Source organism: Coenobita brevimanus, chromosome 7, assembly GCF_032717465.1.
Source record: "Coenobita brevimanus isolate Jiangsu-jjx chromosome 7, ASM3271746v2, whole genome shotgun sequence".
NCBI lineage: Eukaryota > Metazoa > Arthropoda > Malacostraca > Decapoda > Coenobitidae > Coenobita > Coenobita brevimanus.
In genome coordinates this window covers 18,296,377-18,368,465 of record NC_136960.1, presented here as the reverse complement: position 1 = coordinate 18,368,465, position 72,089 = coordinate 18,296,377, and the positions used below count along the sequence as shown (strand labels likewise).

General features: G+C 43.5%; 1 protein-coding gene across 1 annotated transcript; it reads left to right on the top strand.

Annotated features, from left to right (window-relative positions):
* The first annotated feature begins 47,730 nt into the window (after nt 1-47,730).
* Nucleotides 47,731-48,120, top strand: LOC145403762 (uncharacterized). Its single transcript, XM_080275443.1, has one exon. The coding sequence runs from the start codon at nt 47,731-47,733 to the stop codon at nt 48,118-48,120; it is 390 nt and encodes a 129-aa protein (XP_080131569.1).
* The last annotated feature ends 23,969 nt before the right edge of the window (nt 48,121-72,089 follow it).

Below are 72,089 nucleotides of genomic sequence, written 5' to 3'. Positions count from 1 at the left end.
GGAAAGCTGACAACAGCGGCCAGTAAGGAGATGATGCAGTTAGCTGTCAGCAGTCCTCTCGTGAACAAAGATCCACGAGGAACACACGTGACACACCGCTGCTACGCCAGATTTTAGGAAAGAGAGGGTAGAAGGAGACAAGCGACCCTAGAGAGAGGTCGAGACGGAGATTAGCCTTAGAACAGAGAGAGAGAGAGATAGCGAGACAGGGAGGTAGCTACCCGGGACTTATACTCTTTCCATGTGAGAGACATGGTTTAATATTTCCAAGACAAATAAAAATAGTCCCATACTATTCTTTACCTCTCCCGTCACTACATGACATCTGGTGGGGAAACTACTACAAGATATAAAAGCCGCTCGACCACAAGTCTAAAATATACTGCCTCTGCAAGCAAATACAAAGTCGCTGCTTTATGATACAAAGTCTTTATGACATTTGGTAGCAGCGAACGTATACGAACCTCGTCTACGAATCAACATTAAATTCCTACAAAATATCAAGATTGAAAACAACCAACAACATCAGCTCCTGACAGTATTCTCTCCATCCAGCCCCCTCCGTCTCCCAGATCATTACGCTGATGCAGAGGTCAAGAGATCACTCGACGCCTTGCAAGTAGCTTAACGACAAAACCAGCAAATCTGCGGACATCGTCTCCGAATTAAAAGCAAATTTCTACGAAAGCAACCGAGACTACAAGATTAGCTTCAGTTCTACATTGAATCCTACAAAATACAGCCTACAGTGCAAATAGTCTACAAGTCTACGACGAATCAGCGAACTGCAGCCATCTACAATCAACTACAATTAACAACTCTACGTCGTCTGTATAATCTTCTACATGCACCTACAAGTAGCGGCAGTCTTCATCCCACAACGAGTAAATCACTAGAGAAAAGGACCGAGAAAAAAATCCACATAGAAAAACGGAACAAACAAACGAAGAGTGAGACACGACTCACAACTCATCTTACTCACTCATCTTCACTCAAGTTACTCATCGCTACTCATTCACTCACCACAGCTACCAGTGTGGGAAGCCGACGTCACCATGTGCTGAGACGACAACACGCCAATCAACCCGCGAAGGACAACGCTATCACCACGTGCAACACCACTCACACCATTTCCACCACGGTAAAAATTAGTGAGTTACATAGTTACTTCATTCATACAATACACAGTGATAGACAATAAGCTTCTGCACAAACATATAAAACGTGCTGTATAGTTACAGTTTAAATACACATACTTACTTCAGTTATCTGCGTAACTCAATCACTAAATAATCACCAACAATAAATATTCTACACTGTATATATTCATTCATTTAGTATAACATTTATTTACTGTCAACGAGTGTTACCATTTATACCTACATAAAATACGTGTTTCATATATACAACTATACATATTATATCTACAAAGTGATAAAGAAAATATACAATCACAGTTACTCAGTGAGCAATTAAAAGAACTGCATTAAACATTTATTAATCAAAGCTACCTAGTGGAAACATATAAATTAAGTTACAAGGTAAACTAGAGAAAAAAAAAAAAATGGCCAACACAAATGCCGTTAGCAAGAGCGAACATCTTCAACACAATCGTGAAGACAATGATTTCCACACAGTGCTGACACACATATTACTCACGATAGGTACAGGTGAACAACAAATCAGTGTGTATAGTTAATACTGTATATAGTGTATATATTTTTTATATAAAATAACAAAATATGGGACTATATAATATCATTTTATAGTATCTGTGCAATATAAACTAAACTTTGAAAAAGTATCCCAAGGAAATTAGCCAGTAATTATGTAACCATGAACAACATGGAAAAAAGCGTACACAAGCAAAGAGAAACAAACTATAGAAAATCAATACATACAAAACAAAACAAAAAAAAAAAGAAAAGGAAAGGAAAGAATGAAAGAAGAGTGAGAAGGAAAAAAGAGAAATAAAGTAAGATCACATAACAAACAAATGAAAATAAGTGTATATGTTACTATATATGCCAAAATACCACATAAACTACAAACAAAAAAGCAAATTGTGTCTCCACAAACAAGTGGCATGACACATCATCACTATCATCGACCGCAGCATATGTTAGGACTGCAGTTATTACAATTATGTTACTCCATATTATAATTTTGTAACTACAAACGATATGTAACAATTATGTAACGACAAACGATTGCATTATGTTACACTAACTACAATTATGTACCTACAAACGATATGTAACAATTATGTAACGACAAACGATTGCATTATGTTACACTTTGCCAATTATGTAACAGTTGCATTAACAAGATGTAACTTTTATGTAACTTTAACTACAATTATGTACCTACAAACGATATGTAACAATTATGTAACGACAAAACAGTTGCATTAACAAGATGTAACTTTTATGTAACTTTAACTACAATTATAAGGCCAAGACACTTATGTAATAGTTGCATTAACAAAATGTAACTACAATTATAAGGCCAACACAATTATGTAGTACCACAATGTTAGTACAATATTATAAGTCATACAATTATAGCACAATTCTGTATTACCAGTATCATCATACAAGTTAGGTGAAATATTAGACATTACTAAAGTGATAACTCAAATATGTAATGTATAACTTAGCTTAGCAGTATTACCATTGCACAATTATATGCGTACGTCTGTTGTACATGCACGTCTTACAAGTGTTATACAACAACCATTGCATTTATTCAAATATGTATACAACTTGTTTAAATGTAATATTACTGAATAATCACTATTTACTATGAATAATATATGTATGCAATATTCATACAATTATGTTACTTTACAATATTATGTATTTCACTTAATTAGCTTATAAGTTCATTATAATGTGTATGTAGTATGTATTAATATATTATAACTATTAAATGTCGATGTTACGCCATTTTTGCGCGGCCGAGCAATGTGGTAGGTCTCCATATTATAATTGCAAATCATAATAGATAGATAGATAAATAGATAGATAGAGAGACAGATAGAAGCAGGAAGTCAAATGATGAGAAGGTGTTGTGTCTGCGAGAATCGAGCAGTGCTAAACATGCTTACACACTCTTAACACTGAGGAAAGCTGACGACAGCGGCCAGTAAGATGATGCAGTTAGCTGTCAGCAGTGCTCTCGTGAACAAAGATCCACGAGGAACACACGTGACACACCCCTGCTACACCAGATTTTAGGAAAGAGAGGGTAGAAGGAGACAAGCGACCCTAGAGAGAGGTCGAGACGGAGATTAGCCTTAGAACAGAGAGAGAGAGAGATAGCGAGACAGGGAGGTAGCTACCCGGGACTTATACTCTTTCCATGTGAGAGACATGGTTTAATATTTCCAAGACAAATAAAAATAGTCCCATACTATTCTTTACCTCTCCCGTCACTACATGACATCTGGTGGGGAAGCTACTACAAGATATAAAAGCCGCTCGACCACAAATCTAAAATATACTTCTCTACAAGTAACTACAAAGTCTTTATGACATCTGTGTCGCTACCTCATTAAGTGGTGGAGGGAGGAAGGGAAGAAGATGGATAGGTAGGAAGCTGAACCGGGAAGCAGTAAAGGAGGCAGGTTGGCAGGTAGGCACAGAGGAAAGTAGGGAGGTAGGTTAGCAAGGAGGTCAGTTGGGAGTCGGGTAGGTAGACAGAAAGGTAGGTATATAGACAGAAAGGAAGAGAAGTGGGCATAAAAGGAGGCAGGTATGGAGATTTCCAGGGAGGTACAGTTGGTAAGGAGGACGGTAAGTAGGGAAAAGTGACAAGAAGAAAGTGAGTTAATCCATTATACGCCAAAGGAATTACCTGCACCTAATACCTCCAAATGAAAGGATCACATAGTCCAACGGTGTGGTTGCAAACCCTGAGATTGGCGCACAACAAAGAATATGCTGTACACAACAAGGATCATTAGAGACTTCATCCTGGGGACCCTAACATGAAAACACGCAACTGGTGTGTGTGTGTGTGTGTGTGTGTGTGTGTGTGTGTGTGTGTGTGTGTAGACTGATAGACAGATAGATAATATATATATATATATATATATATATATATATATATATATATATATATATATATATATATATATATATATATATATATATGTATGTGGGTGTGTGTGTGTGTGTGTGTGTGTGTGTGTGTGTGTGTTTATAATAAAAGAAGTTTTGTTCATTACTGGCTGGAACTCCAACCTGTAAATAGGTGATGGTTGAAGAGAACTTGATTACCAGTGACCGCCTTCTTGACCAACCCAATCGTAGAAAGGAAAGCTTAGTCCAGCTTCAGCATGTCGATATTATTGTGCTTCTCGGTGTGTGGTGTTCATCTGGATGATATGCGAGAAATATGTCAGGGGCGAGCAGTGAAGGCTGGTGGGTGTTGACGGTATGAGTAAATGTTCAACCCACAATTTCTTCAACATACTTCACTCGGGTGGGATGTCGACTGTCAGCGGTGGCCTCCTAATATATGGTACAGTTTTCTATATATACTAGTGTGTTGATGCAAACAGTAATCTGATCATTCACTTATGGTTTTCTTATATGCATAGTAGCTCATATACAGACATCTGCACTCACCCACGTTGAGTCATATGCACTCACTGTCTACACGCATGTTTTTTCTTCACACGCACTTACTCCCCACACATAGAAAGATGATTCCATGAGGTCGAAAATAAATATAGACACTTAAAAAGGTGTAACTGTGGTCAAAGATATCTCTGTGACCCTGAGTTGCCCTTTTGTTGACACAGTATCATTATTAAACCAACACGATCCCGTCTAACCCCTCTCTGAGCTTGAGGAAGAGGTGGAGGGTGGGAGAGGGATTTGGAGTTTGGGAATGGGAGGTGGATATTGTCGCGATGTGCTATGAAGGTGGAGGGAGGTTGCTTTGTGTTATTTGATGGGTTTCTCCGTGTTTGATTTAGACTGATCCCTGTTGAGAGGTACCTTTTTCAATCGAGGGGTGTTTAAGTTGTGCTTAGAATTTTGTCCGTGTATCTTCCCGACTTCGGTAGGGATAGGCCGGTCCTGCAGTGGATACTCAAACGGATGATGATGATGATGATGATGATGATGTGGTAGGTAGAGGCGCTCACCATCCACTCATTTAATGTAGTGCTGCTCTCAGGTGTCTGCCCATTCCTCTTCTCCATCCCTCTTTCTTTCCATCCTCCTTTGTCTTTCTTTCCTTCATTGTTTCCTCGTCCTTCTGCCTAAGGGTGACTTTACACTCCCTCTTCTTTCTCTCTTTCCTTCCTTCTTTCATGTTCTGCCTGTGGGTGACTCTACACTGAGTGACAAGCCAAATGGTTTCCTCTACACCAGGAAACCATTTACTATGCTGGGTGGTAACCAAATAACCAAATTATGGCACCTGGTGGTTTAGTGGGTAATTATGGCGCTCCAATCGGATTGAGCCAGTGAAGGTTTATATCCAAAGGGTGGTTGAGGTTTATTGCTCACGTAATGCCACTCAGGGTTGAGTGAGGCTGGTCACTCTCATCTTAAATGTCAGGACCAACTTGCCTAGCCCCGGGCTCCTACTCTCCTCATGGGACAACGTAGGACTGGATGATGATGGGTGGATGGTATGTGTGTGTATGTATGCATTTGTGTTGAGGATACAGGAAAGTTTATTCACTTGTTTGGATTGTGTCTGTCTTAATGCATGAGTGTTTTATATATATATATATATATATATATTCTGTGTATTTGTGGGAAGTGGAAGGTTATAATATTTCATGAAGGAAGATGAACTTAAAAAAATACAAGTGATGCGCCATCAAATGGTCTCTCAGAAAAAATATTTTCTTGTATTGTAGAGTGTGATTACTAAATAACGAAAAAGAGGTGGCAGGATGACTGAACCGAGGTAAAAAGGTATAAAGGTATGTGATTCTTGTTGTTGTTGTTTGAATATTCGTCTCAGCAGTGCTGAGACACGGGCAAACAGTGAGCCCGTCAGTGGTGCACATGTAGCGCACAAGCTGTATTTAACGAGGAGGGGGGTAGTCCCTAACTGTTCGTAGTAAAATTTTAAAAGGTGTTCTGGCCACAATGCCAGCAGCGTCAGTATAATCGTTGCCCGACTGGGCAAAGCCAGCTGCGGGACGAGATCTGAGATGAGCTGTGGCAGGGCAATGAAGTATGTAATGGATGAGAGGCGTATCCGACCTCTCCAAGCAATGAGCACACGGATCTGTTGCCGCATTTTTAATCTGCTTATAGCATGGGAATCCCATTCGCAATCTTCTAAGTCGCACTAAAAGATAGTTTGGCAGGCCTGGGGGAGGCACCAAAGGAGAGTATGATGTGGCTGTGGCATACCAAGTCGCAGACGTGGAACCTTCAGCCACGCAAAGCTGGTGCTCCACCCGAGACAGCCTACCTATTTTTGCAGTCAAAGTGCCACGGACATGTGATGGGCCGGGGAGAAGTGGGAACGTGATCTCTGGCAGAGAGCAGGCGGAGCGTGCAGCGACATCAGCTGTTTCGTTCCCAGTGATCCCCACATGTCCTGGGAGCCAATGAAGAGTGATAGTGGCTCCTCTCTGGACAAGGAGGGTTGCAAATGTATGGATGGCCGTTATGAGAAAGATATTGTCTTGCAGTGAGAATGAGCGCAACCTCTGCAGAGAAGAAAGGGAGTCTGTATGAACAACGATGCATTGGTAATGATGATGGTGAGCATGTCTCAACGCACCCAGAATTGCCGCGAGCTCTGCCTGAAATGCAGATACACCAGGGGAGAGGCGCCATGATTCAACTGTCCTTCCAAGGACGAAAGCGGACCCAGCAGAGCCATCAGGGTGGACCGACCCATCTGTAAAGTAAGTGGCCGAGCCCGGGGAGTGCAGAGCAGCCACCTGACTGAGACCCTCTTGTCGCAGGATGGCAGGGATAGAGGAGCGAGGTTTTGCCTCCGTTGGAGTGAGAATGTGGAATGGAGGTGGCCTCCATGGCGGTGGGTGTTGAAACCCAGGAAATGGGGAATCAGGGCCTTGGCAGAGACAAGGCGCGACTTCCAGGTTGTGGATAAGAGCCGCTGTGGTTCGGGCCCAGTCGCGTTGGGGGAGCGGCTCAGGTGGTCGTCGTAGTAGTCGTAGGAGCAGGGCAGAGACTGGCAGTTCTGGTCGGCGCTGCACTAACTGGTGAGTGATAAGCGTCACTCGTAGTGCTATTCGGTGTGCCAGCGACGGCAAAACCACTCTCCATCCGTAAGTTGGTGATCCGGGTCCAACGTGGAGCACCCAGCATGATTCGTAGAGCATCATTCTGGATGACTTCCAGCGATCTGGAGATTGGCGGTGTGAGGCCAGACAAGCAGATTGCTCCGTAGTCCACAAGAGAGCGGATCGCATGGATGTAAAAAGTGCGGAGGACTGCATATGATGCCCCCAGACTCCGTCTTGAAAGGTATCGGAGGGCAGCCATGCGAGTTAAGGCACGCTCCCTCAGATATCGGACGTGGCTGCCAAAGGTGAGGCCCCCCGTCAAACCAGACCCCCAGGTACTGGTGTGAAGTGACCACGGTGAGCTGGTGGCCTCCGAGCAGCACCGGGAAGTCAGGGGGACGGAGGCCAAAGGGCAGACATTTAGTTTTTGTTAGATTTATTTTGAGCCCTAGCTCATTGCATTTTTCATGCAGGCAGGAGAGGGCAGAATATGCCTGCGAAAAACAGTCCCTGCGTGTAAAAATGAGGGCTAGGTCGTCTGCATAGCACAGTAGTGTTATGCCAGGTCCATAGTCAATGGTTAAAAGCCCCTCCATCAAGATGTTAAATAAGAGCGGGCTTAAGACACTTCCCTGAGGGGTGCCATTGTCATGGTGAGAAAAAAGGGGAGAGATGCCCCTGAAATCGGACCCCCGCTGATCGAGTAGTAAAAAGTCCTTGATCCAGGATAGTAACCTGCCTCCCACACCCCTGGCTGCAAGAGCTGCCAAGATAACCGTTGGGTTCGCTAGTTCAAACGCCCTCTCAAGGTCGAGGAAGACGGCCATTCCCTTTCCTCCCCTCAGCTCCCCAAGGAATGATGCGAGGCAGTGGGTGGTACTCCTGCCAGGGTGAAAAGCATAAATCCTTGGGTGTAGTGGTCCCAGCCGCCAAGCAAGGCGAGCCCGCACAACCCTCTCAGCCGTCTTGGCAACACAGCTGAGGAGGGAGATGGGGCGCATGGCGGCGGGATCACGAGGTTTCCGAGGAATCGGGTGGATAACAGCCGTCTTCCACGACCTCGGAAGACGCCCCTCAGACCACGATAGGTTGAGCAGGTCAAGTAGACGTGCTCTACCATAATCTCCGGCATTTGCTAGGACAGAGTATGTGAGGCCGTCAAGCCCCGGCGCAGTGTCCTCTCTGCGCTGCAGCGCTTTATTGAGCTCCCCACTGGTGATGAGACAGTCAGCTGGGTCAGGCCTATCACATGCTGCCTGAATTGCTGCAGTGCGAGAGGCGGACAGCTGTTCCTGTAGGGCTCTGACAGACTGCGGGAGATTAGACGAGGCAGAGCGGTCGGCGAAGTGCTGAGCAAGACGGCTGGCCTCAGCGGCAGGGTCAGGATGAGATGGAGGACGGGGGGGACGTGGATCGGAGATGGACTTCTTGATTCTTCTCCACATCTCACGGAGAGTGGAGTGAGAATCCAACGTCCGACACCATCCGATCCACGTCTCCTCCTTAAGGCGGCGTTTCTCTGAAGCCACATGGCGTGTCACTGCAACCAAGTACCGACGGTGCGGAGATGTACGGCGCCGCCGGTACTGCCTGCGAGCCGCATTGAGTCTCCTGTTCAATTCCTTGACCCTGTCGCAGTAGATCCAGCCGTCTCGGTAGCACCTCGCCGAGCGTCGCTGCACGGGGATGGCAAGAGAGGCAGCTTGCGCAAAAATGCGTGCTACCTGATCTGCCTGACTATCGAGATCCGAGGCATGAGGGGATGTCTCGAAGGCCGTTGTGAGAGCACGAGCGAAGGCAGTCCAGTTCGCCCTGCGTAGGTCCCAACGTGGTGGTGGAGGTGGGGGTGGCGGGAGGGGAGCGAGAGGCAGGTTAACCCTGAGAGCGAAGTGATCACTCGCAAGGTGGGGGTGGAGTGACCACGACGCCAGACCCGCAAGTGGTGTTGAGACAAGGGAGAGATCGAGGCGACCTCCCCCAATATGGGTGGGTTCTGTCACATCATTGAGTAGGGAGACACCACCCATCTCCTCCAGAACCAAAGAGATGTGCCGTCCTGCTTCATTGGACTGAAGAGGCGAAGATAAAAGGGCGTGGTGGGCATTGAAGTCGCCCCCTATATACACGGCTCCCCTAGCAGCTTGGGAGAACAAATCTCCCAACTCTAGAGTGCCCCTCTGGCTCCGGTATATGTTATATACCGTCAGAGGCGACTCAGCCAGGTGGAGAACCACGCCCTGGACCTCCACATCAGGTCCACAGAAAGGAGGGGGCTCACAATCCGTGCACGCAATGCGGTCCTGAACCAGAACGGCACATCCCCGTGTGACGCCACGAACGTACGGGAGGAGATGGGTGGTGTAACCCGTGAGACGAAATGTGGAACTGTCTGGGAGCAGGGTCTCCTGCAGTAAAATGATATGGGGGCGGTCCCTCGCAGCCGCCTCCTGCAAAAGTGGGAGCTTGCTCCGTGCTCCTAGGCAGTTCCACTGGAGGAGTCTGAGGGAGGTGTCGTCCTGCCGTCCGGAGAGAGACATAGACGAACCTCCTCCATCTTCTGGGTTGGGGTTGACAGTTGTGTCTGGCCTTGGGGAGGATCTGTCTGGAGGCCAAGAGCCCTTCGCTCTTCCTCTATGGCTGCTGTGGCTGGTGTGAGCCCCAGAGTCATGTCTGACATGCAAGGGCGAGGCAGATGAGGCTGGTTGGGTAGCGGTTCCTCCATGGTTGTCTGTGTGGGAGATGATGCTGGAGGTGCCAGGGCAGAAGGGCAAGGGTGTTCCTTTGCCTCCACCACTCGGTCGACCATGACGTTGACGGCCTGTACAAGTGGCGCCGTTTCCAGAGGCCTGCCGAGGATCGTCCCCAGCATCTGAGCCAGGCTTCTGGCAATTTCTGCGCCCAGCATTCGCAGTTCCTCTCTGGTAAACACTATGAGAGGAGAGTCCGTGTTGTGAGGCATTGGTGGAGGAGACTCCTCGACTATCTTCTGGACTTTGGGTGGAGGAGGGTGATGGACTTCCGCGGTCGTCGTGTGACGAGTGAGAGCAGGTTGAAGTGGCGGAAACGCTCTCTCGTCTAGTACTGGGGGTGCAGTCGCTGCTGGACGACGTTGCTGCCCCCAAATGAAAGTGCCCGGAGGTGCCGGATTGTCGCTGCTCGCCTGCTTCTCCCTCACCCAGGCAGCTTGGAATTCTCGGCCACGATCGACCAGAGCAATTCTGCTTGGACAGCTGGGGTGCCACACATGGTGTTTCCCCGAGCAGTTGGGGCAGCGGGTGGAGACTGGCTCCTTGGCCTTGAATTTTGCAAGGCATCTCTCCGTGTCGTGTGGGCCACTGCACATCCCACAGATCACAGGCCGGTTGCAATTGGCTCTGTGGTGCCCGTATCGCTGGCATCTGTAGCAGCGGAGTGGCTCGGGGGTGAAGGGGCGGAGGTGGTACTCTCCCCAGTTCCCCAGGTCGATAACAGGGATCAGAGGACCCCGCAGGGTGACGATGACCTGTCGAGTCTCCTCCCTGGTCCGCGCTTTCTGGCAGCGGGTTGCCTCTTCGACCTGAGGATGCTGGAGCAGTATCTCGATAGGCATTCGCAAGGGATAACCCATGACCACTGCCTTCGTAGACTGTTGACCGGGCGTCAGCTCGACTAGCTTCACAGGGCAGGCTTCGTCCTGCAAAGCTGTTCTCAAGAGGTCGTAGGCTCCCTCGTCCTTCGGCACCAACACCGAGCTTCCATCCCGACCTATCAGGTTGGAGCAGCGTAGCCCTGGCAGGTGACGCTCTAGTGCAGCCACGGCGTCGTAGCTCGTCGCATGCCCGTCCTGGACCGGCACACGGAAAGCTGGAAATGCAGAGCGGGGAGGCGGACGCACAGCTACCGACACGGAGGGACGAGCAGCAGAGGGATCCCTGAGGGGAGGCCCAGTGCGCACTGCCGGAGAAGGGCCGTTTCCCTGGCGAGCACGCCTCGATCCCTTGCGTATCACGGGGGTGAAACCCTCATCTTCCTGCAGAGCGGGATCAGCAGAGGGGGGGAGCTGAGTCGCAGCAGGAGCCTCCGAAGTGTCCCTGATGGAAGAGAGAGATGGTGGAGCAGGTGTAACCTCCTCCATAGCCTCATGTCGGCGGGCCGCCTTGGCAGAGCGGGTAGAGTCACCACGCAAGCGAGGTGCCACTCTCGTGGATGTTAGGGTAGAGGGGTTAGCGCCCGCGGCCTCGTGAGCTGACGAGAGGGAGCTCGAGTCAGAGCAGTGACGCTCCCTCTTTGTGCCTGTGGCAGGGCACGGGATGGAGGGCCTCGACAGAGGAAGCGGGAGGCGGGAATGCCCCAGGGGCCTAGGGATGCTGGATCCCTTCATGCTCACCGGAGCAGGCCAAAAAACTCGGTCAAAAGCACACACACACACACACACACACACACACACCGCACACACACAACCACTCAAAAAAGACAAGCAAACAAAAAACCTCAAAAGTGGCCAGGTCCCTACAGTGACGGGCAACCTATGCTCCCCGCCCTCTAAAGGGCGATGGGAGGCCCCGCCACTGCCCCTTTCGGGTCTTCCCTAGTCTAACAGAGCCGCCCTCACCGCCTCCTATAACCAGGCCCTAAAGGCCCCCCTTCATGGAAGTGCCCTAACGGCACCCCTTCAGGGTTCGGCGTCGTACTACGGTGAGGGACACTAACGGCAGGCCAAAAAAAAAAAAACACCCACACACTCAGTCACAAACACACACACACTCCCACTCACACCCAGGCAATCTGAGACTAAGTCTCAGAAAAAACCTGTAAAGCAAAAGAAAAGCTTCCTCAGTGCCAGAGACTAAGTCTAAACTGGCAAAAAACGAGGCAAAACAGGCGAAATTCTCCACGAGTGAATGAAACAGTGTTCACAGCTCGAGAGAAAACGGCCAGACCTCCGCACCCGACAGAGTCTGAGCTAGGAGTGATGTGATTCTTATATCTTGGTAGTAGACCACCGGCGACTCTCCCAATTCTTCTGAGATTTGTATTGTGCCTCGTCACTGTTGATATAGAGGGACCCGGGCAGACTTAGGGGTCGCGGCACAAACACCACACAGTTTTTTTTTTTTTTTTATTGTGTCTAACTAATAAGAAAAAAATACATAGACTATTCCCTGAGGTCCAGCAGTCTCTTACGCGCGACATATGGCGCCACTTAAAGTTCACCTCTCGCTGTTTGGTCATTAATACCTCCATTCATGCTTAATACATGCTAGGGCTGTTTCATTGAAGAATGGCATGATGGTATAACTGGGGATGTGTTTACTGTGATCCCTGTAGGTCTTCTGTATTTCAGAGGGAACTGCACGTTGATAATGCCTATCCTTATCAATGGTTCTCTTCTCTTTTGTGGACCATCACGGGTTCATCTTCAAAATATGTTCACTAAATTAGCATCGTTATTTTACTTTCCATAAACTTTGTGCCACTGAATGAAACAGCTTTAATTAGGCACGATTAATGATTTTCATATTATATACCAGCTTTCCTAATGAATGCTGCATACAGATATCGCCTTGTACTCAAAATGCACTTCTCTGTTTAACAATACTTCAAAAATATCACTCATCGCCAGTCCATTGAACTCGTTGGAATATTAAAATTTGCTAATTGTACTTGGTAGTAGAGGGAGACCGAGAACGAGGTGGTGAGATAGGGTGCGACAGTATGCAAGGGAGGATAGTATGTCGTGGGAAGAGGAGTTGTTACTGGGTAGGGATACAAATGACTGGAGACCCTTTTGTCGAGATCACACCTTATAGGATGGGACATCAGGAAACAGATGGATCGTCGTGGATTACGAAGAAGGGGAAACCAAATTACGTGACAGGTTTTACTGGCAAAATAATAACAATTAACAAATATGAATAGTTCTACCTCTGTGTATAGATAGATAGATAGATATAGATATAGATAGATAGATGGACTGACAGGAAGGTAGGTAGATTGTGTGTGTGTGTGTGTAGTGTGTGCGTGCGTGTGCGTGTGTGTGTGTGTGTGTGTGTGTGTGTGTGTGTGTGTGTGTGTGTGTGTGTGTGTGTGTGTGTGTATGTGTGTGTGTGTGTGTGTGTGTATGTGTGTTTTCATGTTAATGGTACAGCTTTGTCATTGCACTTTCCCTTAACATCATCAGTCACGCTCTGATCTGCCCGAATGAAATCGTGCGGGGTCGATTGACTAAGATACAGGTGGCAGAGTACAACATGGAGATGGAGTGAGCGGAAAAGTGACTGGTAGCCGACTATGAGATGACGCAAGATTTGAGTGTGATAAAAGTGACATAAGACAGATTCATGACTGTCAGATCGTTGGTTAGCGTCTACAGTGGTCCCCCTTAGACAGTACAGCGTTCACACAGGCTAAAGCAGTTTCAGGGTCACAGTTTCAAAGGACATTCAGACATTCTTAACATTTCGTCAGGTATTTGAACGGTCGGAGGAAGGAAGGAATGACGTTAAGGGAGGAGTCTTTTGTGAGTAAACAAAAAGTGCTTTTCCTTGTTGGTATGGTGGTAGAGTGCTCGAATCGGAGTGATGACCATATGTAGGTAAAAAGATTATTCGTTAAGTTGTTGAAGCGTGTAGGCAAGCCATAACAGAATGATTCAGTTTTGCCAGAATGTTTGTGTCGGGGTAAAATATAACTCGGTGTCTGATCCTAGAGAAAGCAAGGTAAAACATGTCAAGTTTTGGTCTCATTTTGTGACTGGGTAAGTTATAGCTTTGGGCTCTGTTCTTGGAGGGAGAGAGATGAAGATCACGGTAGGTTCGTGTCTTATTTATGGACATTGTGGAATTCCCCCGGTGAAGCTAACTGTGTTAAAGAAAGATTCCTGAGGTAACATAAGGCTGAGAAATTCTAGATAACATACCTTAAGTACACGAACGCACGCACACGCGCACGCTCCATCCCCCTCCACATACCACATAGGACCAGAGCTCAGATGACCACACCGTTGAACAAGCATTTGCGCAGAGCTACACAGGCAAATAAACACTGATCTCACACACACATACACACACCCTGTCACCCAAAACAGAGGCAGACACAAATACAAGCAACCTGAACACACATTTACCCTCCGTGTGTCTAGATGTGTGTTATGGCAGCAAATGCTGGTGAGGAAGGAGCATGGTTAATGCCAAGAACACCACCTCCCAGGTTAGCGGTGGGGCTCCCAACAGAGAAAAGGGGCTAGGTTTATCTTCTCGCCAGCGAGCTTTTACACTGTCAGATACGGGTTATCCTGTCCTTCAAGACGATTCACTTAAGGGGGAGGAAAGAATTATTCATCTGTCATGACCTGACTGAAATTATTTTATACGATTCTGGAGCGTAGAATTGTACCATTTAATACTGATCAACTCATGTTGTTCATGAGCTTTTCAATCAAAAAATAAAATTATAGCGTTGTCCAAACTTATATATAATGTATTATACTAGTGAAAGGGTAAACTTGGTAAATGCAAGCAAAATTCTTCTGTAAACTACACGGAGGAAATTAACCTCTGAGAATACCAATATTTGTTTTTAGTAAAAGAAGAAATACAAACGAAGTGCTGAAATAGAATGGAATAAATCGTTTAATGATTATAAAGACCGAACAACACATGACAATTTGACAGGTTTTGTGTGTATGTGTGTGTGTGTGTGTGTGTGTGTGTGTGTGTGTGTGTGTGTGTGTGTGTGTGTGTGTGTGTGTGTACCATCATGTCCGGTGACGGAGTGTTCTGCTTATCACCAGCAGGTGTTGTTTGACTGTAATGAAGGTGTCCATACTGTTTACACTATCACTTACCGTACTTCATCCCTCTTCCGTCTTACCTTAAATTCACAGTTATCTAATTTCCCTGTTACCCCTCCTTACGTTTCACTACCCTATCCCCTTACCCTCTCTTCTTTTACCCTCTTATCGTTCCCCAGTCCTTCACTGATATTACAGCTTCTTTCATCACCATTTTTATATCCTACACATTCCTCCTGCATTCTAATCTTTTCGTTTTAGATATATCCTTATGTAGTTCCGACTTCCATCATCCTCGTTCATCGATGTATCTCTAGATTCTCTTATGCCAGTAGACGGGAATAAAGAATTACATAAGGTGGATGGAAAAGAAGAAATTGTAGTGAAGCAAGGTTGTTGGACTCATGAGGATAGGAGGATCAACATTTAGGTGAGAGCATAGTTAAGAGGACATAAAAGCAAAACTTGAGGTAGCGCTATAAATAAAATAAGCCAAAATAAGGAGATATCGGTCGACGTTACAAAGGTATCCACATAACATGAGTGAAATTCGCCAGATCATTCTAATTTCAAACCATTGCTTTCAGTAAGTGCACTAATCTACTTTCAAAACTCCACAGACATCCGTCATGTCGTTCACAATAATCTGCCACTATAATCGAGAAACCCGCTAGAACTCAAGAAATTAGTTGAAACTCAACTCATCCTCTACACTCAACACTCTACAGTAACGAGAAATCCCTGGCATATCAGTACATGGCCGCTTTGACACTGAGACTTCTTCATGAGTGTGGGTGTGATAAGTAAGCGGGGTGGCGATGTTAGGTGGGACGTGGCATGGTGATTTAGATAAGGTAAAGAGGTGAAACACACACACACACACACACACACACACACACACACACACACACACACACACACACACACCTGATGGCACAGCGTTTTGTTAAACACAGACACTTATAGCTATTATTGAAATAACATGCTGTACAACTAATGCTGTATACGTTTCGTTGTTATACCTTCACCTTAATTTAACAACGTTTTAATATGCACGAGCTCACAACCCCTGGGGCAAGGGGTCATTTCCCTACCAGCTTACTTTCTTCCACTGGCCTCTTTTCACTCCATGGACCCATTCTTCTCCATGCACGTATTTAATCACTTGGGTCCCTTTTTTCCAATGTGGACCAATTTTCCCCCTTGTACCAATTTTCCCAGTGAACATATTTTCCTCCATGGACCTGTTTCCCCCATGAATCAGTTTTCCCCCATGAACCTACTTCCACCCATGGTCCTGTGTCTGTCGTGGAACCATTTTGTCCCATGAACCTATTTTTACTCTGTTGACCTATTTTCCCACAGACCTATTTTCCCCAGGGACCTATTTTCCCTTGGGACATATTTTCCTTCCTGGACCTATTTTATCGTGACCTAATTTCCTCATGTACCCATTTTCCCTCCATTGACATTTTTCCTTATGGTATTTCCCAGATGAAACTATTCTTCCTCGTGGATCTATCTTTTCCACAAGTGGAAACCAAAACCCCAAATGGACTTTTCTTCTAAAGAAAAACACCAGCTTCCCAAATAGGCCTATATCACCCAAGAACCTGTTTCCCTCATGGACTTTTTTTTTTTTTTTTTTACCCACTGGACCTTTATTTCCACTTAGACCAATATCTCCAAAGGCGTATTCTCCCATGGCCTATTTCCCCATATAAACCTATTCTAGCCATGGACCCATTCTCCAAGCGATATCTTTTCCCCCAAACCCACGCGCCCACCCTCCTTGCCCACCAACCTAAGTACCCACCCAACAACCTACTCACCCACCTACCTGCCCATCCACTCACCCATCTCACCTACCCATCCACTTACCCAGCCACCCACCCACTTCTCCTATCCCCTCTGTCCAGCCAACAATTTCTTTTGGCTGTATGACTTGCACTTTACATACACACATACACACACACACACACACACACACACACACACAAAGGCACACCAGCTTTAATAATATAGATAAAGGTACAAACCTTCTCAACACTGAAAAATGTGAAAAGCCTTGCAGGATCACATCGTTTTTTAATTAAAAGGGGTTAAATTTTTCAGGTAAAGTACTTAGCAGTGCAAAATCTCTTGTTGCAGCCTTCAGGGCAGACGACTTTACCTAGTAGGTCATTAAGTCAGCTAAATCAGTTTGGTAGATGGGTCTTTTTGGAAGGAAGTAAATTGAGAGACAACTATTTGTTGTACGTAGCTTGGCTAAACAGTCGCTGGTGTCAAATAATCTGCATTTTTACCTCCACCATGGAGGTTATGTATTTGCCGGTGTTGGTTTTTGTCTGTCTGTCTGTTCGCAGTAGTACTCAAAAAGTTATGAGCGGATTTTGCAGAATTTTTTTGGGGGGTAGGGAATGGCCCAAAGAACAATCCGTTAGATTTTGGTGGTTATCCGGATCATCATCCGGATCCAGGAATTCTTTAAAGGATTCTTTACCATTGCGGGATAGTGTCAGTTTCAAAATTTTTTCCCCTAACTCGATAAATAATGCCGCAATGCTTGCACTTCAGCCTTGGCGGAGGTTTGCAATCTCGGATGGTTCTTGTTTTCTATGTGACAATTGCAACTCGATCTTTAACTTGATTGGTATTATATCTTGATGTATTTTGTTGTGGCATTTTCTACTGATTTTTCCATGACTGGCAGTGTATCAGGCTTTTGTTAAATACATATTACACAAGCTTATTTTGTTTGTTGCCCAGTTTCTTACTCTGTGTTAAATAACTTTTAGTTTTTAAAGTATTACGTTAAAGCAATTTATTTTTTATACTATTGTCTCAGTGACTGTGTCCCTAAGCTATTTCTCATCTTCTTAAATGATGCTTCATCAGTGAAGGTTCGCCAGGCTGGTTGTCTTTTATATCCTGACCATCTGGGCAGTTATTACCAAGTGCTGAAAAGAACTGAAGAGATGGATGGGTGTAGTACGTTAGGGAGAGAGGCGTGGTGTAATGAAAGAGAGTAGAAGTGAGTGGGGTATTAATACGAGGGCCGTGGTGGTTACCACTTATGTCTGTTGTGTGCCGTGTTGATGAGGTGGCCATACAGAGCTACAGTACAGCATCTCACTCTGTCCCTGTCACGCCTCTTTTACCGTCCACCATTACTCACAGTCAGGTCTGCCATTCCTGTCCCGTAATAGTACCAGTTACCACTGGTAGCCATCACTCTCCAGGAGGTGACATAGATTTTCTGTCGGCGGCTGTGCCCAGCCATATCCATACTGTCCTTGCCTGCCTGATTTTATCTCCATCTGATGGAAGGAACGTTCTCTCCCCACTGGCATGATTTTTGGTTCCTTTAATGGTGCAACACTTAATGGCTAAGCGTTCCAGTCTTGGAGACACTTAACACTGATATAGTGTGGGGAGGCTCCCCACACACAGCTCTCAATAGGGCGGAGTCGAAGGCTTATCGTCTCATTAACTCTCCTCCTCTTACTGGCTCCCTTCAACCTCCGTCTCTTCGCCGCACTGTTGCATCTTTATCTCTTTTCTATCGCTACTTCTATGGTCACTACTCCTCTGAACTGTCTGCTTGCATCCCTCCACCTCAACGACAAACGTGTAGCACCCGTCTAGCAACAAACTATCATCCCTTTTCTGTCCTGCTCACTAATGCAAGAGTTACCCGTTACTTCCAGTCCTTCATTTATGCAACAGGTCAGCTCTGGAACTGTCTCCCTCTCTCTGTATTTCCTACTTCCTGTGATCTCCAGTCTTTCAAACGCAGTGTGTCCAGACATCTCGAAATGAAGAGATCTTGATTCTGGCTCTCTTTTATATTGTTTTGTTTTTTCTTGGAAGGAACGGTTTGCCGGCTCCTGGCCTTTGGTTCCTTCTTTGCATTTAAAAAAAAAAGTACCGGCTGGGAGAGAGCCGTACTGTCTCTTCTCGGTGCTTGGGCAAATGGCCAGTGTCATGGGGGGACCTTACTCCTTCCATAAACAAATAGAATGTTTTATGTGTCTGTAAGATTAGTGTGTCTGTGTAGTATGTGTGTGTTCGTATTTGTATCCTGTGCTGAGCTTAATTACCAAATGGCGACAGTAACCTACTTTGTTACGCCACCACGTCGATTTTCTGCAGTTACGCATAATTAATATTCAGGCGTTAATTCTGGGTGGAAAAACTGAGTGACAGAGAAACTGACAAAGAAAGGGTTGATCTGAGGATGGAAATGCGATGAACAGCCACAGAGTTAGAGATTTTTTTCTAATGACCCCCATAAACAAACTTTATGAACATGTGGCAGAAAAAAAAAAAAAAAAGCACTCAGAGAGCTCATACCTCCGCCAATGCCATTGTAGGATCCGGATCCGGATCCGCCCCAAAATTTAATCAATTCTTTCTTGGCCAATGGCCCGCCCTTTCACAAAATTTCATTAAAGTTCATTGAGAACTTTTGGAGATGTCATGTGAACAAACAAACTAAAAGTTTCTGGATCTGGATGATGATCGAGATCACAACCAAAATCTAATGGATTGTTCCTTGGGCTGTACCCTACCCCTCCAAAAGATTTCAGCAAACTCCGTTCATAATTTTTTGGGTAATCCTGCTACAGACAGACAAACAAACAAGCCAACGTGGGCAAAAGCATAACCTTGGCGGAGGTAAAAAAGAACAAAGGAGATAACTGATTCACGATGTTTTTGCATACTTATATTCAGTGTGTACTGTGGTGTGAGAAGATGATGTGATTTAATGTGGTGTATTGTGATGTGATTTGCTGTGCGAGGGTGGTATGATAGTGTCATATGATGTGAGAGGCGGTGTGGTTTTGTGTGGTGTGGTGGTTCTGGTGTGGAAGAATTGTGTGGTTTTACATGGCTTGGTGTGTCGTGTGAGAGGATGGTGTGGTGTGGATGGGTGGTTTGGTGTGTGAGGGTGATGTTGTGTGAGAGGCTGGTGTGTTTTGACAGGGTGTGTGATTTAGTGTGGTTTAATGTGGTGTGGTGTGGTAGCTTCCCAATTCAAGCTGCACAATGTGGCATCAACAAAGACTCCTTCCTCAGGCAGTCGTGTTTGTATGCCCTGACGACCCACAGGAAACGAAGATGCCGGAGATAATGCTCGTATCATTATCGGTTTATGGCTAATGTTTTTTTTAACAAAGCTGGAGAAAACACGCCCCTCTTTACTGGTTCTTACTATTAACGACGCCGGCGGCATGAAAGACGAGGGTGCGAGTGTCCTGCTGGATGGCGATGAGACCTGACTGTGTGGAGGAGTGACAGTGTGGCTGGCAGCGCACTGAACAACATGAATACCCTTATTACCTTACCTTCGCTATTTACCTGGAAAATCCGTGAAATGTAGAGTTTGTGCACCAATTCGCCCATCTCATCCCCTCTCAGCTTTTTTTTTTTTTTTTATTTATGCGAGGAAGAAGGAACCAAAGGCCATGAGCCCGCAGTAACAGTTCCCTCCAAGAGAAAAACAAAATACAATGGAGAGCCAAATTCAAGATCCGGTCATTTTGAGATGCCTGGACACACTACGTTTGAAAGACTGGAGATCATAGGCAGCAGGAAATACAGACAGAGGGAGACAGTTCCAGAGCTGACCTGTTGCATAAATGAAAGACTGGGAGTAACGGTTAACTCTTGCATTAGAGAGTTGGACAGAAAAGGGATGAGAGTTTGCTGCCAGACGGATGCTACGCGCCCGTCGTAGAGGTGGAGGAATGCAAGCAGAGAGTTCAGAGGAGCAGTGACCATTAAAGTAGCGATAGAAAAGAGATAAAGATGCAACAGTGCGGCGAAGAGACAGAGGTTGAAGAGAGTCAGTAAGAGGAGGAGAGTTAATGAGACGAAAAGCCTTTGACTCCACCCTATTGAGAAGAGCTGTATGTGGGGAGCCTCCCCACACATGAGAGTTGTACTCCACACAGGGGCAGATAAAACCCCTGTATAGAGTCAACAATTGTGCAGGAGTAAAGAAAGAGCGGAGTCGGCTTAGCACACCCAATCTCTTGGAAGCAGATTTTACAAGAGATGTAATATGATCTTTCCAAGATAAGTCCCGAGTAAATGAAACCCCAAGCATGTTCAAGGATGATGCAGGATTAAGCTGAATATTATTAAACATTAGTGGGTATACATGTGGAAGATTTTGTCGGGTTGATAGGTGTAAGAACTGAGTCTTAGATGCAATAAAGACAACCATATTATTTTGACCCCAGTCAGAGATATGAGCCAAGTCAGACATTAGGTGTGCCATAGCCTCATCCCTTGTTTCTTGAAGTAACTGTTGAGATGGGCGTTGCGGGAACCGAATGGAAAGATGAAGGGTGGAGTCATCAGCGTATGAGTGGATAGGGTTAGATGTACAGCTTAGAAGATCATTGATGAATAAAAGGAAGAGAGTTGGTGATAGGACAGAGCCCTGAGGAACACCACTGTTGATAGATCTAGGAGAAGAACGATGGCCGTCTACAACAGCGGCTATAGAACGACCAGAAAGGAAGCTAGCGATGAAGGCACAGATAGAAGGATAGAAACCGTAGGAGGGCAGTTTGGAAATTAAAGATTTATGCCAGACTCGATCGAAAGCCTTTGAGATGTCAAGTGCAATGGCAAAGCTTTCGCCAAAGTCCCGAAAGGAGGATGACCAGGAGTCTGAAAGGTAGGTGAGAAGATCGCCAGTGGAGCGTCCCTGACGGAACTCATACTGACGATCGGAAAGAAGGTTGTGATAGGAAAGATGCCTTAAAATTTTTCTATTAAGAATTGACTCGAAAACTTTTGAAATACAGGATGTTAAAGCAATTGGACGATAGTTGAAGGGTTGGGAGTGGTCACCCTTCTTTGGGACTGGCTGAATGAGAGCAAACTTCCAGCAAGAAGGAAAGGTACAAGTTGACAGACAAAGGCGAAATAGTTTGCCTAGGCAGGGTGTAAGCACAGCCCTGATGTATCAGTTGAGACACATGCTGCTGTGTGCAATATCCTTACCTGTTGTGACTAGCCAAAAAATTCGAAGGCAGAAGTTATGAGTGGATGTTTATTCTACATTTTTTTTTTTTTATTGGACACTCTGCCTGATCGTTCTTCTGCTGTTTTCTCGTCCTTTCCTATCACGAGTACTCACCGGTGAGTTTGTGGAAATGATAACGATGATGACTATCACCTTTTCTTTCTTCTCTGTCCTGCTTCCTTCCCTTCTCCTTCCCATCACTGAGACTGAGTTGTGAGAGATACATAAGCTAATGAGGCTGCACTTGACTAAAGATGTTAGATTGGTGTGAAACAATCCCAGTTCGTCAACAATTGCCAGAGGCGAGGCCGTCATCCACAACCTGACCAACAGCCCTTCATGCATCTCACTTCTCCTCCACGATACCATCTCTCTGAAATGCGTTCAGGATTATTGGCACTGGGAGGTGGGTTGCAGGAGGTGAATGTGCGGTAAGAGAAAGAAGTGTGAGACAGAGAGAGAGAGAGAGAGAAGTAGGGGAAATGACGAATGGTGAATGAACGCCTGGAGTGGTGATAACAGAGGTTCGGTGTGATGATAGGGGGCTTTGGAGCGACAGAGAGGCTTGGAGTGGTTATAGAAAAACTTTGAGTGGTAAAACAGACGGTTAAGAGTGGTGACTGATGGGCATACAGACGTTTTCATCTCGGCCACCCTGGATGAACTCTGTAATTAATGGTGTGGTAATAAATAATGATTAGCTTAATTTGATTCCGAAATGTGAGAAAATTACATGTAGAACTTTCAGGGGTAAGGATGGTGACTTTGGCTGATGGGGTCACCGTTCCCTCTGGCATTGCATCTGTTATTCTGTCTTTCCTTTTATCTCTTTCTTAGTTTCTTGACCAGTCTTCTCAATATTCATCCAAGGTAGCCCTGACAAAGATTCCTCAAAGATCTCTTTTCACGACGTTACCACTTTGTAATCCTCCCTCACTCATGCGCTTCTCAGCTCAATCTCTCCACTCCACTCCATCATTCCACTCCATAATGCAGTGCCTGATAATCCTGGATCTGTGCTTTTACGGAATCCTGACCTCTGATCTTGCATGGCCATAGTTTGTTTTCTCGCAGGTAAAAAACTGATACACTCAACATCCAGCATAAATTATTATTCTCATTCTTTAATATTCGGGGTTTTGTGACTCGCTTTCAGTTGGTTTTGTCTGACACTAACAGCAGTAACATACTCGAGCTGCTCCAAAGTTAAGAGGGGTCTGTGTGACACTCTCATCATTCAGGCTTATGACTCACTTTCAACTTAATAAACTCGCTTTACGCTACCTCTTAAAGAAGACGCGATCATTAGTGGGTTAATCGTCTAATAATTGTCACCGGGAGATGTGAATTTAAGAACTAAAAATGCTTTAAAAGTTGCTTGAAAATAGAGACAAAGAACTGACTTGTGAAATCAAGCAGTAAGTTTTACTTTATGTCGGCTTACTTCGCCGATTCTCTAAGGATGAGAATTTATAAACTTTCTCAGCAGTACACAGCAGAGACTAATTACTCATGCATGCTGTTTGTTAGTACTGTCAGCCTCTAGAGAAAGTGACTCCACCCCTGACAATAAATAACTAATGCTATTAATGATAAACAGGTTCTTGTCAGTGCATTAACTCCTGGCTGGCACAACGGATTTAAGCTTAATACAAAAGGACTGGCCTAAGTACCAGTTATGAATAATACAAAGCGTTTGTGCAAACTAGGAGCAGCAACTAAAATAAGCTAAATGTGGAGAAATAAAACACGAGTTTAACTACATTATGCTCAAAGAAAAAAGAACCATAAATTTATTAATTACAATGAATTAATTTTACGTTACATGAGTCTCAAAATGAATTCAAAATAACAAGGGAAATACACTCACTCGCTCATTCAAATTCAAACTCTAACACTTAAACCTAGGAAAAACGAAAAGAAATACTGGTCAGTAGAGGGGGGCAAGCGAAAGAAACTGGGTGCCGGTGTAGAACGGATGCTGCGATACGCTAAACCTCTTCGCCAATTCACCGTCTGGGTGGAGATTTCAGGAACTTGCTGTACAACGGCGGTGCTGCTCTATGCTGGGCACAGCGAACCTGCTCTCGTGACGATCAAAGCCTGACTAAATTCAGACTATGAGGCAAAGGCTGGGGCTGGCCGTGTTTGCTTCAACGGTCAACGGAAAGAAAGTGAGCGATATACGCTCACAATAAATCACTCAATGAAGGCGCTAATGTCACGCGCAAGGATGATCACTTATGAAACAGTGAAAAATGTTCTGAAAACCGCCCCAACCGAGTGAACGCAAGGACGGTTGAACTGAGCGATACGCAGTGGGAACTCCACCAGAATTCGTGTTTTTCCCACTGATGAAAAACGTCACGAATTTATAAATACGCTCGTGCAAATTCGTGACATTATGACCCATCAAAATCAAATTTTTATTTAGGAAAATTTTACGATATACATACCTATAAATCCTACCTCAGTCACACAAGATTCACACTGTGGTGTGTGTACTATCCTGCTGCGGGAGAAAATCACATCCGCCCATGAGCGTAAAAACCTCGTATTTACGTTAATAGAAGCAAGCTTGAGGAAAAAACTCCTAGATGACAGTGAAAAATCCTGTACTCAGGTCAAACTGAGTGAAAAGTTCGCTACATTTACATTATCAACTAATTGTTATGTAGCGTGATGTATGTAATACACGGTGCAGGTGTGACAGTTGTGGTGTAACTGTGCCTACTTGTAAAGTTATGTAATACAAATTAATAGCAAATAATGACGATGAGACAGAAGCGAAGAGGCGGCAGCATGCGACAGAGACGATCAGCTGATCTGCACGACAGTGCTGCACCCGCCAGCTGCACCTGCAAAAGCAGTCAAGGTGGAGCATCAAAAGTATCACTTCTCTCTCAGCCTAGCAATCAGTACTTATGTTATAAAAAGTACACCCTAGCCAAAAATTTTAAGTGACAGCCAAGCTTTGTACATTCGAGGTCGCCATTATTTTTGTATCGGATACATTATTAACCAGGAAACGTGATCCCAGGACAGAATCTCAAAAGACCCTTATAGGTTACTGGATAACCCTAAACCTACATTATTATTAACCAGGAAACGTGGTCAAACTGAGCGAAGAGACTGGGTGCCTGTGCAGGACATCAAACGCTGCAATTCGCTAAGTCAAAGGACCCAGTTTACTGGCTAAACCCTAAACCTACATTATTATTAACCATTAAACATGGTCAAACTGAGCGAAAAGACTGGGCGTCTGTGCAGGACATCAAATGCTGCAATTCGCTAGGACCCAGTTTACTGGCTAAACCCTACTCTACACTTATGATTAACATTGGCAAGCTGAGAATCCCTATGCAATCTCAGGCAGGTCACATTTTAACACCCACTGTGGATGTGAACACTCATGTGGATAATATGCATTCTCCGGGAATCCTCAGAGAGGCCCACAGCTCAAGACACCACAAGGTAATTCAAACACGCCTCGGATTGTCTCTGTGGGGTTCTCAAACTTCCCTCTTAACCTATGGTATACATGTATATACAGGTCCTGGATGTAATTTGTCCTGTGGGACCAATGGGCGAGACGTCAGGTCTTACTGGTACACTTTTAACTGGGAACCAGGCTGGTCCTTGTATTGCATAAATCTCTAAGGACCTGTCTTACGGAACCCAGCATACAACAGTTGCCAGTGTTAGTCAGCAGTTAGCAGGCGAGATATCAGGTCTGAACCTACATTGTCACTTCCCTTGATGTATCTCACAACAAAGTTAAACTGCTGCAAATACAGTGTCCAGCGTGTCAATCTTGCATTAGCCGTCTTAGTCGTGCCGAGACTAGTGAATGGCATATGATCAGTTTCCACAGTGAATGGTGCTCCATATAAATAATAGCAATATTTCTTAACACCATCAACCACGGGCAAGAGTTCCTTCTCAACAGTACTGTAATTCCTAGCTTACAGCTGTGGTATGCCACTGGGAAGATTCCACCTTCTGATTCTTGCATTAATACGGCACCTTCTCCATCTTGTGAAGCATCAGGGCGCAGTATGAAAGGTTTGTTGGAATCAGGCAACTGCAAGATAGGCTCCTTACACAGCATATTCTTAAGGGCGGCAAAAGATCTCTCTTGCGCTTCTCCCCATTCAGTGGTGTTTGGAGCATGTTTCCGAAGCACCTCGTACAACGGTTGGGCAATGAGAGCAAAGTTGGGGATAAAACTCCTATAATACCCCACTAGGCCAAGGAATGCCCTAACCTGTTTCTTGGTCACGGGTCTCAGGACTTCTCTAACCTTCCTGATCTTGTCACCCTGACACCTGCAGCGATTGTTGCCAACAATATGTCCGAGGAACTCCACCTCACTGTGAGCAATTTTACACTTGCTAGGCTTCACAGTCATGTTGAAACTCTGGAGTCTACTGAAGATAATTTCCAAGAGTCTGAGGTGCTCCTCCAACGTGGCAGAATGAACGAGGACATTGTCAACGAACATTTCTACTCCTACAGTACCATGGAGCACTTGTCTCATGGCACAACTGAATACTGCTGGGGAATTGGTAAGTCCAAATGGGAGGACTTTATACTGATACAACCCCCTAGGAGTAGCAAAGGCAGTGAACTGACAGCTCTCGGGGTGAAGGGGAATCTGAAAGAATCCCTTCGCCAAATCAAGCTTTGTGAAATATTGTGACCCTGCCAACTTGGAGAAGATGGCAATGTGGTCACCCATTGGCTCAGCATCCACTTTGCTGATTGCATTTAGCCTCCTATAGTCACCACAAATCCTGACTCCGCCATCCTTCTTGCGAACTACTACCAATGGACTACAGTAAGGAGATGAGGACTTTTCAATAATACCAGCAGTCTCCATGTCAGCAATTTCGTTGTCTACTGCGTCCAGTAGTCGCACGGGAATCGGATATGGCTTAACTTTTACAGGAGTATTCCTGGTCAACTCAATTTTGTGACAATCAACCTTTGCGAGTCTAGGTTGGTCAGAGAAGATATCAGTATACTGACAGAGCAGTGACCTTATGGAATAATTCTGGTCACCTAATGCTAAGTCAGTGTTAAGTAAAACATCTCCGACAGTCTCCTTCTAACGGGACTGAACAGTCAAGGGCTCGTCATCATGGTTATCAGCTGGGATCACCGTGGCTGCCCCGGTTTCTTCCAGTGGCTGGTCACTGTCATCAGCTACTCGTAAGCTAGTCTCCTCGGGGTTTGACTCATGATAAGCCTTCAAGATGTTAACATGGAACCTTTTATGAAGATTCCCCATCTGAATTATGTAGTTGAGGTTCAAAATGCGTCCTACTACATCATATGGACCCTTCCACTGTGCCAACAACTTGTTCTGGGCAGTGGGGAGTAACACCATGCACTTATCGCCTGGACTAATCTTACAAAGCTTTGCCTTTTTATCATAATAGGCTTTCTGAACTTCGCATGCCTTGATCAATTCTTCCTTAGCTAACTCGCACGTTGACTGGAGGCGGTCAGCTGGATCATGGACGTAGGTGTAAGTGGTCTTGACTTCAGGGTCAGGTTCTTCATCGTCCCATAACTCGCGAAGGACTTGAAGTGGTCCATGGACCAACTTTCCATACACCAGTTCGAAAGGTGAGAACTTCAAGGAATGCTGTGAGGCTTCTCGATAAGCAAATAGAAGAGGAGCAATGAACCGCGGCCATTTCTTTAGCTATTCAGCAGCCATGCATTTTAACATCTTCTTGAGAGTCCCGTTGAACCTCTCACACAACCCGTTACACATAGGATGATAAGGTGCAGTTCGCAGGCCTCGGTTGGACAACAACCTGAATGCATCGTTCATCATTGCAGAGGTGAACTGCGAACCCCGGTCGCTTAAGACCTCCCTGGGGATACCTATGCGACAGAACACTTCAATCAATGCCTCAGCAACAGTGACGGCCTCTATATTCTTAAGGGCCACGGCTTCAGGCCACCGTGTGCTGAAATCAACAATAGTGAGGATATAGTTTGATCCATCACTTGCCCTAAGAGAGATTGGCCCAACAATGTCAACTGCTACTCTCTCAAATGGTTCAGAGATTATAGGCATTGGTTTCAATGGCTCAGGACAGACATGTCCCTGGTCAGTGGTATGCTGACACATGTGACCTCCTATCACAGAACAATGTCCTAATTCGAACACTACTCGGCGATACTTAGCGGGAACGACGAACTGCAGTCGAACCTCGCCCTGGGGTGTTTGTGACTCACGGTATAGCCATCCTCGCTTGTGAAGGAACCTGGCTTGACCTCCCGGTGAATACTTAATCACTTTACCCTCCAGCTTCTTATGCACTGAGGCAAGTGTTGGGTCAGACTGTTGTTCTTGGACAACATCTTGATTACAAATCAGATCTTGCGGCGTTGCGACAGTCAATGCGGTGACACGATTCGGAGCCTTGGCCATGGCCTGTGTTACTGCAACAGCTGAAGTTTGAGTAGCAACATCTACGGCGCAAATGTTTTTGACATCCGGTATGTTGCCGATAATGAGGTCAAACAAAGGTTCTGGCATGACAACAACAGCTGTCAAGCCAGTGTAGAAAGATGTCACCTGGATACGTGCCTCAGGGAACAATCTCACTGATCCATCAATAAGTCTAACTTGGATCTGCTTACCTGTGTACTCGTCGGGTTGAACTAACTTTGCTTGACTGAGCAACCTGAGGAACCATTATCTCTCAGGATATTTACAGAAACACCTCCCACAAACCCTGACTGAACAAGAAAGGCAGTGTTACTGGTGGAAGGGTCTAAGGAGGTAGCAGCCAGTCACTGGTGAGACTGCGGAATGAACGATGCAGCAAATGTGGCGCCCTGAGAACTAGATGCCTGAGGGGTCGTGCTTACCATCTGAGGAGTTGAAGCATTGACCACCTGAGATGGAGAGTTCACTGTCGCTGGGGGACCAGTGAACTGTGGAGAAGTACCTGTACTGGTGGGGTTGGCACCACTGTGCGCTTGTTGTGGAATAAAGGCTGCATTTGCATCCTGCCTCTGACACACTAAAGTCGATTGTCCTGACTGAGGGTTACATGGTTTGTCCTTGCCCTGCTGCTGCTTGAAATACCGGTACTGCTGCTGGTTAGGGTTCTGCTTGTCATACCGCTTCCACTCAGGTTTCTGGCTATTTTGCCCCTGGTCCTTCTTCTGCGGTTTGTTTGGACCTTGGCCATTATTCTGAGAATGGCCCTGTTCCTGGGGTTCAGTCTGAGATGGTTTCCCAGATTTGTCAGCTTTCCTGCTCCAGGTGTGCTGCTTACGAGTTTGATACCTGTACGCAGTGAAGAATGCATCAGTCTTCTCCATCTTTTGGCTGGCATTCCTTACCTGGCAGATCTTAAGCTGAGCCATAAGTTCAGTAAGCCACGACTTTTCTAGCTGCATGCGCAGCATAAGGTCAATTATCCCCTCACGCGTGGAAGGAGTTTCATCTTTCTCCATCCTCTCATCAAAGTAAGCAGTAAGCCAATCAAGAAACTGAACGGCAGTCTCTTTTTCTTGTAAACGCGCCCTCATAAACTGACTCTTGGCGTTGTCAGCTGTGAGACAGTAAGCTTTGACGAGTGAGGCCTTCATCATCTCATACGTGAGATTGTCTCCACGAATTTTGTGGAGAATATCGAGGGCAGGGCCCTCAAACAGGCTAAGAAACTGGAGCTGCTTAGCTGCCTCATCCACCTGGTACAGCTGAGCCATGTCTTCAAAACGAGCTATGAATGGCTCGATTCGCTCGCCTTCCTTGTATGGAGGAAGCTTGATGTGTGGGGTCGCCATAATATGTGCAGGAAGAGCGCTCGTGGAGCTTGGGCCAGCTGCACCAGATGTGTCTGAAGCCAAGGAATCTCACTTGAGCTTCAACATCTCAAGTTCATGCTTCTCACGTGCCTCACGCTCGGCAGGTTCGTGCTCTTGTTCTCTCTCTCGTTGTTCACACTCGTATTCACGTTGTTCTAGCTCATGTTCACGTTCTCTTTCACTTGTTCTAACTCGAGTTCGTATTGTTTTTGCTCGTATTCGCATTGTTCTCGTTCATGTTCGCATTGAATTCTACGCTCTTTGCGAGCATCATTCTCACGTTGCTGCTGGAACTAAACCAAGAGAGAACATATTCTTTGACTTTTTCGGGGTTGCTAAGCCCCATATCTTTAGCTTCCTGTACATAGATATTAGTAGTCATGATGCTAACTCAGTCTGATTGAACAAAAGACTAAGTACTGACTGCTATTTTGCAGAGAAATGCCAATAATCGAGAGTAAAGAATATAGGCACAGGTTAGTGGTGACCAGTTTTATCTAGTTAAACTGGTAAAGAAAGAAAATTACTAAAAAAAACTGACTGTGAAAACTATTACATAAAATTAATAGAAATGAATCAATAATCACCAATAAGATAGTGCCTATAGACTTTAATGATAAATACCTAAGGATAAGTGAGTGAGTATTATCTCATTAATAACTTTAGAGCTAGGAGTTAATATCCTGGAATGAGGTCGCCAGATGTCACGGGGGGATGTGAATTTAAGAACTAAAAATGCTTTAAAAGTTGCTTGTAAATAGAGACAAAGAACTGACTTGTGAAGTCAAGCAGTAAGTTTTACTTTATGCCGGCTTACTTCGCTGATTCTCTAAGGATGAGAATTTATAAACTTTCTCAACAGTACACAGCAGAGACTAATTACTCACGCATGCTGTTTGTTAGTACTGTTAGCCTCTAGAGAAAGTGACTCCACCCTTGACAATCAATAACTAATGTTATTAATGATAAACAGTTCTTGCCGGTGCATTAACTCCTGGCTGGCACAACGGATTTAAGCTTAATACAAAAGGACTGGCCTAAGTACCAGTTATGAATAATACAAAGCGTTTGTGCAAACTAGGAGCGGCAACTAAAATAAGCTAAATGTGGAGAAATAAAACACAAGTTTTACTCCATTGAGCCCAAAGAAAAAAGAACTGTAAATTTATTAATTACAATGAATTAATTTTATTTTACATGAGTCTCAAAACGAATTCAAAATAACAAGGGAAATACACTCATTCACTCATTCAAACGCTAACACTTAAACCTAGGAAAAACGAAAAGAAATACTGATCAGTAGAGGGGGGCAAACGGAAGGAACTGGGCGCCGGTGTAGAACGGATGCTGAGATACGCTAAACCTCTTCGCCGATTCACCGTCTGGGTGGAGATTTCAGGAACTCGCTGTACAACGGCGGCGCTGCTCTACACTGGGCACAGCGAACCTGCTCTTGCGACGATCAAAGCCTGACTAAATTCAAGCTAAGAGGCAAAGGCTGGGGCTGGCCGTGCTTGCTTCAACGGTCAACGGAAAGAAAGTGAGCGATATACGCTCACAATAAATCACTCAGTGAAGGCGCAAATGTCGCGTGCAAGGATGATCACTTATGAAACAGTGAAAAATGTTCTGAAAACCGCCCCAACCGAGTGAACGCGAGGGAGGTTGAACTGAGCGATACGCAGTGGGAACTCCACCATAATTCGTGGTTTTCCCACTGATGAAAAATGTCACGAATTTATAAATACTCTCGCGCGAATTCGTGACAATAATAAATAGCAATTATGGAAGCTTACTATTGGGCTGTGGTTGAATTGCATGCTTATTAAATGCCTGCATGCAGGGAGTGGGTTGTGACTTGGGCTTGTGGGGTCACTGCTCTGAAAAGTCTGTATTCTCGTCAGGTTATTAGGCTCCCTAGCACCTCTTCCTTAACGATTTATTTCCCGGACTGTCCATTCATATCCTCTTCATTACTTCTTACAATTTTTATTATCGATATGGATTGCATGAATAGCACAGAAGAACCAGAACTAAAGAAATAAATCAGTGAGGTGCTAGTACTCTTCCTAACCACACCATAATACCACCTCAGAACACATGGACCGGTATTCTCACGGGATGAGGAAGTCCCTAACATCTCTTTTTAACAGTTTATTATTAGATGTGTGTGGTTGATATATTTTTGTACGTTATTAATACAGCGTATGGCGATGTTGGAAGGATTTACCTAACAGAAGACAATAAGATTTAATAATCAAAATAAATCGCATAGGAAAAGGAGTGAAGGAGCGTCAGTAACCGACGAGATTATGAGATGTTCATCCTAGGTCCCTGTTTTTTTGTTTTTTTTGGAGTCTAACTACTAATTTGTTTGCCCACATTTACTTTCACGTTTATATAGACAAAGATAAAAACAGTGGTACCCGTAACAAGCAACACCAACACTTTTTATCTTTAATTAAACCTACCGATTTACTACGAGTGTTATCTACTAGACTGCCAATTCGGCCTGCATTCTAGGTGGCATAAGAACCTTCGTAACAGCTCTTCCTTAGTGATTTATTTTGCATATACACGTTAATTTTTTTCTTCTGTGTTGTTTGCCTTGTTTTAATCTCGACGCAGCATGCATCAGTAACGTACAGGTTGATTATTAAGGTATGATGTGCAAAATTAATCGCTGACAAAGAGGAGTTACGTAATCTCCAAAGGGCCCACAATACGGCTCAGCCTCCTCATCCAAAGATGGACGTCTCATAAAAACAGTTCACGCTGACATGTTTATTTTTTACTGTCAGCGCAAAGATGGTCATATGAACTTTTTTTTTTTTTTTTAATGAAAGTTCGTTTTCTCTGAAGATTTTGTTATACGATATTAAACAATATTTACTGTATGTGTGTGTGTGTGTGTGTGTGTGTGTGTGTGTGTGTGTGTGTGTGTGTGAGAGAGAGAGAGAGAGAGAGAGAGAGAGAGAGAGAGAGAGAGAGAAATCCGAAATGAGCTTCACATTTGCACGTAACAAGATCAACGAGAATGTACAGACTCTGTAGTGTATAGGGGTTGTAACTGCTGGGGAAGTCAGGTGGGTAAAATTGCTCGTCCTCAGAAATCTCTAGACCACTGAGTTGCTTTTGGACAAACAACACAGGTGAATGGGCCCGTGAGCGATGCGGTTTGGTGAGCGATGTGAATCGAAATATAATGGAAATGCCTTGAGGTTCCTCGGTGATATGGAGAATGGGCGACTGACTTCGAAAATATGTGAGAGTAAGATGAAATGAAGAAGAAAAGGAATGACATGATTGAAGGTGCAGCAGATGATGGTACGGTGGAAGGAAAATGACAGCAGAACACAAAATTGAGGCAATAGCAGGAGATAGGTTGGAGGAAGAAGGAAGCAGAAACCAAGATTGAGGCAGAAGAAGAGGATGGGTGAGTGCATGAGGAAGGGTGGTGTCTCTTTGTGAGTATGTGTATTATCATTGCTGTGACAGTAATGAACATCTTCCTTGACTGTAAATGACGATCAAAATCATACCGTAGCCAATATAGCATAAATATAGCATTAAAAAAAAAAAGAAATTCAATATGTACTATGCAAATAAATCATAAAGGGGAGAAGTACTAAGAATTTTCACAAGGCAGTTACACGTCTGTTCTTAACCAACGAGGGAAACTAATCTAAAGCTTAACTCCAGGGCACGTAATCTCGTCGGTTAAGGAAACTCCCTAATACCTCTTCCTAAGCGGTTTATTTTGTTTATTACATCTTAATGTCCTCTTCTGTGTTACACAAATCATTCCTGTATAGCCATACTCTGTATAAGTAACGTACACAATGATATTAACCTGCCATATCTTGAGATAAATCACTAAGGAAGAGGTATTAGGGAGCTTCCTTAACTAACAAGAATACGAACCGAGGTCTTCAAGAAAATAGTTTCCTGCCAGAAACTAAGTTGGCAGGGAGTGACTGCTGATTCTTACTGACGAACTAATACTATACTAAAGCCAAATTTATACCAGTAAAATTAAGTCACAATAGTCGTGGTGATCATTTCCTGCCTGTTTACTCCTTTGTAGCGCCATTATCTGCACCAACAGCTATTAAAAGGTTAAGGTAATATTTCTCTTCGGACACACTACCCAGTCATCAAATCCCTTAAGTAGACAAGCAACAAATAAGGATAGGGAGTTGCGGGTGTGTTGGTAGGACGAGGATAACAGTGTAAGCATGGAAGTGGCCAGTAGATGTTTCGAGTATGGTTGTGCATTAGGAGACGATGTTGTCAGGAGGGAAGGTTTTATTGCTCTCTTTCTCTCTCTCTCTCTCTCTCTCTCTCTCTCTCTCTCTCTTGCCTTGCAGTGGTAGCCAGTCCTGTAATTCATCCTGCCTGGCCTAACAAAATCTCATCAAAGAGCATCACACCACAACACAACAGTCCTTCGTGGCACCACCGTCAGCCTCCCTCCCATATGTAGTTTATCTCTTATCACAAGTTTTATCCCAGAGTTCATCCAAAATAGACTCTACAAAGCCACAATTTCACTTATTCTCGTTAGGTATGGAAGCTCCCTAACACTTCTTCCTTAGCTATTTGCTTTGGATATGACTGGTTACTGTTGTTTTGTACGTTGTTTATGCAGAGTATGGCGATGTTTGAAGGGTTTATATAACACAGAATAGGACAGTAAGGTGTAATAAGTAAAATAAATCGCTTTGGAAAAGATGTTAGGAAGCTTTCTTAACCGACGAGAATACGGGCCCTTAACTCTCATCACAGCATACCAATATTCCCTGACCCTACTCCATGTCACCCTCCATCATGTACTCCTCCACGGGCTGACTTTCCTGGGTTAGAGCATCGTGGAGCCTGACCTTTCATCTTCCTGGCCTACACATTACCTCCCAACTTATCAATCGTTTATGTAAATCCATCTCTTTTTGCCTTCCAGAGACAACCAAAACAATAGACGTCAGACGGGGAATGTTTAATTGCCTTTATTTATCAAGTGTTTATGTGAACCCCTCTCCCTCACTGACCTAACATACACCTTCATGGAGATTAACCAAAAAATAGGCACGTCACAGAAAGTATAATGAAGCTCTTATATTTATCAAGTGTTTGGGTGAAGTTTCTCGCCCACAGACGTGTTATGCTCATCACCTTGCCATTTCGAGCCCCCCTCTCTCTCTCTCTCTCTCTCTCTCTCTCTATCTCTCTCTCTCTCTCTCACACACACACACACACACACACACACACACACACACACACACACACACACTAATTATTCAAATTTGGTCTCAAAGTTATTCACGCTTACTCTTAAAATTTTCTTTATTGTGATAAGCCCAAAAGTGAGAGAGTAACCATACCTGACTTTTTCGTTCTGTGTTAAGTTTTGCAGCTGTTCATGTTTAACTTACACAGTCTTAGGATAGGTAGGGTGTAGTAGTTTGGCGATCTGTGTGACTAAGCTATGAATCAATGTTCAAACTGTGAATATATGCTTACGATTGTGAAAGGAGTTTTTCAGCACGCGAGATGTCTCAGACAAGCTGAATGCAATTGTTTCGCGGGAACACTAACACATTCTGAAGTCACATCTGCCTGAAGGGGTAATAGACTCATTAATGGAATGGTTAGGATTATGGTGGTGAGCATACATGGCCATAGTCCTGTGTAATTTATCAGGTTCCACAGTACCCAACAGGATCCCTCACGCTTTTTCCTTAACCTTTTTCACGGCATCTTATAGAGTTACATTCGCGGATTAGGTCATTTATTTGAAATATCGGTATCTTAGGCATAAATACAACATGAGAATTTTTAAGTATTATTATGGAAAACTAATTGCCAAGGATGAGGTGCAAGGAATATTTTTAACCCAGTGAATACCAAAAACGAATGGTTCAGTTATACAGAGAGTCAGACACTGACTTGGAGAGAATGTGAGACAAAAGGAGTGAGGTGAAGGGTTGAAGAAGAAGAAGATCGAGGGAAAGGTAATTGCAGGTACACATGAGGAAAGGCCTGGTGTCCTTAGAAGGAAGTATATTTAACGAACAGACACGCATTTAGAAATCTGTTTGGTTGGGACCGGCAGATTCTGGCACCAGGCACCTATCAAAGCGTGTGTTAAAACGAGATGCTGCTGTTCCGTTCATCGACAGGTGAATGAAACCATTAAAAATTTAATTCCAACTCTACAGGTCAAAACGTGTGTCCCAAACCAGATATGTTAGTGGCAGGTTTTACGATTGCACTAAAATGGTTATTGCTTGCTGCTTAGCCACGAACGCTGTGCTGAATGCACTTTTATACCAGATAAGGCAGGAGTCCATGGATGGTGGTAATCTTCGTGGTTATTGTATCCTTTATAGCGCTATTATCCACATCACAACGTATATAATAGCTGCAGTATTATGTCTTTCCGCCTGAGGATGCTGCATTCACAAAATTCTGTGACGGACGGGTAGCCATTCTCGTAAAGGGATAGGTTGTTGTGGCGATGTTGGCGTCAGGTGGTGGGCAGTTTGTAAACATGGGAGTGACCTGTGGTGCTTGTGTTTTTGTTGTGGTTGTTGAAGGTATTGTCCGAGTTGTTGAATTGGAAGCCTGGATGTAAAAGATTGTTAGGGTAGTGTTCTAGGGGGAGATTGTCACTTAGCGAAAATATACCACCTGCTTTGTTGACGCTTTTGCGGTCAATAGACATAAATTTAACCTTTATACATGTTGAGGTAATGTGGTGAGGCGGGAAGGTTATAACTATTACTGTTACTGCCTGCTGATGCTCACTTTACCTGGCTTCCTTCGTGTTGGAGTATCTGATCAGTCCGTCGACACATCTAATCATTATTATATTAATCCACCTATTTATCTCTGAAGAGGAAGCATCACTGAAATATGATGTACAACAGGAAAGCGTGAGGGAGGAAGGGTACCGAAAGGGGAAAAAATGGGCTAGAAAATGTAAGAGAAGTGAGTTTGTTGGAGGAATGTCTTGAGAATAAAGGATGAAAGAGCGGTGTAGGGGAAAAAGGGAGGGAGCGTGCGCCAGCGAAGGTGGAGGAGGGAGCTTACCACCATATTACCATATATGTGTTAATGGTCTATTATGTCCTTCGTAATACCACCATATTACCATATATGTGTTAATGGTCTATTATGTCCTTCGTTATCTCGGTTTGTACCCAGCCTTCTTAATTCTACCATATCGGTGACTGGGATAATAAGTGGTGGTGAACCTGGGAGGCATTGGTGGTTGATGATGATGTGTGGTGTAGAGGCTGTGACGGCCCCCTAGGACACATAATAAGGCTGAGTGAGTTTGACCGTGTTTGGGATATATAGTCTGATTTACTGGCTCCAGGAAACACAGTGACAATAAGCTAAGTGATGGTCAAAAGAACTGGTGATAATCATTTGCAATATATTCTACACAAAGGTAGCCTTGTCTTGTGCGCGAAAGCCATTTTTTGCTGTTTTTCACACTCAACCTTCAGAAAACATAAAAAAGTATAATTTTCCCATGATCATACACTCACATCATGCAGAGATATTCAACGTATTTTTCGTCTGTCGTGGGTCGCTTTTATGGAACTTTAAGCTCAGCATACAGAGACACTTGAGTAGGTATAAGTTAGAATTAGATGTCTGCTATCAAACTCCTCGAAAACAACTGGGTGATTATTATGAAACTTGAAATATAAATAAAGTTGACAAGTCCGACTGAGCGTCAAGAATTAGGTAAACTCCACCTCACTTCCTTATGCCCTACCACCGTCTCCCAGAAAATAACAATATATTTCTTTCAGTGAGATAGATATATTAACACATAGATAGATAGTTAGGTATACGCTTGGAATATTACGTTCAAGACTGACGTAAGGCTTTAACTCCTTCAAAAGGTGATATATCTTATATTTAATTCTTACAAATTTATGACGCTTTCATTCTTCTTCGTAGAGATTTTTTGAAATTGAGGATGTATAAAGAGCTTTAGTTAACCCCTTCAGCACAAGAAGTCTTACCTACGCTGAATAAAATCATGTGGAGATTGTAAAATAAACTGGATAACACGCCTCTTAATTGAAGGGTTTAATGTTCATTACAGTCCGTCCCATCACTCCTCATTATCCGTCTTTTTTTTTTTATTTGATTTGCCAGGGTTCTTCATTTGCTTGTCATCCGTCTTTCACTCTCATTTAATGCGATTTCTTTATAATACTGTATTTTAATCTGTCCTCCCTCCTTTCCCCCTTCCTCTGTCATCCATTCTTACTTTCCTTTCCAGTCCCTCTCTCCCCTCTCACCCATCGCACTTCTTCATCCATTTTCTTCTTTAATTATCTGTATTTTCTCACTAATTTTCTTCCCATCAGTTCTCACCTTCAGTCCTCTCCATTCCTCTGTATTCATGCTTTTTTCTCGATATTCATCCTCGTTACTCCCTTTCATTCCCCGTCTCATCAACTGCTCTTTCTCCTCCTTACCTATCTTCACTGAGTCCCGTAATTTCTCTATCTTTCCTCACTCATCTCTCCATCCCCTCTCCTCCAGCGTGCCCGGGCTCCGTCAGTCCCCCACTGATCTTGCGCCCCTCCCCTTCCCCTCCCGACCCCCCAAGATCTCCACCACAAATTAAGATGGATGGGTAGTTGGTGTTGGAGCCTAATTGGTGGTGTGTTCATCTTGATGCACAGTGACGTGGAGGGGAGTACGTGTGTGTGTGTGTGTGTGTGTGTGTGTGTGTGTGTGTGTGTGTGAGAGAGAGAGAGAAGTAAGCAGGGTGTTAGAGTACACTAACAAACAGTAAACGTCACTAGTTTAAACACAGGCCAAGTGAATGGTATGCTGGAGGACTTAACACCTGTTGTTAGTAAGGTGGTGGGGTCATCCAAGGCGAACTGGACCTAATGATACTGACGGGAAAAAATGATGTGAGAGGGATGATGGTGGAGGAAGCTGGAAAGGTAGGACTGGGACAGAGGACTGGAGGGAAATAAAGGTATAAAGTAGAAGGATGGACGGGGGAGGGAATGGGAAAGCGGGATGGAGAAGGCAAGAGATAAAGAGGACGAAGGAAGAAATGGGATATTAGGACTAAGGTGTGAAATGAAGAAACAGGGTAGGAGAATAGACAGACAAGAGACGGGGAGGGAAGGATGCACGGGTATGGGATAGAATGGTAGAGAAAGACAAAGAAGGAAAGAAGGAAATGCAACAGAAGCATGGAGGGATCAAGGGAGGGCATGGGATGGAGGGGAAAGGAGGAAAAAAGAACAAAAGAAAGGAGAGAGAATTTTAGGGAATGGGATAGAACAGTGGTTTTCAAACTTTCAATCATAGCGACTCCCTAACTTCTAAATATTCTGATAGTGGCCCCCCCTCCCTCTTTTCCTCTACAACACTGTTAGATCGAGGTAAGCAACCGCAAAGCCCTAATGACACTCCCAGTTCCTTCTGCTGAGCTGGAGCACCTCAAGATCACCAGATTACTGAATGACGGATCCACTGTTTTACCAAGAGTTTTATTCTTTAGAACTACTGATGAATAATTTCTTTAAGCAACGTTTCAGTCTATAAAACTATTGATTAATTATTTCTGTAAGTGTTGCTTAGAGCCTTAATCTTTAAAACTACCGATGGATCGTTACTTTAAACGGCGTGGAAATCTCCATAAAATAGTGTCTGCCGAGACGCCCAGCCCTCCACCTAGCGCCTCGTTTAAGACCGGTAACTCGGACTTCACACATTTGTCTCTGCTACCAAGACTGCTGTTTATGTATATATTTGCCTGTTGTTTGGTGCCGCATCCTGGAAGAGTTGACCTCGCCACACCTCCAGGCACTCTCACCCTGCTCAGTAACGATTGCTCCTTTTAGAAAACACCAGCACTTATTTTAGAATCCTCAATTATATCTCTCCATCCACTCATTCCCGTTTTTCTTCTTCCAACACGACACATCACTCTCCCTTACTACTCGTAATTTTAGCAACTTTTCATTCCATCTTTTCCTTTCTCGAACTTTGATTCCTCGACCAGTCATGCCCCTTTTTGCAGAATCTCTCACTCCATTTCCTCATATAGCTCCTCGTTCGCTATAAGAGTATTCATGGTCAACAAAGTCTCACTTCATCCCAAATACGTATCCAGTTCATCAGAGCAGGACAATCAAATATTTAAATTCACAAAGATTACCTTATACGCATTTTCCATCTCGTAGCTGCAAGTTCAAGAGGAAGGGAAGAGGGTGAGGGCATAGTAAGGAGTGTTGAAGAAATGGTAGTGTGATGAATCCAGCAACAATGAAAGCCTCAGAGAATATTTAGCTGCCTTGTTGTAACTTCAAAGGACACCCCGACCCAAGACTCTCTCTCTCTCTCTCTCTCTCTCTCAGATAAAAGGAGAAATAAGATGTAGCAAAAAGAAGAGGAGGGGGGGACACCCAGGAAAATACTGACGATGATGGCGACAGGATGACGAAGATGGCAGTAAAAAATGGCAAAAATCCAGCTGAGGAGACAGATGAAATTAGACTGTGTTAGTGATGATAATGATGAAGTAGACTGCAGTATGTTAGTGGTGGTGGTGGTGGTTGTGATGATGATGATGATGAAAGAAAATCAGATAAACTATCTTATGTTCCTGGTGATGATGATGATAAAAGGAGAGAGAGAGAGAGAGAGAGAGAGAGAGAGAAGACTGTGCAAGCTCTCGCTGACAGGGATGCCCATAGTGTTCCCAGCTTCATTAATACAATGGCTGTTTTCTACACTGAGTAAATCGTTTGTCATTATACAAGGCGTTATTTCAGTGAAGAGATGAACAAAAGCCTCTAGTAAACCATATCCAACAAGAGATCTCCCAAAAGAGGGTTGAGATTATATGCTAGAATGATTAGACGACAAAAAGAACTACCATACAAATGAGGTGAAGTGTTCCTTACCCACTGAAAATGTTAACGTTGAAGGAAGGGCTGGACTATAAAAAAAAAAAAAAAAAAAAAAAAAAAAAACGTTGCACACACACCGCTAAAAGAAACAGCCAGAGAGTATCCAGGCCAAAATAACGAGGAACTACAGACGCCAGCACTTAAAGTTTTGTTTTGCTTTTCCAAGCATTGAGGTGGAGGACTGTGGGTAACGTACAGAGTAATAACCTGTGATCGTGGATAATGCATTAAGAAAAGGAGTATATATATATATATATATATATATATATATATATATATATATATATATATATATATATATATATATGTTGATATATATGTTGTTACGGAACAGAGATAGATAATGAACACTTCAAGTGAGAACACCAAAATCACTACTGTCCCGCAAAGTTCCAGGTTCTAAACAAAAGAGTTAGGTAAAATTACGAGTTAAAGTTTAATGCTCGAACTAACAACTAAACATTCAGGACTCATAAGGATAATGTAATGGCAAAAACAGGTTAAATATATGGTTAACTGCAATAGCCTCTATTAACACGAAATTACCAAGAGTAAATTTATCTAAGTCAGCCCTGATAAAATAAGAAAACCGGATAATGCTCAGTTAATGCAAGATATATTATTACAGATACAAAATATTATTAATAATGGCTGACATCAAAAACTCCACATGAATCACAAAAACCTCACCAGGCCCACATGAATCACAAAAACCCACCAGGCCTACGAATCAACACCCCATGCTACACAGTACAAGAAAAAATGTAATAACACTTATACTCAAATTACACAGCAGCTAGATGGTTGGAGACTTCCTGAGCACTCACAAAAATAATAACAACTGTACAGGGGAGGACAGAGATGTGAACAAAATGAGGAGTAGATCTAAGTGGCAATTAATGCAGAGACTGAGCTCATTATATAGGGGCCGGCAGAGCTTGATACAACTTGTAAGAAGGACGCGCCAATGAAGCCACAGGGGACAAAGAGTTGACACTCCTGCTCTGAACAACAGAAAGAACGACTTACTCTACTATAAGGGAGGAGAAGGGGGGAGTGAGGTAGAACACGGAAGCTTGGTCACTATGGAAGCCACGAGGCGAATCGTGATCAAACATGCAGCATACTGTACGTTAGAATTATACAAAGGATGATGAAATCATAGGCTATGTAACAATATATATATATATATATATATATTAGAGGGGGGAAATAAGGAGGAGAGGAGCAAGGAAATAGTGAGAAAAACAGAAGGAAAGTCCGAGAATAACAGTTGGTGGGCTGACCACCTTGCTGTCTTTTGTGTTTTTGTTCATTGTCTCTATGTTTTGTTTGATTATGAATTTATGTGTTTATTTATTTATTTATTTATATTTTTGTTTAATTTGTTTGTTTATTTATTTATTTATTGTTATTATTTTTGAGTTTATTTGGTTTCTTTATTTATTTATTTTTATTCTTTTCATTTTATTTTTATTGATTATTACTATTATTATTTTATTTATTTATTTTATTTTATCTTATTTATTTATCTATTTATTATTTTGGTGTGTGTGTGTGTGTGTGTGTGTGTGTGTGTGTGTGTGTGTGTGTGTGTTGTGTTGGAGGCTAGCTAGCTAACTGTAAATGGGTTGTGGCTCTAGGTGTTGAAGGCTTAGCCTACTGGGAAAGTTTCTGTTACTGTTTATAGTGTTTGCAAGTTGTTGTTGCAGTTTATTAAAAGTTTCTCTGTCTCTGTCCTCTATTTTTCGCCAGATTTTCTTGGCTTGTTTGTGGAGGCGTACGTTTATCGGTTCTATGTTGGTCATTTCATGTAGCTCTTGAGTATTGTGTGTGTAAGGATATCTAGTGTTTGTAGCAAATCTTATGGCTTTATTTTGTACTCTCTGAAGTTGTAGTACTTGTGTTTTACTCAGTGTATGAATAGGAATTGGAGGGTAGTCTAATACTGGAAGAACAAGCGCTTTTATCAGGTGTATTTTTGTTCTTATTGGTAAGTCCCGAAATCTGAAAAGTTTAGATAGGGCGTGGTTGGCCTTGCCCTTTCTGTCTTTGATGTTATCAGTGCATCCATTCTTGGTGATTTTCAGTCCCAACATTTTCCCTGAGTTTTTGAATTCTATGGGTTCGTTTTTGACGTTGATTGGGATGTTTTGTCCTGAACCTAATGCTATCACTGTGAATTTGTTCGTGTTAGTTTTTATTTTCCATTTTTCTTCGAAGTTATTATTTAATTCTATTTCTCCCTTGGTTTGCCTGCTGATCATATTTTTTGATTTGCCCCTATAGGGGATGATTTGTGTAATATCATCAGCATAGATTATGTTGAGTCCTTTGTCTGGAGGGGGAATATCTTTTGTGTATAAAATAAATAGTGTTGGGGATAGGACACTGCCCTGAGGGACTCCACAGCTGAGACTGAATCTGTCACCCATGAATGAACCAACCCTCACACTTGCACCCCTGTCGTCTAGGAAATTGCAGAGCATCTTCTCCAGTACGACAGGGAGTCCCAAGTGCAAGATTCTGTACTTCATTCCTGGGTGCCAGACCTTGTCAAAAGCTTTAGTTATGTCTCTTAGTACAACATGGCATTGTCCTCCGTCTGCTTTGTTGATGGCAATTTGTTCACTCATGATTGCCAGGGCTTGTGTTGTGCTCCTACCAATACGGAAGCCGTATTGATAGGGATTGTTTATGTCTTCTGTTTCTGTGTGTATTCTTAATCTGTTGTTGATTACTCTCTCTAAGATTTTCCCAGACACTTCTAGAAGAGATACTGGTCTGTGATTTTGTGGGTGGCGAGGATCTTTGTCAGCTTTGGGAATGAATTTCAGTGTAGAGTGTTTAAATTTGGTAGGGAAATATCCTGCTGAAAGTGTTGCATTTAGTATGTGGGTTAGTAGGTGAATGGCTGAATCTGGGAGGTTTTTTAAAATTGTTTTATTGAGCCCACTTTCGCCTGGGCATGTCTTTTTCATTTTATTGATAATGTTTGTGATTTCTGTGTTTGTGATTGGGCGTGTAAGGAATGAGGTTTGATTTAGACGTGTTGGGTCTGCTGTGTTGTATGGTGTGGTTCTGTCCTTGTGTACTGTGAGGTACTGATTTACTGTATGCTCTGTCTGGGGGAGGGGGGGCCCCTCTCCTAGATTGATCCTCTGTAAATACCTCTTTCCAGATGTCTTTAAGCAGGGCTTCTTTGCTAGGGTTAGAGTATACTTTTTCATTCTGGGAGTTGAATATGTAAGGGGGTTCGTTGCTGTTATTTCCAGATAGAGACCTAATTTTCCTCCAAAAAATTTCTGGCTCCTTGTATATGTGTGAGAGGTTTTCCATTATGTTTGCCCATGTCTCTGTGTGTTCTGTTTGTAACGTCCTGTGTAGTTGGAGCTGCAGTGCTTTATATGTTGTGTAGTGTTGTCTGGTCCATCCGTTTGTCTGTGCATGTTGTCTGAGTGCATTGAATTGTGCTATGATGTTTTGTGTTTCTTGACTTGGTGTGTATCCTGCTAATGGTTTATTTCGTGTTATTGGGATGTGTAGTGTTATGGCTTGCTTGATGACGGTGTACCATGAGTGTATTATGTTGTCCAGCTCAGTGGGTGTGGCGTATTGTAGGTGTGTTATGTCAGGGAGGTGTGTATCTATGTGTCTTTGAAAATTTTCCCAGTCAGCAGCAGTGAAGTTTGGTCTTGGCCTGCAAGGCGAATAGAATGGATAGGTTGAGATGTCTGCGATTATGGGAATATGATCGCTTGTTGTTAGGGGTCCTTGTTTGATATGTATGTTGTGGTAGGTGTTATAGGTAGATAATATTATGTCTGGTGTTATGGCAGTGTTGGCTGAGAGGAATGTGGGGAAGTGTGGTCCTATGTATTGTATTGTTCTGTCAAGAATTAGTTGGTGTAACTGTGATCCTACTACATTTGTGTCTCTGTATCCAAATGTTCTGTGGTGTGCGTTTAGATCCCCAAATAGATAGACTGGTGTGTTTCTTCTAAAGAGTGTGATATAGTCTGGCGTGGGTATGAAAGGTCTGCTAGGTGGGATGTAATCTGTGGCAAGTAAGATGATTCCTGTTTGAGTTTGTATTTCTACTGCGTGTTGGTGAGGAAGTCGTCAAGTATTCTGTGTTGTATGTTGTGCTTGACTGCAGTTGCTGTCCCATCCGTGATTCTTTCGTGTCTGTTTGATTTGTAAACTCTGTACCCTGGAATTTTTAGCTGTTCGTCAGATTTAACCCCATGGCTGTTGAGAAGGATTATGTGGGGGTCTATGTGTGTGTAAGTGTTGTTTAGGGTGTGTTTCCTTCCCCTCCAGTTGAGGACATTATGTTGTATTATTCTTAGTGTTTGGGCCGTTTTGTTCGGGGTTGAGAGAAGTGTTTGATTTTGGCAGCTTGATTTGTTGCTGTGGGAGGGTTGAGCACTTCACTGGCTTTTTCCTTGATGGCATTGGCAAGTTGCCTAGTCTCTGAGTGCTGCTGGTCGTGACGCTTTTCTGGTTGGTGGGTGGGATTTGTGGATCTGGTGTGTCGTGTAAGTGGCTCTGAGATTGGCGGGATGTGTTCTTGCTGGTGTTCTGCAACAGCTTCGCCTGTGATTGTTTCCGGGATTTCTGTGTCTGAGCCATCATCTGCATTGGATGATGAGTCTGATTCCTCAGATTCGGTAGAGGTATTTAGCTTCTCTTTGTCTGGTTGTTGGGTGGCAGCTTCCTGCATAATTTCACTGACTGGCATAATAGTTTTGATGATTGCTGCAGATGGCTGTTCGTCTGGGAAGTTCATAGTAGGCAGGTTGTTAGCTGTAAGGTATAAGTTTAGTTTTTGGTTAAATGTGCCAGGTGCTACGGCGTTCTGCAGATGAGCATTGAACAGGCACATCATGTATTTAGCTAAAGTGTTGTTGTTGCTAAAGAGTGGGTTGGCAGAGATGTTGCTGGTGGCTTGTGTAGCTGCTGTCTTTGCAATGTCAGCATAAACTTTGTTTTGCTTGGTTTTGTTTGTCTTCTTGATTTCTTCTTCCTTTCCTTTTATTGCATCTTTCCTAATCTTCCATCTCATTGCAAGAGTGTGGTAATTGTCGCCACAGTTGAGGCATTTTTTTGTTCTTGCTGTGCATTGCCTCCAGGTGTGGTCGTGTGATCCACATTCTGAGCATGCCTTGTAGTCGTTGGGCTTGGGGCAGTCTTTGGTTGTGTGATCCTCTACCTGGTAGCACTTGAAGCAGATGATGATTGGGGTATAGGTCTCTCTAGTGATCTGGTTCCTTCCTACAGACATAAAGAAGAGTAGGAGACCTTCTTCTGCCTTTTCAGCCATTTTTAATTCCTCAAATTCCACCTTCAGTGTGTTTATTTTCTTGTTGTTTTTGTTTGGAAATTTTGTGATTTTGGCTATTTTTGCCCAGTCCTGCAGCCTTTGGAGTTCTTCTTTTATATCATCTTCTTCGTTTTCGAGGATGAAGTCATCTAGACGGTGGCAGATTATGGTCCTCTTGCATCTCAGTTCTGTTGGTATGAGAGGGGTAAATCCTGAATTTCTCCAATGGGTGCTCGTTTCATGTCGTAGCAGGAGGTCTATATCCTTGTCTTCAGATGTTGTGATTATTAACCCATCATTGCATGGGTGTATGGCTGTGATCTTAGCCAATGTGGGAGCAGCGATTTCTAAAAGTTTGAGTTTTGTTTCTCTGCTGTTAGGGAGATCGTGTTTAAATTTTATCCTAGCCATCTTGGAGTCAGTGGGTGTGTGTGATTCTGGCCGCCTGCCTAACCCATGGGTGCTCCTAGCCTGAAGGCAATCTCTCCCACTCACTAGTGAGCGTCGCAGAGAGGACCTGCAGGTGACCCTGAGTCTTCCCTTTTTGGGGCTGCCTAACCTAACTCTATCCAGCGGTTTGCCACCCTTTCCTTCTCCCTCCCCACCTCTGCTAAGAGGCCCCTTCTAGCATATACGTCAGGGTTCGTTATATATATATATATATATATATATATATCACATCCATTCCCTCAATGTAGTGCTGCTCTCGGATGTCTGCCCTGTCCTCTCCTCCATCCTTCTTTCCTCCCATCTTCTTCTATCTTTCTTTCCTTCATTCTTTCCTCGTCCTTCTGCCTATGGGTGACTTTACACTCCCTCTTCTGTCTTTCATTCCTTCATTCTATCCTCTTCCTTCTGCCTATGGGTAACTCTACAATGAGTGACAAGCCAAATGGTTTCCTGTACACCAGGAAACCATTAACTCTGCTGGGTGGTAACCATATGACCAAATTTTGGCGCCTGGTGGTTTAGTGGGTAATTATTGTGCTCCAGTCGGATTGAGCTGGTGAAAGTTTATATCCAAGGGATGGTTGGGGTTTATTGCTCTCGTAATGCCACTCAGGGATGAGTGAGGTTGGTCACTCTCATCTTAAATGTCAGGACCAACTGCCTAGCCCCGGGCTCCTACGCTTCTCATGGGGCAACTTAGGAATGGATGATGGAGATATATATATATATATATATATATATATATATATATATATATATATATATTGTGGCGGGTTGAACCACACAGGTTACGAACCGTCGTCAAGCTGTAGTATGGTGCTTCAGTGCTTCACCGAACCACTTAAACGACTGGTTAGCTGGCAGGATGTAGCCACCTGGGAGTCAGTCAGCCACACACAGTCGGCACAATAATATACTCGTGACTCTGTATCTGTAGCACTGATTTGTAACTTAAGAATAAATTATATTTCTGCTGCCCAGCATTTCTAATCGCCTAAGCTGCTACATTGGTGACCCCGGAGTGACTCGAACACCCAGCCTTCTGCTGCATTGGTGACCCCGTCGATCCAAACTGCCTATTTGGATTTCACCATGCGTGGAGGAGATAGCTTTGACCAGCAAAATGCCGTTTCACTCAAACTACCCAACTTCTGGACGTCCCAACCCCAGGTATGGTTTGAGCAAGCCGAGGCCCAATTTCACATTCGCCAAATAACAACTGATACCACCAAATATTACTACGTAGTCAGTGCTCTGGACCAAGACACCGCTGGGCGGATCATCGATGTTCTCCACCACCCACCGAAAGACAACAAGTATGGAAGGCTCAAGACACTACTACTGAACACTTTCGGCCTCAGTCACCGTGACAGGGCGGCAAAACTCTTGCACATGAATGGCCTAGGTGACCGCAAGCCATCTGCACTTATGGACGAAATGCTTGCCTTGATGGATGGACACACAACCTTCCTCATTTTTTAACAAATCTTCTTTGAGCAGATGCCTGAGGATATTTGCTTACTGCTTGCAGATGAGGATTTTTCCAATCCACGACAGCTAGCAGCCCGAGCGGATAAGCTGTGGGTAGTCAAACAACAGAGTGGGGCCACTGTTGACAAGGTGACTGTGGTAATCCGGCGAACCGTACAGACGACTCCAACTTCCACACCAGCGACACCATCCCAGAAAAACAATAGCAAGTACAAGTGGTGTTACTATCACCGGAAGTGGGGTTCTGAGGCTCGTCGATGCCGACCACCTTGTGCACATCCGGGAAACGACTTAGCCAGCCAGCTGTAGCCTCAGCTATGGCTGGCCAGAAACATAACCTCCTCTATGTCTGGGATCGACATTCAGGGCGACGTTATCTCGTCGACACAGGGGCTGAGGTTAGTGTTTTACCTCCCTCAGGTGTTGATACTCGGTCTGAAGTGAAAGGTCCTACCCTCACTGCTGCTAATGGCAGCAACATCAGAACGCGTGGACATAGGACCATTCCACTAAACTTTAACTCCCATCATTTCAAGTGGACCTTTACTGTTGCCGATGTCTCTCAACCGCTGCTAGGGGCAGATTTCCGCTGAGCACACTCCCTGCTGGTCGACATGAAAAGGAAACTTCTAGTTCATTTAGAGACATATAGATCTATCTCCTTATTTAACACTGGATTACCTGCACCCTGCCTCAGCTCTATAACTTTATCTGACAACGAATATGCCAAGATCCTGATGGAGTTCCCGGACATTACGACCCCACAGTTTTTGGCAGCTAGCCCTAAGCATGGAGTATGGCATCAAATCCCCACCACTGGACCACCCGTTCATGCACGAGCGCGCAGGCTGCCACCCAACAAGCTCCAGCTTGCCAAGGAGGAGTTTCAGAAAATGGAAAAGATGGGCATAGTGCACCGCTCAAACAGCCCATGGGCATCACCACTTCACATGGTCCCCAAGGCATCCCAGGGCTGGAGGTCTTGTGGGGACTACCGCCGTCTTAATGCGGTCACGACACCTGACCGATATCCTATTCCTCACATCCAGGACTTCTCAGCTCGTCTTGTTGGTACCAAGATATTCCCCAAAATTGACTTGGTACGTGGCTACCATCAAATTCCAGTCCATCCTGATGACATTCCAAAAACAGCCATCATAACCCCATTTGGTCTTTTTGAATATCTACGTGTCCCTTCTGGCCTCAAGAATGCTGCTCAGGCTTTTTAACGACTCATGGACATAGTGGGATGCAGGCTGGATTTTGTATTCATCTACCTTGATGACATCCTCATTGTTAGCCGCTCACGCCACGAACATTATGCACACATCAGGCAGCTGTGTGAAAGACTCAGTGAGCACTGCCTGGCCATCAACCTTGCTAAGTGTCAGTTTGGCCTTACTTCCATCAACTTCCTTGGTCACCACATCACCCAACATGGTACGACTTCACTTCCAGATAAGGTTGACGCTATATGCAACTGTCAAGCCCACTACAGTGAAAGGACTCCAGGAGTTTGTTGGAATGGTCAGCTTCTATCATTGCTTCGTGCCAGAAGCAGCTAAGATCATGCAGCCACTATACAAGGCCCTGGCCGGCAAGCCTAAGGTACTTGTTTGGGATGAGGCCTCATCGGCTGCATTCAACAATGCCAAGGAAGCACTTGTTAAGGCAGCAGTGTTAGTACATTCCCGGGCCAATGCTCCTACAGCACTTACAGTCAACGCATCTACCACAGCTGTAGGAGGGGTGCTGAAACAACTAGTAGATGGGTGTTGGCGCCCCCTTGCCTTCTTCAGTCGTCATCTGAGGCCCTCTGAGCAGAAGTACAGTGCTTTTGACCGGGAGCTCTTTGCCCTATATCTAGCCATCCGGCATTTCCGCTATTTCCTCGAGGGCAGGAACTTCACTGCTTTTACTGACCACAAGCCTCTCATGTTTGCCTTTGCCAAAGTGTCTGATCCCTGGACAGCCCGTCAGCAACGCCACCTGACTTACATTTCTGAATATACAACTGACATTCAACACTTGGAAAGAATAACAAAGTCGCCGATGCATTGTCTCATACTGCCATCAATGCCATTCATGCTCTAGCTCCAGGTGTTGACTATACAGCATTAGCAGCAGCTCAACGTGACGATGTAGAAATGCTGGCCTACTGCACAGCCATCTCGGGCCTGGTGTTGGAGGATGTGTAGTTTGGGCCCACTGACGACACTCTCCTCTGCGATGTGTCCACCGGACAGCCAAGACCAATTATTCCCATTGCCTGGTGCCGTCGGCTTTTCGACATGGTGCATGGTTTGGCTCACCCTTCCATTCAAGCTACAAAGACTTTAATGGCATCTAAGTTTATGTGGCATGGGCTGTGCAAACAAGTTGGGGACTGGGCAAGAGCATGCATACCATGTCAAACCTCCAAGATCCAGCGCCATGTCAAAGCACCTCTGCAGAACTTTACCCCACCAGCCCAACGTTTTGACCGTATTCATATTGACATTGTTGGACCATTGCCCCTATCCAGAGGTTTCACCCACCTTCTTACCATCGTGGATAGATTCACCAGGTGGCCAGAAGCCATCCCAATCTCGGACACTTCCGCAACAAACTGTGCCCGTGCCCTTATTTCCCACTGGATCGCCCGCTTTGGCATACCAATAAACATCACATCGGACAGGGGTGCACAGTTCACTTCTGACCTTTGGTTTGCAGTGGTTCGACTATTTGGAACTATGCTACACTGCACGACAGCTTACCATCCACAAGCCAATGGCCTGGTGGAGCGTTTTCACAGACACATGAAGACAGCCCTCAAGGCAAGGCTCACAGGCCCTGACTGTGATCGATGAGTTGCCGTGGGTCATGCTTGGCATTTGTACAGCCCCTAAAGAAGACCTAGCAACTTCTTCGGCTGAGTTGGTGTACGGTGCTCCACTCACGGTTCCAGGGGACTTCATCCCAGCAGCTATTGGGGATCAAGAAACACCAGCAAAGTTGTTAGCACGCATACGTCAGAAGGTCGGGTCACTTGCCCCCATTCCAACTTCCCAGCATTGTGTCACACAATCATACATTCCACCCAATCTTCTAGACTGCCACTTTGTCTTCCTCCGCCGGGACGCACATCGCACACCCCTGCAAAGGCCTTATGAAGGTCCTTTCAAGGTCCTACAAAATGACCCCACTGCTTTCATCATTGATAGGGGCGGCAAGCCGGAGACAGTCTCAATTGACCACCTCAAACCAGCGCACCTGGACATTGATCAACCAGTCCAAGTAGCATAACCTCGCCTCAGAGGCCGTCCTCCATCTAGGCCAACCCCTCCTGCTACCCATCAGGCCCCGCCCAAAGATTCTGGAGGAACTCTTACAACATAAGGTCGCTCATCTCGGAAGCCGGACCGTCTCCAATACTTCGGTTCTGGGGGGGGGTCATGTGGCCGGTTGAACCACACAGGTTACGAACCGTCGTCAAGCTGTAGTATGGTGCTTCAGTGCTTCACTCAACACTTAAACGACTGGAGGTTAGATATATATATATATATATATATATATATATATATATATATATATATATATATATATATATATATATATATATATATTACTCCATTATTACTGTATCATACACATGGTCCAAAACGCCTCCCTCAGTGGTTTATAACCCTCACAGAACAACGATCCTAATGTCTGGAGCCCACCCCACCTTTTTTTTTATCATTTAGCTCAAAGCCCCAAATATTAAAAGTTTTTTCTTTAAGTCCCTCAGATCTAAGATGACATGAATAAAACGAATTATAAGTTTTTGATCCCGTACTTGTAGCATAATAAGCCTCTGATTCATTTTTTACTTGACGGCGGTTCATAAAGAGAGCTTTATCTACATATTCGAGGGTCATTGTTTAGAGCATTAAGTCTCTCTAAAATACTTTAATTCCACACACAGTATTATACAGTCATCTCCAACCCAGAAATACCATGAAGAGCTAAAGTCTCTCCCAGTCCATGGTGTTTTGTAGAGCGTTCGAAGCTTTAACAGAGCATCTTCCTACCAGCTCCCAGAGGCATCAGAACACAGAGCCACTGTTTCCCCAATGCTCATTTTCACCATACGGAGCCAAGAGTCTTCCCCAGCTCCTCCTCAGTTACTAAGTAGAGTAACTGGGTTTTTCTAAAGTATTCAGTCCCTATTAGTTCTCGTTAGTAGTCCTGAGCTTCTACAACGAACAACACTCTTTGCAAAACTAATACGTATAAAGCATGAGGGAACTAAAGGGTTATCCCAGTCCTCCTTGTTCCCACAGATCCCATTCAACCTGTTCACTGCGATGAAGTATTTTATATTTTATTCTTGCTACCGTAGGACAGTTTCATATAACTTAAGAAACCAGTCCCGTACTGAAGAGGTAAATGAAGGCTGCTTCTAACCTCTCCCAGAACGAAAACTTTCTACTAAGCTGAACAGTATCGTCTGCATCGTCTGTAGATATAGATTACGTCGCCGGGTTGACGGGGTTAAAGTTGCTATTTCCCACAGCATACATACTTCTACACAGGATTTGGTGGCCGTAATATAAAAACTAATAAGCGAAAGTGTATATAAGATAGTATTTTCTTACATTTACGAAAAAGTTGTGGGCATGAAATATGGCATGTGACAATACAGAGTGCATTCAGCAGCGAGGTTGAGCAGCTCTTTTTGCGTTTCACAAATAACTGTCAAAAACTGCTTGTCTGTGCCCTTGGGGTCTCTGTTTTAAGAACAGAGAGTATAATGTCTTTCTTCGTCATTCAGTTATTCATTCTCTCCAGCCCCTTCCGCTTCCCCGTGTACAGAACCTTCCCCGTATACAGAACCAGTGAGGGCAAAGGCCAAGTGTTGAAGGCTAATGTGGGCTTTGCATGTGATGTGACAAGTGATGGTCATGACAGACCGACCGGAATCACACACACACACACACACACACACACACACACACACTTATATGGACAGGAAGAAGGCCACAGATGCTAAGAAATTTATACATCCTTGCCTGGACTCTGTCAGCTTAAGTCACCTGCTCTACTACATTCTTCCATCCTTTTTTCTACCTGTCTCTTTTTCTCCTGTCGTCTTCTTTTGATCAGTATTTCATATCCTGTATTAGCCATTTGGTCTATTCTCTTCTGTCTGTTAATATTCCGTTTTTTTTTTTTTTTTTTTTTTTTTTCATCAACCAGGGTGTCTGTTCCTTTCTCTAATTTTTTTCAAGCCATTGCATATCCATTACTTATTATTAACGAAATTCTCTTCAGCATTAATTCCATTCTAATATCACCATCTCTTCAGTCTCCTTCATTCTAGTCATCAGGGGAAAAAGACTGCCATGATGCTGGTGATGATAGCTGCTAATTGGTGCCAAATATATATCCGCACACGCTAATCCTGTAAGTTTTATTACACATCACAGATACGGCACGAATTTTACCCGTTTATAACCTCTGACCAATCAAAAAAAAAAAAAAAAAAAATCCTTTGCCTTCCCTTACCTCCCCCTTTTTTTTTTTTTTTTTTTGCTTAAAACGCCTGCTGGCTGCAGTCTGTGATGTACCTGTGTTAAATTCTGAGCATCGGCGGGAGCATGAACAGTCAACAATCCGCCATCCCTTTTTTGCTAAACCTATCAGCGGTTAATGGGTGAGGACTCCTTATAGGTACAGTAAATCAGCGGTTAAGGAAATAAGGAATATTACCCATGTATTTTCTGCATGTGTTTAAAAGATAGAGGCAGCGTAGATGTGGGGTTTGAAAAACTATACCACTGTAACCCGTACTGAACCTCCTGTGCCAATCAACAGGGAGACACTACTTGGAACGTATTTTCTCATGTTTTATTTATTTATTTTTTTTATAATCTCAAATTAGCGTGAAAACGCGAAATTGTTTAGGGAAAAATTTAATGTTCGAAAGATTTTCACCAGTCTTGTTCGTTCTTTGAGTGAAACAAATAAGTTTTTCATTTGTTCTGATATTTACGCATGAAAGCTCTGTATCATTCCCACACAGATGTGATCCATCACAGTCCTCATCTGACATAAACACCACCGATATACGTAAGGACAATAACAATGACTAATTTTATCTCCTTCACTTCTGTCGTAAGGGGAAACTTAGGTAACCGTGATGTCACGAAGTCTTATTTGCCAGTTATCTTGATCCTGTGTCGTCGTCCGCGGCCATAACCGGAGCTGCCGTGTGTCGAGGCTGTTTTGTCAACATGTGTATACGTGATCTCGCCAACACACCGCCGTGGGTCTGGGTAGCCAGGTCTGCGATAACTTCCTGTTTAGACTCAGTTTTTAATTACACTTATTTACCAGCTATGATAAGATTTTTTTTTTTTTCTTGAAAAATATTGATCATATTTTTCACCCTACCTGACAATTCTTGTGAGTTAGTAGGAGCCTCTTTAGTGAAGGGATGAAGAAAATCCATTTACCTCTTCACAAAGGAGATATTCCCTAAGGTGTATTCATTCATTCATTCATTGCCAGACGCCATGTATCCCAAACGGGGTGGCCAAGGGCTTAGAGTTAACTGTTTTACAGGGAGGGGCACTAATCCTCCACCAACCCCACTTGACACGTAGGGAGATCCTAAGGTGTATAATATTACTTAATATGGGTCTCGTTAGGGAGATGGTGTAGGAAGTACGAAGTTCTTTGTAATTAAAAAAAAAATTAACGTTGCAAGGTGGGATCCAATATCCCCATGCCAGCAGGAAGATTGAGGTGTCCAGTCGCACTCCCATTTCTTATAGTCTTATTTCACGACACGCAAGGAATACCTGGGTAACACTCACCCCCTCATCTCATGGGATATCCATATATCGGCTCAACATATATTAACACCCCCAAAACCGGTTTAGTTCAAGCAAATCACATCCTATAAAGCGCCGGTATGTGGCCACTTCTTCAGCTTCATGTGGTGCTGGCCACTATTCAGCCCTTCATTAACGCCAAGGGGATTGATGGAGCTCATTGAAGTGGAATTCGATCCTATATGTGTAAGGATGGGCAAGAAGATGAATTACCCTGACTTAGAGTACACTACTGGTAGTGAGTAGAGGAAATGTTAAAATGTATTAAAAAAGACGAAGATAAGAAAGCTGGTTATGCTGGAGAACCGTGAAAGTCAGAGAGAGAGAGAGAGAGAGAGAGTGTGTGTGTGTGTGTGTGTGTGTGTGTGTGTGTGTGTGCTGGATGAGGAGGAGAGAGGGTGCAAGAAAAATGAGAAAGCTCAAATGAGCTAAAAAAAAAAAAAAAAAAAGAAAACGACTTTTTCCAGGTGGCATCATGAGCAATCGAAGTAATGCAGATGGAGGGATGAGAGTGTGATACCTGGTCACGGCCGTCTCACACCACCTGGCGTGTTACAGAACAGTATTTTGTAGGCTCTTCTTCCCGGAAAACTACGTGTCAGTGTACGATTGTATTTACAGTAGTAACCTATATTTACGTGTGTTTATAAATTCACAAGTGTTACTGAGATTTATTTACCTAGTAGTCTTTTGGTATTTCATTTTCGTTTATTTATTTAGTATTTGTTTTTTTCCTGCCACTCAATCTTCACTAACAAGGCACTTAATAATGCTAGCTACAGTTAATGCCTTCTGATTATATATTCACTAGCTCCTCAAACAATAGCTTAATCAGTATTTCTTCATTCACTTGATTCCTTTTCCATAACTTCGTAGGCCAAGGCGTTCAGCATATTGATCTATTAGGGGGCTGGGGAGGGGAGTGTGGAATAAACATGCTGTAACCGAGAGTAGCTTCAGTGATAGCAAGTAGATGTATGGTGTTAAAAACCCACAGGTCGTAGACTCAAAGCTTTTTAGTGGAATATTATTGTATATGTTAAATGGGCACTTGCCCTTGGACGGAATATGATACTGGTGACATCCATCACCAGAACAAACAGCACCTTGGCTGTACCTGCCGCTGGGGTAAGGCCGGGGCGCTGATGCTTACGTTAGTGGGTGGGTCCATCACCATATTAAATACTCAAAAGGACCTTTAGGTCTCGTGCTGTTTGATTTCCCAATTACTTTCCTTTCCTTTTTACCTGCAGGTAGGGTTTACTTTGGGTGTTGATGTTTACATTGTTTGCTGTGTCCAGGTACAATATCTCTTGGGGCGTCATGAAGTGACCACTGGCGCCTACACAGACTGAGAGTCCAAAATACATGACTGCAGGATAATGTTGCCGTAAATGTCATCTGTATATCAGACTAAAATTATCTGTTTTTATCAGGTGAGCCCCGACATAGATAATGACGGGTTAGCATCGCTGATGACAGGACTGGGTAGCTCAGAGTATGTTTGGTGGGGCATTAGAGGAATATCGCTCACCAAACACTGTGATTAGGAGGGCGTGATACAGGCGGGTCTGAGGCCATGAGTTATGCACGTATCATAACTCAAGCATTCGATAATTCACATATCAAACCCATCACGCATCTCCACAACTGTCTGTTGTCAGACTCCGTAAATTATGTTAAACTCGTATTACGACCGTATCTCCAAATAATTCACATATCAAACTCTTAACTTATCTCATTATGTTCTGCCAGCTGTTCAATCCCAGACTGTATCTAAGGTAGGCACGACAAAAATTTGCACCAATGTAAGCTACCTTTCTCCACGCACTCCATAACAAGACTCATTTTCCTTACTGTCTGCAAGCCAGCATTCTCTAGTGACTGGTATAAAACATGCCAATCCCTGATGTCTTCATTTGTGTGGGAAAGCACCGAAAAAAAAAAATAAGCAAACAATACTTTTCATCTGTAAATAACAGCAGTCACCCTACACTCATTCCTATTGTGTGTTGTACTCGACAGGGTGTGTGTGGCGTTGGAGCACATCGACGTTTGGGCCCGGATGTTAAAAGCTCAAGATAATGAAGGTAATATCCTGGTAACTCCTGGAACCTGCTAAATTTGTTGACTCTGGTGGTACGCTGCGACCTTGTTAAATCTAGAATAATAGCTACACTGGGTACGGATGATGAGGATACTGAGGAAGTTGAATCAGGAAGGTGACATACATCATCGGACCTTACAACCGATTCATGATTCTCCCAGTAAATCTAATAATTGTGGGTTATGATTCACACTTAGATTAGCATGAGAGGTAAGGAAGAAGGCATCACATATATCCTCCCTTAACCTAACCCCACAGGGTTCTCTCTCTCTCTCTCTCTCTCTCTCTCTCTCTCTCTCTCTCTCACCAACAACCCTTCCATCAGTCGTCAATCTTTTCACTACGTTGCCTTAATTAAGATGTCACCACTACAGTTGTTGCAGGTTCTCCCCAGGTAAGAACAGTGGAAATGAAATACACAGCTCTAAAGTTACAGGAAACTGTTTTCGTAATGGCAATGATAGAGCAAATTTCATCACTTTCAGTCTGGTAATCTGAGAGAGTTATGTTTGGCTCTGTTCTGCTCACTCCTTGGAAAGAGCAGCTTTTTTTTTTTTTTTTTTTTTTTCCAATTTCTTGGCCTTTAGTTCTTTCTTCTGTACATTATAGATTATCAAATCTAGCTTTGTATTTCCAGACAAACCAAAGAAAATGTAAAGCGTGTCTCCTTTAGCAGTCGCAGAGTAACAGTATTAAATGAGTATATCTGGTGTCGATATTGCATACAGTGAGCAGTAGAAAACCAGCAAATCTGTTTTAGTGACGAAAAAGAAACGATAAAACGTGTAGAACGAGTGCAATGATTAGACAGAAACCGTTGAAAATAAGCTGATCTTAACAGCAATTGCAGATGAACAGACTGAGCAATTATGGTTCAATAAACAAGGGGAAACATTATTATACAAAGAAGATATTACTAAAATGCTTGCGACAAACAACACCCTGTCAACGGCCAGGCAACAACCCAACACACACCTTACCGTCATAACATACTCATAGCCACCTCGCCCACTTCATCTACCCTTACTTATCTTCATCCCAATCCTGCCTCCATCACCTGTATAACCTGCAGGATCATCACATCATCACCCCATTAATCAACATCACAGGCCGCCTTTGTGCCACCCGCCTACAGGAGTAACAAAGATATCACTATGAGGATGGGGAAATCGACAGTGTATCAGAGAGAGAGAGAGAGAGAGAGAGAGAGAGAGAGAGAGAGAGAGAGAGAGACGTACATACACATATACAAATATTCATACATACAAACACACAACCACACATACACACACATGCCGGGATACATACACATACATATACATATGCACACATATATATACATGCACACAGAAGAAAAGTGAAGAAACACACACACACACACACACACACACACACACACACACACACACACACACACACGTCTGCAACATTCAATGCCTTTCCTCTAACTTTCCCTCTGTCGAACACCACCTCTCCTCCTCTAAACCTCACCTTCTCATCCTGACAGAGACTCAGCTGTCTGAGGCAACTGACAGCAAACCCTTTTCTGTTTCCTCCTACTTTCTCTAAACTCATTTCAAAGCCAAAGGTGGCTGTTGTGTATATGTACACAACGACTTGTCTTGCTCTCGTGTTCCTGAACATGATTCTTCTGAATTCTCTACACTCTGGCTTTGGCTTTCCCGTCATTCTCTGACTAAATATAACTGCGCTGTTAACATATCTCTAATTCTACCGACTATGAAAAATTCTTTGACTATCTTACTTCTGCGATGGAACACATTCTATCCATTTCTCCTTTCTCTGAAATCTCCATTCTAGGAGATTTCAATGTTCACCACCATCTTTGGCCCTCCTCTCCTTTCACTGGTCCACTTGGTGAACAAGCCTACATCTTTCTATCCTTAATGACCTAGAGCAGCTTCTACAGCACCCTACTCGTATCCCTGACCGTCTTGGAGAGAGCTCCAACATACTTGACCTGTTCCTTACAACTAAGCCTTCTGCTTACACTGTTCATCTTTCCTCTCTGTTGGGCTCCTCCGATCACAACTTTATTACCTTAACCTGTCCTATCGCTCCGGTACGGCCTGTGGACCCCAAAGAAATGTCGACTGTGGCACTTTGGAGCTGCGGACTGGGAGGCCCTCAGGCAGTACAGTACTTCTTTCATCTTCCCTGGAATGATTACTGCATCCATGACCGGGAGCCATCTGAGTGTGCTTTGCGCATTACGGAGGTTATTCTCTCGGGCATGGAAGCTGACATTCCCTTCTCATATCCTTTGACTAATACAAGAAAGCCTTGGTTTAATCGAGCTTGTTCTAATGCTGTCCGCAACAAGGAGAGGGCCTATAAAAGGTACCAAAGCCAACCCAACCCTGAATCACATCTTATTTATGTTTCTGCCCGGAATCGTCCAAAGTCTGTTCTGTGTTCAGCTAAAAATAATTTCATCCGTATTAAATGCTCTCAACTCTCCAACTCGAATTCTTCTCGCGCCTTCTGAAACTTTGCCAGAAACCATTCTAACAACTATACCTCATCTTCCTTCCCCCCACTTTTCTTGTTTGACGGCCTTGTAGCTATTTCTTCTATTGATAAAGCTGATCTCTTTGCTCAGACTTTCTCCTCCAATTCCTCCTTAGACAATTCCGATGCTGTTCCATCATCACTTCCCCCCTCTGACTTTCTCATGGCTGACATTAAAATTTCTTCAGCTGATGTATTTTCTGCAATCACTGGCCTTAATACTAACAAGGCATATGGGCCTGATGAGGTCCCTCCTGTTGTCCTGAAGAACTGTGTGTCATTTATAAATATTTAAAGCATAACCTGGTTTCCAGATAGGATGGAGAAGAGGTTTATTGTCGCATGAACTGGATTTTACTACTTGCATTTGCATTAGTAAACTGTGCACAAGGATGGTGGAACCCCAATTTGCGTGTTATCAACGTGGATTTGTTGCGTTGACCAGAACTGTTCTGGGACCCTTTTGCCAACTCATTGACACCATGCATCGCCACCAAGCACAGTCAATGCACACTGCATTACAACCTACTGCTATAATAAGGGTCTTTACCGGGTGCGTGAAATTACTTGTAGCAACAGAAATATCTATGAGCCCACATAACTGTATGTCTGCTGGGTACCTTACGGTTATAAATTAAAAAAAAAAGTCTTTGGTATACAAATATGATATAGCAACTACTATATTCAATTATTATAAATCTGGTGTTGGTAATAACTTGCTTATGAATATTTATGACCCCGAATTTCAGTTCCCTCAGGTGGGTATCCTGAGGTTATGAATGAGAAAATGTCTAGGGATATAAATAAGAAAAAGTCTCAGGTGGGTTCACCAAAATAAAAAGCAATAATTCCCTACAGGACCACCGTCTCGTAAACGTTACTTTCGTGGCCACTTTTTGAGGTCATAATGTTTCACTGCTGAAGACTTTATTTCCTTGTGCGTCAGAACAAGAACATGTTTTTATTTCTCCCTCCATGCATCCAACCACTTCCTTTATTCTCTCTCCCACTTCCTGTATTCAGTTCTCTCTCTCTCTCTCTCTCTCTCTCTCTCTCTCTCTCTCTCTCTCTCTCTCTCTCTCTCTCTCTCTCTCTCTCTCTCTCTCTCTCGCTCTCTCTCTCTCATCCCTTGACCTATAACATTATTTCTTTCTTCCTGGCCATCCATCACGCTCTCCATCCTTCCTAAATTAATCTTCAGTATTCTTATATTCCCAGATTCTTTATTTTATCTCTGCGGTATTCTTCCATTTTACTGATTTCCTTCAAGTTTCGTATCCTAACACAATTCTTTAAGCCTAAGATTACTCCCCATCCCCCATCACCACCTCCACAGCGTCACCCCATCACCCCGCACTGGCAATAAACAGAATAAAGAGCCATTTTTTTCTTCACCACATTATTCAGATGGCCTCTGATGTGACAGGTATATACAGGACATTGTAACCAAACACTCGCTAAACATTTCCCCCCATCACCGTCACCACACCCACCAAACTCTTCTGGGATGCCACATAGCTTGCTTTACGAAAGAGTCTTTAAGGAACCTTAAAGTTATAAATGCAGTTTGATGTACCGGTAGCTTTGTAGAGAATACTGTAAGTGTTGTATGATGGTTTCGTTCTCTTTCGTGAACAAGGGATCACATAACAGCTCAAGGTCTGTCCTCTCCAATGAAGCTTATACACATCAGGAGCCAAATATACGAAACCTTCACTCTGAGATTCCTGGACATACTGTGCATCACAGAGCAAAACCGCAAGCATAGGGTACGATCACCTGAAGAAGACTTCTCCGGAACTAACCAACTACATGCATGAAACAGTGAATATACTGCAGCTCTTACATAAGACAGTAACATTCTATTGTAAGGAAGTTTATATTCACTGACCAAATTTTCTTAATATCCTCATAAGCTTCCATATAAATTCTTCCTTAGTCAGTTGTACTCTAGATGATAAATCCAGTGTTCTTGGTAAACAACTCAAACACCACCCAGCATATTCCCAGAGTTAGTTACTGTGACTATCCCACGTCCTTAACAAGAAGCCACAGAGAACAGTAAAGGACATAACTGACACGGTACCAGCAGCTCTCTTGTGTGAAGGTAGCTAAAATTAATGACTACGTATGAAAAGTTCTTGTGGGTTGCATCCCCGTCTGTCAGATGCGCTTGCGATGCTTATACTGACGGATGCAACGACAGTCATTTTACACAAGGCAGGTAGTATGGGGTGAGATGTGTGGTGATGGTGGCAGTGACAACAACACAATCAATTTAAATAAGGCAGGTTGGGTGGGGTGGACGGTGATGCTGTCTATGACATCAGTAACACAATTTACATAAGGCAAATGGGGTGGGGTGAAAGGTGATGCGGGCAGAGACAACAACAACACACTTAGGTTTACACAAGGCTAGTGGGATAGGTGGTGGTATTGGCAGTGACACCTCCAAGAGTAAAGTCATTTTCCCTTTGATGATAGATGTATAGTTGGCTTGCGGGGTTAAGTACAAAGTTTTGTACGGTGGTGAGGCTGTGAGGTGAGGGGAGGGAAGGTGAGAGAGCGGTTCACACCGCCACGACACCAGCAACAAGGTGCACAGGCACAACTGGCAGGTCTAGTCTGGTCTGCTCTGGTCTCCATGCACAACACCAATATACACAACACTACACAATGCCTTACTGACATGAGGATCTAAACCTCAACTTACAAGAACAATGCTGGTACCAGTACAGAATGGCGCCAAGTATACGATAACATTTTTATGCAGTACTGTACCTGTGCTGTGATGGCTGGGAGCGGCTACCATCCACTCACAAGCTATAGTGCTGCTTTTGGGTGACTTTACATTACGTGACATGTGATTTCCGAGAATACAGAAGCCATTTACTATGTTAGGCAGTAATCATATAAACAAATGACCTCGGGTGATCTAGTGGTTCAAGGTGCTCCAAGCAGATGGTCCCGGTAAGGGTTTTCCTCAAAAGGAAAGTTGGGGTTTATTGCTCACATAAATCCACTCAAAGGCGTGTTGGGCTGGTCACCCTCGCCTTAAACATCAGGACTGTGTAGCTTAGTCCTGGTCCCCTACACACCTGATGGAACAAAAATTGACTGGATGATAGTCAGATGAGGATGAGAATCAGTGTGTAGGCTGTCCTTACCACGGCCACCCTCACTCACTTGCTCAGGGACAACCACACTCACGCACTGACAACACAAACAAGGAATATAATCTTATCTTTCAATTATCAGGCACGCCTGCTTCAAGACGAAAGGCCTCACCTAAGTTAAAGGAATCTCTACAGAATATTTTGTCAACCACCGACTGAATATAATTGTCTGAAGTTAGCAATAATAATAAAAAAAATTATAAGTCACCGTTCTGAACAGGGAAGACCTACAAGACGCTGATTTTAACCCTTTCATTATAAGAGGACTTGCCTAATATTAGTACGACCTTCTGAGGGTAGCAAGATGTACAGAAAAAAGAAAGTGATAGTCCTTGTAAGGGATCCTCCCCGTTTTATTAGTAGTTTAATTTTTCTACTGGTGTGTCCATTTATATCACTATTCATGGTTTTTAAAGATTCTGTGTTTATTTTTTTGTTTACTTGGGCAGCTTACCTGCTACCGTCCCATTCTTATTGAACTCAATTTGTTTACGGTGAAAAAAGGATGGCCATGCGGGGTAACCTTGCATCCACGGCCCTGGCAGACAGAGCCGTCCTTTCAGCTCTAATATGGCTGACCCAAAACATCTATAGAGCATCCCATGCCTAAAATGTGGGTAATGTCGGCCTACCCTGGTGACAAACAAATGACGTCCTTTTGGTGGTGTGTGTGTGTGTGTGTGTGTGTGGAGGGGGGGGGGTGGACAAAGGGAAGGGCTCACAGGGAATGTGAGAGGGTTCTCAGATTATGGCTACGGACGAAGAGTCAGCTATAAGAAGGGACGAGGGAAGACAGCACGAAAACACAGTCAAGTTTCCGTGACGACGACGGGCAGGTGGGTATGTAAACACTGGGGTTGCCATGACGATGGCAGATAGGGAATTTGTCAAGATGAGATGCCCCAGGTGACTACCACACGCATGGTTTTCTTCAGTTTGCAGCATGCAGACCACCAATTACAGCGAAATTTCTTATCTTTAACTTCACCAATGTAATTTTGTTGTGACACCACACACTGCCACGTCATAATTCTGAGGTGGACTAGGGTGGCTTCCTCAAATGTATGTAAGATGGATCTTGTATTTGATCCACGAATCAAATCCACTTTACCCTCAACATAGATCACAAAAGTTTCTATGAATAATTAATGAGGGGAGGAGCACAGGACATTTTCTGGCCATTATGGGCTTTGCCGGATGCGAATAATGGTAAGAAACCGAGAACCGAGGGAGATGCGAGTGGGAAGGAGGGAAAGAAGAGAAAGGGAATGAGATGAGACAGAGGTACGAAAGAACAAGAAGGGGGAGAGGGACTTAGAGGAAGGAGGGAAAACGTGAGGAAGGAGGAATGATGCAAAGAGAGAAATTTTATTGGCAGGAGGGAATGACGAAATAATGAGAAAGATGGAGCAATAGAAAGCAAAAGAAATGGAGAGAGGCAGAAAACACATGACCGTGAGGTAGTAATGGAAGAAGCGAGGAAGTCAAGAAGGACATGAAGAGGAAACGGAATGAGAAAGACATGGAAAGCTTAGCAGACCCCATTATGACAGAGGAAGGGAGAATACGAGAAAAAACGGTGCCACAGCGCAGGCTTATGTACGAGTAACCTCCCTCTGTAACGGCCATGTGATTATTAACTTGTCACAACGAATTTAATCCACTGTCTCTCACGGAAGCAGTGTTGCCAGAGGTTTGATGATTTCCATGTCCATACCTGCTTGTGGTGTGAAGTAAATATCAACAGAGTTAGTTCTGCTCCTCGACAAATTTTAATTGGTGTTTTGCCCCCAAGATTGTTTCTGGCAGCTTTCTCTCTCTCTCTCTCTCGCTCTCTCTCTCACTCCAAAAAGACTGACGCTTAGTATGCCTAACATAGAGAATAACAGCGTTTATATGACCTTGGTTCAAGAAGGGCTGAACTAGGGTTGCCGTATCTGAACAGTCAAAATGCAGGACGCCTCTGCTGAAACCCACGCTTCCTCTCCCCCCCCCCCCGGGCCTCCTCCAACACACGCTTTGGATCTGTCTTATGAAACCTTGATATATATATATATATATATATATATATATATATATATATATATATATATATATATATATATATATATATTCTTACGGAACAGAGAGAGATAATAAACACTTCAAGTGAGAATACTAAAATCACTACTGTCCCGCAAAGTTCCAGGTTCAAAACAAAAGAGTTAGGTAAAATTACAAGTTAAAGTTTAATGCTCAAACTAACAACTAAACATTCAGGACTCATAAGGATAATGTAATGGCAAAACAGGTTACATATATGGTTAACTGCAATAGTCTCTATTAACATGAATTTAGCAAGAGCAAATTATCTAAGTCAGCCCTGATAAAATGAGTAAACCGGATAATGCTCCGTTAAAGCAAGATATATTATTACAGATACAAAATATTTTTAATATTGGCTGACATTAAAAACTCTATATGAATCACAAAAACCTTACCAGGCCTACGAATTAACGCCTTAGGCCATACAGTACAAGAAAAATGGTAACAACACTTATACTCAAATTATACAGCAGCTAGATGGCTGGAGACTTCCTGAGCGCTCACAAAAATAATAGTACACTATACAGGGGTAGGACAGAGATGTGAACAAAATGAGGAGTAGATCTAAGTGGCCCTAATGCAGAGACTGAGCTCATTATATAGGGGCCGGCAGAGCTTGATTCAACTTGCAAGAAGGACGCACAAATGAGGGCACAGAGGACGAAGAGTTGACACTCCTGCTCTGAACAACAGAAAGAACGACTTACTCTACTATAACGGGGAGAAGGGGGGAGTGAGGTAGAACACGCAAGCCTGGTCACTATGGAAGCCACGAGGCGAATCGTGATCAAGCATGCAGCATACTGTACGTTAGAATTATACAAAGGATGATGAAATCATAGGCTATGTAACACCTCCCCACAAAGAAAAAGAAATTTACAAAGGAAATTTCTTATTACTCTAAAACAATCTGTTTAAAGTCTAGATAAGCAATCTGCAATAACATTTTCTTTCCCCTTGACATATTGTATGTCTAATGAATACTCCTGAAGAAGTAGACTCCATCTTGTCAATCTCTGATTTTTATCTTTAAACTTACTAAGGAATTTCTGTGGGTTATGATCGGTATAAATGACTATGGGGTCAAAACCAGAACACAAATAAAATGAAAAATGCTGTAAACCCAAAATCAAGGCCAAAAGCTCCTTCTCAATAGTTGTGTAGTTCTTTTGAGGTGGAGTGAACTTCTTACTGTAATAAGATACAGGGTGTTCAATACCCTGATCATCATCTTGCAGCAAAACAGCCCCAGCTCCTGTATCACTTGCGTCAACAGCCATCTTAAAAGGCTTAGAAAAATTTGGAGTGGCGAGCACTGGCTGACTTAATAGGATAGCTTTAAGTTTACTGAAAGAGGATTCACAGCTATCGGTCCAGACAAATTTAACTCCCTTTTTCAGTAGGTCTGTAAGTGGTGATACAAGAATTGAAAAGTTAAGAACAAATCTCCTGTAATAACCTACCATTCCCAAAAATCTTTGTAGCTCTTTCCTACTTTTAGGTCTGGGAAGATCACTTATAACCTGAACCTTAGCTCCTGGTGGTGCGACGTGTCCATCACCAATTACGTACCCAAGGTACTGAACTTTAGCTTGACCAAACTCACACTTCGATAAATTAGCTACAAGATTAGCCTGAACCAAACGCTCAAGAAATTTACTGACATGGCATAGGTGATCTTTCCAGTTGTCACTGAAGATTAATACATCATCAATATAAACAACACACCCTGCCAAACCCTCTGTTACAACATTCATGAGCTTCTGAAAAGTGGCTGGTGCATTCTTCATACCATATGGCATTACAGAACATGCAAAAGTCTTTCCTAGTGTTACAAAACATGAGATCTCCCTAGCACGTTCAGTCATAGGTACTTGCCAGTATCCCTTTAACAAATCAAACTTACTTATGTACCTAGCCTTTCCGATCTTATCTATGCAATCTTCCATGCGAGGGAGAAGGTAAGTGTCTGTTTTGATTATCTGATTAACACGTCTGTAGTCAATGCAAAGCCGCTGTTACCCACCTGACTTAGGGACTAGAGTGACAGGAGAACTCCACTCGCTCTGACAGGGCTCAATCATCTTGTGGTCCAACAGGTAGCCAAGCTCCTTCTGGATGAGAGGAACTTTCACTGGGTTCACACGGTAAGGGAGCAGTTTAATTGCCTTTGCGTCTCCAACATCGACATCATGCATCAACACAGTGGTTCTTCCTGGAGTGGCACAGAACACTTGCGGGAACTCCTGCAGTAATGCCGAAAACTCCTGCCATTCCTCGGGAGCTAGATGAGAAAGCTTAGTCTGGAGATCATTCATGATATCAGGATTCTTCCCCAAACTATCACTCAGGCTCATACTGCATGGGAGAACTTCACTTGCAGTCTCGGGTGGAACAGCTACAGTGCAGACTGGGTTATTTTCGTCCCGCCTGTGATATAACTTTAGCACGTTGATGTGACAAAGTTGCTTGCTCTTTCTACGATCTGGTGTGGCGATGACATAGTTGACATCGCTGAGTTTCTTCTCCATGAAATAAGGACCACTAAACTTGGCTTGAAGAGATTGCCCACGCACTGGTAGCAGAATCAAAACCTAATCTCCTGGCTGAAAGTGGCGTTACCTGGACTTCTTATCATACCAAGTCTTCATCTTCTCCTGAGCAGCTCCTAAATTCTCTCTCGCCAGCTGTAAAGCAGTGGACAGCCGTTCTTTGAACTTAATCACATACTCCAGCAGGTTGACGTCAACTTCCTCCAACAGCCAGCATTCCTTGAGTAGCTTAAGGGGTCCTCTTACTTCATGGCCAAACAGTAGTTCAAAGGGTGAGAAGCCCAGTGATTCATTTGGAGATTCTCTTGCGGCAAATACAACGAATGGAAGACCTTTATCCCAGTCTTTCTGATGTTCCAAACAGTATTCCCTGAGCATCGATTTGAGTATTTGATATCTCTCCAACGCTCCTTGGGTCTGGGGATGGTAAGCTGAAGACGTGATCTGGGTGATGCCCAATTCTTTCAGAGACTGCTTGAAAACATTTGACATGAAATTACTTCCCCGGTCTGACTGTACCTCCTTGGGCAGACCAAACTTTGTGAAGAACCCTAGCATTTCCTTAATCACGTTCTTTGCTGAGATATTTCTAAATGGAATGGCTTCAGGATAACGAGTAGCCATATCAATCAGGGTCAACATATAAGAAAATCCTGAAGAAGTCTTAAAAAGAGGGCCCACAATATCCACCAACACACGGGTGAATGGCGCCTCAAAACGAGGAATGGGAACTAGAGGTGCAACCTTTTTGGTCCGATTACACTTCCCCACAACTTGACAGGTGTGACAAGACTTACAATACCAGGAAACATCTCTGAAGATACCTGGCCAGTAGAAGTGTTTCAAAATGCGTGCCACAGTCTTCCTCACTCCAAGGTGTCCTGCCAAACTGGAATCATGAGCCACTCTAATGATATCCTGCCTACAAACACGAGGGATGACAACTTGATGTACAACCTCCCAGTCACAGTCGGCTGATGCTGTTGGGGGTCTCCACTTTCTCATAAGTACTCCTGACTTTATAAAATAACAAGTAGAAGCACCAGCTGACTTTTCCTCACTGCAAGTAGAGTTAGTTAGACCTTTCAACTCAGGGTCAGCAACCTGCAACTCAACCAGCTCTTGACAAGACAAATTATCAACACTACGGGGTACTGCCTCATCTGGTGAGTGGTCCAAATTTGCAAGAAAAGTGTCAGCTAGGATAACATCATCATCATTATCCTCTAAGTCACCAGTAACTTTAGATTTAGCCCTAGTGACAGCACATGCAGGGAACACGTCAGGGATATCACAATCCTGGGTTGCAGTCACTGGTTCACTAGACAACTGAGGAGCTGGACACACTTGACTTCCACCAATATCATTTCCAAGTAAGAAAGTTACACCTGACATTGGGAGTGTCTCAATCAACCCAACCATAACGAAACCATTAACAAAACCAGACTCTAAATTCACTCTGCACAGAGGGACAGAGAAGTAGTTATTCCCTACACCTTGTAAGATTACAGTTTCATCAGAGGAATTAACATTAGAGCCTAGAACACTGGTCAGCATAAGGGATTGGCAAGCACCTGTATCACGATATATTTTAACTGATTTCCTGTCATTATTGTCCAGAGGACTGACAAAACCATCAGACAGGAAATTAGCACATGAACTCTTGAGAGTGTCACCCACGTTTCTGCTCAAAAGAGGAGCTTCATCATGAGAATTTAATTTACCCCTCAAAGCAGGTTCAGTTAACTCAGTTAAAGAATTCTGGGAACTCTCAAGGGTGGACACTAGACCAATTGACTGAATATTTAAAGACTCCTTTTTGTTCACATCACCATGTCTCCTGAAACATTTCTCCGTAGTATGACCAAGCTTACTACAATAAGTACATTTACTTTTCTGAAATCTAGAGGTGGAGCTGGTATTTACTTCCTGAGAAACATCTTTATTCTCTTTCCTGTTACCTGTACTCTAAGTAGAGGCAACGTACTTACTCTCAGCTTTCCTTTTTTCTTTAGAATATCTCTCGTAAGTGAGAACATATTCATCAGCTAAAACTGCAGCATCAGACAAATTATCTATTGTTTTCTCATCATCTTTATTAATACATCTTTTGGAGTCCTCCAGCAAAATCATCTGCTTAAATTTATCAAAATCAGAATTTACATTCTTAGAATTTAACCACTGCTCTAACAGATCTTCTTTGATTTTTGCATACTCAACATGGGATTGCTTATCTTGCTCATAAGTTGTCCTAAATTTTACTCTATAGGCTTCAGGAAGAAGCTCATAGGCCTTAAAAATCAAGCTCTTAACTACATCATAATTATCAGATTGATCCTGAGGCAAAGATGCTGAAGTTACTTGAGCTTTCCCGTTGAGAACAGTCTGAAGGAGTACTGGCCAATACTTTTTGGGCTAATTAAAACCTGTAGCTACCCTCTCAAACAACTGAAAATACATTGTTAAATCAGATTCATTAAAAGGAGGGACAAGTTTATCATTTTTAGCCACATCAAAATCATCAGAGCTAGATGATCCAGTTCCACTTTGTTTCATGCGATACTTATGGTCTGCCTGAATCCTAGCAATTTCATTTTGTGCCTGTGCCTCCTGAATACGAGCCTGAGACTCAGCCTCCTTAGCACGAGCCTCCTGCAGGGCTAACTGTAACTAAGCTATTTCAATCTACGTTTGCTCATCTGGAGGAGTTACATTAAACAAGCTTTTATTAATCATGTCAACAATTTGATCTTTAGAATGATAAGAGCGAACAGCAATTCCCAATTGTTGAGCAACAAGCTTAATTAAGGTCATTCTTTGTTCTGTTTTCTACATCACACACTGTTTGCACATTTCACAAAAAATCTTTGGCTTCATCAAGAGTAGTAATAGTAGACATCATGAATAAATCACAGTCACAAAATATCAAGCAATATCCTTATGATAATATCCTGAATATCCTGATAAGAGGTCGCCAAATTTATGTTACGGAACAGAGAGAGATAATGAACACTTCAAGTGAGAATACTAAAATCACTACTGTCCCGCAAAGTTCCAGGTTCAAAACAAAAGAGTTAGGTAAAATTATAAGTTAAAGTTTAATGCTCAAACTAAGAACTAAACATTCAGGACTCATAAGGATAATGTAATGGCAAAACAGGTTACATATATGGTTAACTGCAATAGCCTCTATTAACATGAATTTAGCAATAGCAAATTTATCTAAGTCAGCCCCGATAAATGAGAAAACCGGATAATGCTCCGTTAAAGCAAGATATATTATTACAGATACAAAATATTATTAATACTGGCTGACATTAAAAACTCTACATGAATCACAAAAGCCTTACCAGGCCTACGAATTAACGCCAAGGCCATATAGTACAAGATAAATGGTAACAATACTTATACACAAATTATACAGCAGCTAGATGGTTGGAGACTTCCTGAGCACTCAAAAAAATAATAATACACTATACAGGGGAGGACAGAGATGTGAACAAAATGAGTAGTAGATCTAAGTGGACCTAATGCAGAGACTGAGCTCATTATATAGGGGCCGCAGAGCTTGATTCAACTTGCAAGAAGGACGCGCAAATGAGGGCACAGAGGACGAAGAGTTGACACTCCTGCTCTGAACAACAGAAAGAACGACTTATTCTACTATAAGGGGAAGAAGGGGGGAGTGAGGTAAAACACGCAAGCCTGGTCACTATGGAAGCCACGAGGCGAATCGTGATCAAACATGCAGCATACTGTACGTTAGAATTATACAAAGGATGATGAAATCATAGGCTATGTAACAAAAAATATATATATATCTATATATATATATATATATATATATATATATATATATATATTATATATATATATATATATATATATATATATATATATATATATATATATATATATATATATATATATATATATTGTTACATGGCCTGTGATTTCATCATCCTTTGTATAATTCCAACGTACAGTATGCTGCATGTTTGATCACGATTAGCCTCGTGGCTTTCATAGTGACCAGGTTTGTGTGTTCTACCTCACTCCCTCCTTCTCCCCTTTATAGAAGAGTGAGTCATTCTTTCTGTTGTTCAGAGCAGGACTGTCAACTCTTTGTCCCCTATGGCTTCATTTGCACATCCTTCTTACAAGTTGTATCAAGCTCTGCCGGCCCCTATATAATGACCTCAGTCTCTGCATTAATTGCCACTTAGATCTACTCCTCATTTGGTTCACATCTCTGTCCTCCCCTGTATAGTGTATTATCTTTGTGAGTGCTCAGGAAGTCTCCAACCATCTAGGTGCAGTGTAGTTTCAGTATGGGTGTTGTTACCATTTTTCTTGTGCTGTGTGGCCTGGGATGTTGGGTCGTGGGCCTGGTGAGGTTTTTGTGATTCATGTGGAATTTTTCATGTCAGCCATTATCAATAATATTCTGTATCTGTAATAATATATCTTGCATTAACTGAGCATTATCCGGTTTTCTCATTTTATCTGGGCTAACTTAAATATATTTACTCTTGCTAATTTCGTGTTAATAGAGGCTATTGCAGTTAACCATATATTTAACCTGTTTTTTGCCATTACATTATCCTTATGAGTCCTGAATGTTTAGTTGCTAGTTTGAGCATTAAAC

Excerpts from the sequence above, each read along its gene's own strand:
- LOC145403762 (XM_080275443.1), top strand. The coding sequence starts at position 47,731 with ATGCGTGGAGGAGATAGCTTTGACCAGCAAAATGCCGTTTCACTCAAA.